A 72089-nucleotide genomic window follows, 5' to 3' on the forward strand; every position below is an offset into this window, starting at 1 on the left:
AAATTGTTTTAGATAGGAGTAAGGCAGATGGGCAGATTGGAGTGGGCTGGGTTGGGAGGACTGGAGTGTGGTGGACTGTAGTGGATTTGGGTGAGTGGTTTGGTTTGTAGTGGGGTGGATTGTAGCGAGGTGGATTGGTCTGGGGTCAACTGGATCGAGTAGGGTGTATTTCTTGGGATTGAAGTGGGGCGGATATGATTAGAGCTGGGTGGAACATTGTGTACTGCACAATTATGCTTCAAAGCATAATTCCGGAAAGTACACGTAAGAAACAATGTTACTTTGCAATATTTAGAACAAGATAATCATCTTTTGAGAACCGCACCCACGAGCAAAAACAAAACATGAGTGCAAAGTGAGAAAAGAAGACTTGGCAAATAAAAGAAAAAAGTTAACTATAGAAAATAAAACTTTGCAATTTTGTTGTTCCTGCTGGGCCCGTTTTTGCCAGCTGTTAGAAATGGGGTTTTTGGTTGGCAGTCAGGTTGCCCTCTGTCCAAGCAAGAACCCTCACTCTAGTCAGGGTAAGTCACACACAATCCAAAATCAGCCTGTGCTCACCCTCCGGTAGCTTGGCACGAGCAGTCAGGCTTAACTTAGAAGGCAATGTGTAAAGTATTTGTGCAATAAATCATACAATACCACCATATAGCACCACAAAAATACACCACACAGTGTTTAGAAAAATATATAATATTTATCAGGATAATTGTAGGTCAAAAAGAATAAAGTTGCAATGGGAAATTGTAGAGATATCACTGAAAAGTGATATAAAGTGTCTTAAGTCTTTAGAATATAAACAAAGTCTCTTTCAAGCACAAGTACCTGGTTTAGCGTGGAAAAATCTCCTCAGAGGGCCACAAAAGAAGAGGTGCGTGGAAAAAGGGTGTGTGCGTCGATTTCTCCTCAGCACACACGGACTTGCATCGTTATTTTCCACGCAGGGAAGTCGTGCGTCGTTTTCCGGCGCGCAGACAGTCTCTTTTCGTGGATCGCGGGGATTACCAGATGTCCCGGGTCTGTGCGTGGATTTTCCTGCTTGTTTTCCGGCTGCGCGTCGTTCTGCAGGGCTGCGCGTCGAAATTACGATCTCACGGCAGGCGTCGCGTCGATTTCTCCTCTAGAGGTCGGGCGGCGTTGTCCTTGCGAAGCCGTGCGTCGGATTTTCGGTCGTCCCAAGAGCGTCGCATCGATCAGCGTCGGTGTGCAGAGTTTTTCTCGCCGCGGAACAAGCTGTGCGTCAAAATTTTCGGCGCACGGAGCGTCCAAGCGAAAGAGGGAAGTCTTTTTGGTCCTGAGACTTCAGGGAACAGGAGGCAAGCTCTATCCAAGCCCTTGGAGAGCACTTTCACAGCCAGACAAGAGTTCAGCAAGGCAGCAGGCCAACAGCAAGGCAGCAGTCCTTTGTAGAAAGCAGACAGGTGAGTCCTTTGAGCAGCCAGGCAGTTCTTGGCAGGATGTAGTTTCTGGTTCAGGTTTCTTTTCCAGCAAGTGTCTGATGAGGTAGGGCAGAGGCCCTGTTTTATACCCAAATGTGCCTTTGAAGTGGGGAAGACTTCAAAGAGTGGCTAAGAAGTGCAGCAGGTCCCCTTTCAGTTCAATCCTGTCTGCCAGTGTCCCAGTAGGGGGTGTGGCAGTCCTTTGTGTGAGAGCAGGCCCTCCACCCTCCCAGCCCAGGAAGACCCATTCAAAATGCAGATGTATGCAAGTGAGGCTGAGTACCCTGTGTTTGGGGTGTGTCTGAGTGAATGCACAAGGAGCTGTCAACCAAGCCCAGCCAGACGTGGATTGTAAGGCACAGAAAGATTTAAGTGCAAAGAAATGCTCACTTTCTAAAAGTGGCATTTCTAGAATAGTAATATTAAATCCGACTTCACCAGTCAGCAGGATTTTGTATTACCATTCTGGCCATACTAAATATGACTTTCCTGCTCATTTCAGATCAGCAGCTGCCACTTCAACAATGTATAAGGGCAGCCCCAATGTTAGCCTATGAAGGGAGCAGGCCTCAAAGTAGTGTAAAAACGAATTTAGGAGTTTTACACTACCAGGACATATAATTACACAGGTACATGTCCTGCCTTTTACCTACACAGCACCCTGTTCTAGGGGTTACCTAGGGCATACATTAAGGGTGACTTATATGTAGAAAAAGGGGAGTTCTAGGCTTGGCAAGTACTTTTAAATGCCAAGTCGAGGTGGCAGTGAAACTGCACACACAGGCCTTGCAATGGCAAGCCTGAGACAAGGTTAAGGGGGCTACTTAAGTGGGTGGCACAACCAGTGCTGCAGGTCCACTAGTAGCATTTAATCTGCCAGCCCTATGCACACAGGGTGCACCTTACTAGGGACTTATAAGTAAATTAATAGTCCAATCAGGTATGATTCAAGGTTACCATGTTTTAAGGGAGAGAGCATATGTACTTTAGCACTGGTTAGCAGTGGTAAAGTGTGCAGAGTCTAAAAACCAGCAAAACTGAGGTCAGAAAAAGAAAAGGAGGAAGGCAAAAAGTTTGGGGATGACCCTGTCAAAAAGCCAGGTCCAACACCAGCCACATGCCTTCTGTTTACAAAGCCCTAGAAGTTAAAAAAGATAACTATATCACCCCAGGAGCAGAGGACGGGCACTGACTAAATTGAATCAATCAATGCATAGTCCCTGCTCCACAGACACAAATGGAAATGATGCTTGGCCTGCAGTAGTGAATTATGAAGCTTTAAAGAAGAGTGCCACGCAAGCCAACAAATGGGAAAGACTGGGTGGGCTCTGAGCCTTTTTCAGATAACAACAGAGTCTCGTTAGCGAGATGCATGCTCTCTCTGGTTCAACCCTAAAAATTGCACTAGGTATTTGCTGTGCTCTACTAAAACATACATTTTGAAATGTAACCCCTTAAACAGTGAATATTTTTGCACCTATTACATTTTTGCGGCCTATCTCATACTCTATGTCATATAAATGGTGGCATACTAATACTGTATTTTTATTAAATTGACGTACATTTTTACAATACTTTCTGTCTCATGCTGGAACTTCATAGGACAACAAAACATTTCAATGTTCCACAGTGCGCCAACAAGGATTCAAATCAGTGACTATCCGATTACCTCTACAGACATCTGAGGTGACTGCATTACCCAACCAAGCTTTCTTATCAGAAAAGAATGCATTTGACACAAGTAAATTTAACTTTCAGCATTTATACTTCTTTTAAGTTGTGTGCATTATATTTTTTTTACAGTCACCTGTAGGTGAAAGCCTACAAATTATACAGTGCTTGAAATGAAACCACAGACATGCAAGTGCTCCCTGTACCAGAGTATGGCTCTCATTACGAGTTCGATGGTGACAGGACGGCGACACCGGCAGTGACGATCCGACTGCCAACAGGCTGGCAGTGCAGACTGACGCAATATGACCACGGCGGTAAACAGGCCATAACACACCCAGTACAACGCCTGTACCACCAGTGCGGGCTGACCGCTGCACATGGCATTTGCCATCTTGAGGCCGGCGGATAGGACCTTACCACCCACCGTATTACGGCTCAGCACACCACCACGATTTCCCAGGTGGGCCAACCTCACCCCAAAGCCTGGTGGAAAGGAACAATATATAAAGAAATACTCACTGTAGGGACAGAGGAGGCCGCCGACGACATGGAGCATAGATTGTGAGATCTTCACAATGCTAGTACTTGCAATCCACCTACAGGACTTGCAGTGCCAACAAAGATGACAACAGTGAGTACCCCGCCTACCACGCAGGGGAGGGAAGGGCACAACTACACACCCACAAGTCACATACACACCCGACACCGACTGCAACGCCCACACACAAACACATGCACAGCAACACCCCTACCCATATACACAAACACATATATACACACACACACATGCACTCACACTACACTCATTCACAACCAGAACACACACCATGCCCAACACACGTCACTCACACACCAAACAATACCATACATAAACATGCCACAACACTCATACCCAGCCACACACAACCTGATCACAAAACCCCGTTCAACACAGACATCAGGTAGAAGACAGGCATACAAGACACACATACGGCACACAACCACAAGTGCATTCCACACATACACTGGTACCATACCATGAAGCCATTGTTCATACCACTCACTCTACCCACACCATGCACAACAACCGAACACACATCACAAACAATCACACACACCATCCACACCAATTACCAAACCCACCACCCCACATACACCATGTCACACACAAATACAGACGGGCACAGCTAGGAACAGAAGTGATGTTGCCACACAATTACAGTACACATGCACAAATGAGGAAAATGAGCCACATACCTGTGTACACGAAGCAGCCATAGTCAAACGCAGGACAACTTAATCAAATTGCACCAGCTGGGCAAGTTGGGTAGATAAATTAATTTCAACAATAAAAGGGGAAACAGCAACTATGTACAAAGGTGGCCATTTGCCAGTTCATTGGTCCATGTCTATGTGGCAGAACAGTGCCAACAAGGCCCCAACTTGACTCCTTACACGACCATGGTCTCCACAGGGCAGGGGCACCAATGGGGCAGGCATCTCAGGGTGCAGGGGGAGGGGTTGGTGGTGGGGACTCAGGTTGGGGGGGGGGCTTGGGCTTTGTCTTGAGAGGGAGGGCTTGGCCTTAGCTTTGGATGGAGGGGGCGTGGGTTTAGACCGGTGGGTGGGAGCGGGATCAGGCCTCTTCACAGGTGTCCTCTTGGAGGGGGAAGGGACATGGGAACCGGAAGGAAGGTCTAAGGAGGATTGTAAAGTGAAGGGACTGGGTTTGGGGAGGCCACAGGAACGCGCAGGGACAAGACGGGTGGGCCAGGAGGTTCAAACACGTGGAGGGGCTGTGGAAACAGGCATGGGAGTGTAGGTAGAGTGAGTGGTCGTAGGACGTGTAGGTTTGCTGGATGTGGATGCAGCTGGGTGCTGAGTCTGCTTGTGTGTGGTGGATGAATGTTGCGTGCCTGAGTGGGGGCATTTACCTGTTTTGGGAGGGGGCAGAAAGGGTGGGAGAGGACAAACAGGTTGTGTGAATATATGTTGTGGTGATGTCTAATGTGTGTGCTACAGGTGTCTGTTGTGGTTGTAGTGGTGAGTGTGGGTGTGGTGTCTGGGGTGCATATCTGGGTGACTACTGTTGTGGTGACTGTCAATGGGGCAGGATCTGGGAGTGAGGATGCATTGCTTCCGGGTGTGTGTGGTGAGGTCACTGTAAGGGAAGACGTGGTGGGGGAGACAGTGGAGGACATGGCTGGTGTCGTGTTTGCATCTGTCTGTCGAGTGTTTGCATGGCTGTGGTGTGACTTGTGGTGTCTGTGTGTGTCCTTGTTTGGCTTGTGTGCTTGGGGTAGGTGAGGGGAAAGGGGTGCTGGATGGGGCACAGGTGGTTGGAGGGAGACAGAGGTACTAGGGACACTGGCTGCCGTCAAAGAGGAGGCCAGAGCCTTAAACGATCTCTGGAGGCCAGACAAGGCACTGTGAATGCTTTCCAGATAGGAATTGGTTTGCTGCATCTGGTATACAAACCCAATGAATGACATTCACAATGGCTGTCTGTCCCACAGAGATGGTTCTCAGGAGGTCAATAGCCTCCTCATTGAGGGCAGCAGGGCTGACTGGGGCAGGGGCTGAGGTGCCTGCAGCGAAGGAGACACCCACCGTCCTGGGTAAGCGGGCACGGACAACTCGGTGGGGAGCTACTGGAACGGCGGTGCTGGTGGGGTGGGGGTGGCTGATGAAGATGTTGTTGGGGTGGTCCCAAAGGGGTCTGCCCCCACCAGGGAGCTGCCATTGGAGGAGGAATCAGTCTGATGTTGCAGTGCTAGTAGGCTCCCCTGTGGTGCTCCCCTCATCCTCCAACCCATTGGTTCCCTGGGCATCAGTGAGGATTGTGTCTCCTGGGTCCCGTGGGCTGCAGGATCCCCGCCCACCGGAGCCTCTGCTCCTTCGCCTGATGATGCTGACGCACACAAGGACACAAGAAAACAGAGAGGGGTGGGAGACACAGAAAGGTATGCAGGCTGTGAGTAACTCAACTATGATGCAGGAAGGCACACATGCAGTATACCTCAGTCTAAGCCCTCACCTTCCCACTGCCTTTTGCACTACATGAATGTGCCATTTATAGGGATTTCACCTGACACTTTGGAGTACACTACACTGACAGGGGTTGTAGGAGGCTGGCCTGGCTTGTAGTGGGTACCAAGAGGTACTTACACCTTGCACCAGGTCCAGGTATCCCTTATTAGTGTAGAGGGGTGTCTAGCAGCTTAGGCTGATAGAAAAGGTAGCTTAGCAGAGCAGCTTAGGCTGAACTAGGAGACGAGTGAAGCTCCTACAGTACCACTAGTGTCATATGCACAATATCATAAGAAAACACAATACACAGATATACTACAAATAAAGGTACTTTATTTTTATGACAATATGCCAAAGTATCTCAGTGAGTACCCTCAGTATGAGGATAGCAAATATACACAAGATATATGTACACAATACCAAAATATGCAGTAATAGCAATTGAAAACAGTGCAAACAATGTATAGTCACAATAGAATGCAATGGGGGCACATAGGGATAGGGGCAACACAAACCATATACTCTAGAAGTGGAATGCGAACCACGAATGGACCCCAAACCTATGTGACCTTGTAGAGGGTCGCTGGGACTGTAAGAAAACAGTGAGGGTTAGAAAAATAGCCCACCCCAAGACCCTGAAAAGTGGGTGCAAAGTGCACCTAAGTTCCCCAAAGAGCACAGAAGTCGTGATAGGGGAATTCTGCAAGGAAGACCAACACCAGCAATGCAACAACAATGGATTTCCTGACGAGAGTACCTGTGGAACAAGAGGACCAAGTCCAAAAGTCACGATCAAGTCGGGAGTGGGCAGATGCCCAGGAAATGCCAGCTGTGGGTGCAAAGAAGCTGCCACCGGATGGTAGAAGCTGTGGATTCTGCAAGAACGACAAGGGCTAGAAACTTCCCCTTTGGAGGATGGATGTCCCACGTCGTGAAGAGTCGTGCAGAGGTGTTTCCGTGCAGAAAGACCGCAAACAAGCCTTGCTAGCTGCAGGGGTCGCGGTTACGGTTTTTGGATGCTGCTGTGGCCCGGGAGGGACCAGGATGTCGCCAATTGCGTGAGGGGACAGAGGGGGCGTCCAGCAAGACAAAGAGCCCACTCAGAAGCAAGCAGCACCCACAGAAGTGCTGGAACAGGCACTACGAAGTGGAGTGAACCGGAGCTCACCCGAAGTCACAAAGGAGGGTCCCACGACGCCGGAGGACAACTCAGGAGGTCGTGCACTGCAGGTTAGAGTGCCGGGGACCCAGGCTTGGCTGTGCACAAAGGAAATCCTGGAAGAGTGCACCGGAGCCGGAGTAGCTGCAAAACACGCGGTTCCCAGTAATGCAGTCTAGCGTGGGAAGGCAAGGACTTACCTCCACCAAACTTGGACTGAAGAGTCACTGGACTGTGGGAGTCACTCGGACAGAGTTGCTGAGTTCAAGGGACCTCGCTCGTCGGGCTGAGAGGAGACCCAGAGGACCGGTGATGCAGTTCTTTGGTGCCTGCGGTTGCAGGGGAAGATTCCGTCGACCCACGGGAGATTTCTTCGGAGCTTCTAGTGCAGAGAGGAGGCAGACTACCCCCACAGCATGCACCACCAGGAAAACAGTTGAGAAGGCGGCAGGATCAGCGTTACAAGGTCGCAGTAGTCGTCTTTGCTACTTTGTTGCAGTTTTGCAGGCTTCCAGCGCGGTCAGCAGTCGATTCCTTGGCAGAAGGTGAAGAGAGAGATGCAGAGGAACTCTGATGAGATCTCGCATTCGTTATCTAAAGAATTCCCCAAAGCAGAGACCCTAAATAGCCAGAAAAGGAGGTTTGGCTACCTAGGAGAGGGGATAGGCTAGCAACACCTGGAGGAGCCTATCAGAAGGAGTATCTGACGTCACCTGCTGGCACTGGACACTCAGAGCAGTCCAGTGTGCCAGCAGCACCTCTGTTTCCAAGATTGCAGAGGACTGGAGCACACTGGAGGAGCTCTGGGCACCTCCCAGGGGAGGTGCAGGTCAGGGGAGTGGTCACTCCCCTTTCCTTTGTCCAGTTTCGCGCCAGAGCAGGGCTGGTGGATCCCTGAACCGGTGCAGACTGGCTTATGCAGACATGGGCTCCATTTGTGCCCATCAAAGCATTTCCAGAGGCTGGGTGAGGCTACTCCTCCCCAGCCCTGACACCTTTTTCCAAAGGGAGAGGGTGTAACACCCTCTCTCTGAGGAAGTCCTTTGTTCTGCCTTCCTGGGCCAAGCCTGGCTGGACCCCAGGAGGGCAGAAACCTGTCTGAGGGGTTGGCAGCAGCTGCAGTGAAACCCCGGGAAAGGTAGTTTGGCAGAACCCGGGCCTGAGCTAGAGACTCTGGGGATCATGGAATTGTCTCGGACATGTTACATGGCCATGTTCGGAGTTACCATTGTGACGCTATACATATGTCGTGACATATGTATAGTGCACGCCTGTAATGGTGTCCCCGCACTCACAAAGTCCGGGGAATTTGCCCTGAACAATGTGGGAGCACCTTGGCTAGTGCCAGGGTGCCCACACACTAAGTAACTTAGCACCCAACCTTTACCAGGTAAAGGTTAGACATATAGGTGACTTATAAGTTACTTAAGTGCAGTGGTAAATGGCTGTGAAATAACGTGGATGTTATTTCAATCAGGCTGCACTGGCAGGCCTGTGTAAGAATTGTCAGATCTCCCTATGGGTGGCACAAGAAATGCTGCCGCCCATAGGGATCTCCTGGAACCCCAATACCCTGGGTACCTTAGTACCATATACTAGGGAATTATAAGGGTGTTCCAGTATGCCAATGTAAATTGGTGAAATTGGTCACTAGCCTGTTAGTGACAATTTGGAAAGAAATGAGAGAGCATAACCACTGAGGTTCTGGATAGCAGAGCCTCAGTGAGACAGTTAGTCATAACACAGGTAACACATACAGGGCACACTTATGAGCACTGGGGCCCTGGCTGGCAGGGTCCCAGTGACACATACAACTAAAACAACATATATACAGTGAAATATGGGGGTAACATGCCAGGCAAGATGGTACTTTCCTACAGTGGTGCCCTACAGATTCACTGTATATGTACTGCAAATCCAACTGAGGAACCCATTCAATGCTCAGATGTTTGGAGTACCAATTAATCACTTTGCTAGACAACAGGAACACTACCTGACTGACTGGTCTACCCAATTCCCACCTTACCTGGGAACACATGCCACCTACACAGCAAAGTAATGGAAGCTGAACACCTGCGTACCCTGACATCTATGAGTCACTGTTACAGCATCCTTTCATGCCAAATACAGTTGGCATGAAGGAGAATGTGGGAACTCACCCCCTTGTGGCTGCTGTGGTTCTTTCAAATGCCCATCCAATGCTGGGTAGGCCACCACCAGTATGCGGGCCACTAGGGTGGTCAGGGTCCGACGTGCACCTCTCCCTCATTGGGAGGACGTCCCCAGCTGGGCCTCCGCGGTCTTCCGGGCCCAGCGTCTCAGGTCCTCCCACCATTTCCTGCAGTGGGTGCTCCGCCGACTACAGACCCCCAGGGTCCGCACCTCCTTGGCGATGGCTCGCCATAAACCTTTGTTCTGAGGGGTGCTGACCTGCATGGGAGGCACATAGGAAAACACATTTATGTAGAATTAACACATGCATGCTGACATAGGATACAACCTCACTGACATTAGTCCACCATTCATTCCATCATCTTTGTACAGGTTAACATTGATGGCCTATTCCACTACTCCTATACGCTTCGTAGTCCTACATACACACACACATGCACCCACAACAATCGCACTCACTGCTAGGACATTGTTGATCCACTCACCTGCTCCTCTGGTCGCCCATACAACTTGGCATACAGGGGTAGCACCCTGTCCACAAGCCAGGTCAGCTCCTCCTGGGTGAAGGCTGTGGCCCTCTCCCCTGTTGCACGTTCCATCTTTGCAACCAGATGCAGGACACAGCAGGACACGCAGTGGAGTTGAGGTTGTGTTGAGTGCAGGAGTCAAGTGGCAAAGGAAAATCAATATGGCGGTAGTGACCGCTGCGGTCTGCACCGTCACTGCCGGCGGCGATCATAATTGGCCTCTGTTTCCCATAGACACCAATGTTAACCGATGAGGAATTGCACGGCGGTACAGATCGCCTAACGGAATGACGACTTACGCCAGCGGAGTCATGTCACTTCCACCTTTCCTCTGCTTGTAGGACAGGAGACTATCATTTGAAGTGCAAAATTTGTTAAGAGTTCACACGCCGTCCATGCTGTCATATTACATTGTAAATGTTAATTACATCAGTTATTCACAGCTATACATGCCATATGTGAGGTGTGGCACAAAGTAGATACATATGTAGGTTGAATACCACTGTGAACATTTGTCGATTGTCACAATGTAAGCTGTATATAATCCTTCCATGGTTGAAAGGCTACGTTAGTGCAGTTGTGTATGCATAGACAACATTTGTAATGTGTTGTTATTGTGACATATGTGTGTTAGCCCTCCTTAGGTACTGACCCATGTGGAGACTGAGGAATGCACCGTTGTACCGGCTCCTAGTTGACCTGGCAACCATGGAGGAACAGTACATATTACTGAACTGTGTGTCCAATTGGAGTCAGATCTACTGCTAGCTCTACGTAATACCTATGCTATTCCCCCTACTGTGCAGGTACTATCTGTGCTACATTTTTTGGCCACTGGGTCATTTCAAGCGACAGTGGGCTTGGCAGCAGGTGTGTCACAGCCAATGTTCAGTAACATCTTAAGGGATGTCCTGACTGCCGTGCTGAAACACCGCCACAGCTATATCAAATTTCCCGAAACTGCTGACTTGCCCACTGTGAAATCTGCTTTCTATGCCATTGCACACATTCCTCATGTGATTGGGGCCATAGATTATACCCATATTCCCTTCATTCCTCCCAGGGTAAATGAACAAGTGTACAGGAATAGGAAAAATGATCACTCCATTAATGTACAGGCAGTGTGTCTTGCAGACCAGTACATCTCCCAAGTGATTGAGGACTCCCTAAGGAAGTTCACAGACAGAAGTAATGGTTTCCTGAATGTGTTTCCTGCCTTCACATGTATGAACTGTTTGAACATGCTGTGTGGATAGAGGATGTGTGCCAGTTTTGCTGTCAATATTTGTCACTCACCATCTCCTCAGTACTTGCACACCAACCTAAAGTCCCTCACGATGTAGGTGGAGGTAACCTCAGCTGATGTAGATGGCCCTCCAGTTGTACAAATGTGCAAAGCTGCATTTTGGAGTTACTTACTGGTGTGTAGTACAGCTGACATATAGTAATACTGGTCAGTCAAGATGTGACAGTACTCTGGCAATGATGTACAACTTTGTGTACAAAGCAGGTTCATGTGTCATGTAACAGACTGTACCTAAATGTGTGCTACATATCTGTTCCTCATAGGTCTTTCTATGGTGGGATTCCTTTTGCCATGTCTTGTACATGGAAGATTTAGACATTCCTGGTGCAAGTGTTAGGAACTAATTTCACAGATTTGGAATGAAACATACCTGCAAACTATCAGGCTAGTCAATTTCAGGGACTGTTTCAACATATTACATTGATGAAGTTGTTTATCACATGCATGCATAGTGAATAAAGCACAAATACATTGGGTGCGATTGTACAGAGTTTATAAAGTGAATCAAAACAAGGGATGGGGAAATGAAAGGGAGTGGACAGATGGTGGATGAAATAGTCAGTGTGGTGTACACAGCTGTTGGTAGCACAGGTTCAGAATCCATGGGGCTATTGGAAAATGGAGCAATGACAGTAGAAAGTCAATAAGGTATGTCAGTGACTCACAAGGGAGATAGTTCAGGAGAGGATCACTTCCTGGCAATTGGTTTGGTCTTGGCTACAGTCTCTGAGGGATGTCTGGCTCCCCGGCCACGTTTGCGAAGGGATTTGTGGGCTACAGAGGAAGGGGTGCTGGTGTCCTGTGAGGCCCCTAGCAGGGCCACCAGTCCACTACCAGCAGCAGATGTGGAAGGCTGGGGTGTCTCGTGGCTTGTGGAAGAGGCCTGCATGGGGGTGGAGATCTGATGCAGGACTGCTGTCATGTCCTGCAGCATCCCTTTGATGGAGGCCATGGGGGCATTGTGGGCCTGCTATTGCTCCATGGCCTCCTGATGGTGTTCACTCTGCAGCCTCTAAATCTCCTGCAACGTGGGCAGGATCTGGCCCATCCTGTCCTGGCATAGGTGGTATGCTGCTAGGACTTGGGAAATGGCCTCCTGGCCAGTCGTTTCCCTGGTTTGACCCCCCTTGGCCCACAGATACCCTCTGACTAGGTGGGGCCCCCTGTACTTGTGACCCGGTCAGTGTGCCCACTCCTACTTGCACCAGGACCTTCACCGTCTTGCCTGATGACGGGTGCTGACTCCGGTCCCTGTACAGGTGGGCACACAGTAGCAGACCCGGGGACACTGGTTTGGGGGCGTTGGGCCACAGATGTAGGTGGTGGCTGAATGGTGGGGGTCTGTTTGGTGGGCTGGGTGGGACTTCTGGAGGGTGACTGACTAGAGGCTCCCGATGGGCCAGGGTGGTCATCCAGATCCAGACATCAGGCTGTCATCACTGGGGCGTTCTTCTGTTGCAGGACTGGTACACCCTGGCACCTCCTGGCGGCTGCCATTAGCAGTAGTACCTGTGAAGTAGAAATACATTTTATTGTGTGTCCTACAGGGTATTTGACTGTGTGTCAGTAGGGTGGCAGTAGTGTTCAAATGCTTCAGAGGATATGGCATTGACAGTCAGTTAGTTGTTGATGGTGGACATTGCATATGTGTTATGCTTTCACACTAGGAGTGGCATTTGTTTCCTTCTGTTCATGCCCTCTGTCCTGTCATTCCCATGTCCCTGTCAGCATCTTCCCACCTGTTTCTTGTGCTTACATCCCCATTCATCTGCATGCTGGACTTCCTTTGGAATGGATGCAGTGCATAGTTATTAGTTGGGATGGGTGATGCATTGTGGGACTTGTAGTGTTTCAAACGTTACATGCAGGGACTGGTGGTTGGTGCACATTGTCTTGGTAGGTGTTAGTGGGGTGCAGGAGCATGCAGGGGATGGGAGTGGGTGGTTGATAGGGTGGGATGGATATGGGATACAATGTTTTGGGGTAGTTATAAGGGAATGGGGAAAAATGCTTTCCTGGTGCAGGTGAAGGTGGTGGGAGAGGTGTGTCAGTGACTTACCAGAGTCCAGTTCTCCAGTGACTCCAGTGAGGCCCTCCAGGTGCAGGAAAAACAAGACCTTCTCCTCCCACTCGGTCAACTCGGGGGGGAGGTGGTGGGGGACCACCGCCAGTCCTCTGGATGGCAAGCTGGTGTTGTGATGTCATGGAACGTACCTTCCCCCGTAGGTCGTTCCATCTCTTCCTGAGGTCGTCCCTTCTGCATGGATGGCTTCCCACTGCATTTACCTTGTTGACGATCCTCTGCCATAGCTCCATTTTCCTAGCTATGAATGTCTGCTGGACGTGTGCACCGGAGAGCTGTAGCTCCACCCTGATTATTTCGTCCACCATGGTCTGAAACTCCCTGTCAGTGAAATGGGGGTTCTTAGTGGGTGCCATGGTGCGGTATGTGGGGAGATGTGTGCTGTGGTGAGGTGGTGTTATTTTTGGTAGTGGAGTGTGTGAGTGAGTTGGTGACAGGTGTGGAAATATTTGAAGGTGCTGTTGTGGAATGCATGTTTGTGTGTTAGTGAGTTGTATGAGGCGTGTGGGGTGTGCAAATGTGTGTCTTGAGTTTGTGGTGTCTCTTTCCTGTTGGCCGGGAGTTGTGTGGCAGCAGGTATTCGTAGCTAGGGACTGTGGGTATTGTGGTGTGTGTTTTTTAATGGTATGTGTGGGTGTGTGAAGTGTATGTATGTGTATCAGGTTTGCAGGTTTCAAATTGTCCAATGTGGCGTGTTGTTGTTGGTGAGTCCATTTGATGGGTGCATCGGTCCATACCCCCAATGGCATACAGCCGTTGAACAACCGCTGTGCTGATTTGTGAGTCATAATTGGGAGGCCGGTTTATTCTTGCCGTGGCGGTGGAGGTCGCAGAGGCGCCTGTTTCCCACCGTAGTTCGGCCTGGCATATTTTCTGGCAGTATGTTTCCCACGTCCACAGTGGTTTTTGCTGCCCAACTGCACGGCGGTCGGTGGTAATTACCGCCGAACTCATAATGAGGGCCTACTGTATATGTTTCAAATGAAGAAGGGTCGGTACATCCACATTCAAAGTATTAAACCTCTACTGGGAAGTGCAGGCAGTTTGGCTCACAGAAAGAGAAAAAGTTTCAGGAACTCACTGAAAGTTTTTACCCATTTGAAGCCCTTGTTAGAGAATACTTTGCTTTGTTTAGCCGTATCTCTGACCCAGCCCAAATACACACAGACCCCACCCGAATTGCACTCAGGATCACTTTCTCCACACTTTATGGAATTCACTTTTATCGCTGCTCTGCGCACACAAATGGGTCCTGTGTAGCAATGACACAAAGGTGGCCACCCTAAAGTAGACCCTTACATCAACCGTGCCAATTATTTTTTTTATTTTTCACAGGTGGGCTCTTCAACTATGAATACCCGCTTGTGGACGATCCCAATAGGTATTTCTTCAACCTTACAATTCGCAAAGTCCCCCCACCTCCTTCAACTACCTTTTGCCCAGGACCCCAACGACTTCCGCCCCCTAACCTGTTGATAATGAGGATGCTCAGGGGTAGCAGGGCCATAGCCCCGGTCTCGCCCTGGATTGCTTCATGCAAATGGCACAGGTCTTAACACCTGGCTGGGAGACACTTAAGGGGCGAGGTTATATAATGAGCGCGGATGTACTGGCTGGGGAAAGGGCGCCATTAGCATTGCTTGAGTCTCTGTTTAGTGAGGAGTAGGGACCAGGGCTAAGTTGTCTTTTATTCAGTGAAATGAAACACATCTTTAGGGTTATGTCTTCAGACCCCAGCAAAGTGGTAATGGAGGCACGGGGTATACTATGCACAGCATTTGTTGACAGAGGCGTTGCTTCACAGGGGGGTATTTGGGGTGTTACACCCCCCTAAAAACTTTATTTTCTGATTAATAGTTGGCTACATGTGCTTTCAGTCGGGTATGGTCAGTTACCTGTAGAATTTCACAAGGGATTTTTGCATGCACAGAGTGACAAAAATACATGCACTCTCTCTCATCTATGTTTTGAAAGTTCTGAAAGATTTTGGTTATTTTACAAAATATTGTGTTTCTCTCACTTAGTACTCCTACCAATCCACGCTCTTCTCCCTTTCTACTGCCCCTTAAGCCCCTCCCATGTACCCTGCTTGTAGTATAATGTATTTCATCATTATGTGGCAGCATGATTGCTGGGAAATCTGAAGCTCACCCCCCAAATCTTACTGACCAATCCACACCCCTGTTTCTTGAGGCTAGGGTTGTTGGGTCAAGTCTGAGTGGGCATGGAGAGAACCAAAAGGGAAGCAGCAAGTGGGGTTGCGGCAGTGGTTCTTGCCTGTTCCCTGCCATAAGGTAGGGGGCGTTCCAGGGGAATAAGGTGCTCTAGTCTAGCAGGATTGAAATTACATGCATGCCTCAAGACATTCCGATTAAAAAACAAAAGGTGGCGTGGGACCAGGCAGGTCATTGGGGAGGTCTGGCGGACAGGGCACGGTCCACAGGGAGCGGTTAAGTGTTGAAGAAAATGCAGTGGGGCGCAACCACTGCTCCAGAAGCGGGTGGAGAGGTAGGGAAAGCTATGGGTGGGCGGGAAGACGAAAGGGGTAGCGGTGAGGTCTGTTTAGGCTGCAGTGGAAGTGCTGTGGCACCGTTGGACCGTAATTTTTAGTAATGCATTTAGTGACCCAGACTTCAGCAATAGGTGACATTTTCATTCATGTTTAAAAGCCTAATGTAGAAAACTGCACTGCCAGGTATTTTAAAAGTGCTCGTGTTTTGGCCAACCAACATGGCCGATCGGTCGTGAAGCCTGGAGGCTCCGCGTCCACACACCCCGCAGACACATTAATCCAGTGTCTGGGGGGGGGCCACTCGCTGGTTCGGCCCCCGGGATGATGCTGGGAGTCCTGGGAGTTCAGTGAGGTGAGATGGAGGAGATTGGCGACTGTTTGCGCCGACGCGGGCGGCAACCAATACCAGAGCGCGGGTCGGGAGCCTTGAGCCCCGTGCTTCGGGGTGGCCCCGAGAAAGGTGAGGGGGTGCCCATGTACCGCGCGATGAGGTGGTGCCCATGTACCGCGCGATAGGGGTGGAGCGCGGCTGCACCTGGAGAGAGGCGAGTGCAAGGTGGCCCTGGCGAGGAGAGTGAGCCGGGGACCACGGAGTACAGGAAATTGGCTGGCAAAAACCCCCGCATAGAGGTCTGGTGGGGCGGCGGCGAGCCCCTAGATGCCCGGTTCTGGGGCATGCCTGACTTGGTTGCCTGACTTTAAAATGGCACCCGGTGTCAGACCACGTGGAGCTTCCCCGGGGAGGCCCATAATGGAGGAATAGCAAGAAGGACACTTTTTCTTCCCCTGCACAGGTTTTTTTCTCTGGCGTTTTCAGCGCGGGGAGTCATGCCCCGGTGGGGAGCAGCTGGGGGCCGGCAGAAGAAGTTGTACTTATCGGGCAAGAGGAGCACCAGTGAGAGTGGGGTCTGAGGGCCGCCTATGCCTCGATGGAAGCTACAATCTAATAGGGTCTCTAGTTATTTTATGCCTGCCGGATATGGGGTGCTTGCGTCACCGCGGCCAGGTGAAATAACACTCACTAAGGAGGACCTTCTGTCGCCCCTCCGCACCTTTAAGGCAGAATTGTGAGAGGAACTCACGGCTGACTTCAAGACCTCACTGGAGGCGCTTCAATCAGACGTTACTAGTCGCATGACCTCTCTTCAGGCAGACGTGGATTTAGTGGGGACTCGCACGTTAGATATCGAAACACCGGCCCAAGAGATAAAACAACAAGTAAGTCCCTTGGAGAAAGAGGTCTCACAGCTCAAGTCACAACTCCAACTTTCGATACTCAAATGCGAGCACTTGGAAAACCGCTCCAGAAGAGACAACATCAGAGTGCGGCGGCTGGAGGAGGGCAGTGAGGGACTGGATCTGGAGGCGTTTGTGGTGGGTCTCTTCTCCACCCTCTTGGTCGACGATCACTCAGAAGTACAGATTGAAGGGGTGCATAGGGTGGGGAGTCACTCCGCCACTGAGAATAAGAGACCCCGCGACATCCTGGTGAAATTGAGCTCATTCAAGGTCAAAGAGCGCATACTTCAGAGGGCGAGGCAACAGGACGTGGTGTCCTTTCAAGGAGCTCAGTGCATGCTTTTGCAGGACATTGCTCCAGCCACATCACTCCGGCGGAATAGATTCCGTCCGATCATAGATAAGTTGAAAGCACAAAATGTCAGGTAGAGATGGACGTTCCCATTTGGCATTGCTTTGGCGGTGCTTGCCCTGTTCAGCGGTGCTTGCCCTTTTCAGCGGTGCTTGCCATAGCGGTCTTTGCCCCGTTCAGCGGTGCTTGCCCTGTTCAGCGGTGCTTGCCATGGCGGTCTTTGCCCTGTTCAGCGGTGCTTGCCATGGCGGTCTTTGCCCTGTTCAGCGGTGTTTGACTTTGCAGTTTCTGACCTGTTCAGCGGTGCTTGCCATGGCGGTCTTTGCCCTGTTCAGCAGTGCTTGCCCTGTTCAGCAGTGCTTGCCATGGCGGTCTTTGCCCTGTTCAGTGGTGCTTGCCCTGTTCAGCGGTGCTTGCCCTGTTCAGCGGTGCTTGACTTTGCTGTCTCTGATCTGTACAGCGGTGTTTGCCATGGCGGTCCCTCATTGCCCAGCGGGGCTGTGGCTGCCGGGGCCCTCCTGGGCACTGACTCTGGCGGTGGTCTCCTGACCAGTGACGATGAGACTGCCCTCCTGGGCACTGACTCTGGCGGTGGTCTCCTGACCAGTGACGATTGGACTGCCGTCCTGGGCACTGACTCTGGCGGTAGTCTCCTGACCAATGACGATTGGACTGCCCTTCTGGGCACTGACTCTGGCGGTGGTTTCCTGACCATTGACGAGCGGGCTGGCAGTGGCATCCTGGGCAGCGGGGATGATGGCGGCCTTCTCCGCCGTGCTGCTCTTCCCAGACTTTGGCGCTTTCTTCTGCCCCTTCCCCACCTTGGGAGGAGTCACAGCTGACTCGACACTCCCCCCGGGACCCTTGTGAGTGGCTTTGCCGGCAGGAGTCTTCCCCCTCTCCTGTCGGGCACTGTCCAACTTCTGGTGCTTCATGGGGGGGACTGGCTGTGCTTTGGCTCCGTGTCACACTGGCTGCCTTGGTGCCCGGTGCACTCCACATACCTCTAACAGGCACCACTGGTACCGGAGATTTTTTGGCTGAGGTGCTAGTAGGCGACCTATGAATTGGAGGGGGTGTTGGTGGGAAAGAGGTCAACGTTGCTCAGGAAAAGTTTCTGACGAACACTGGGACGGGTAGCTGGAGGGGGTCTGGGAGTGGAGGAAGAGGAGGTGGTTGTAGGAGGTGTAACTTTTGATGATTTGGGTGCAGGTGCATGTTCTGGAGGCTGTCGTGAGGTGGATGGATGTTGGGTGTGTGTGTGCCCGCGTTTGTGTACTTTGGGAGGGGCCGTCACAGACACACTGGGAGAGGACACAGGGGACGTGTAAATGGGAGTGGGGGTGGTGAGTGCAGGTGAGCGGGGTGTGGTGGTGGGTGTGCTGGTGCGAGTCCTAGTGGCTGTAGTGGTAGTGCATGCAGGTGAGAGTGTAGACGACACTGGGAGGGAGGAGGGAGACGACGAGGAGGGGGACACAGTGGAGGCAGTGGATGTTGCTGTGTCTGTATGTGGGTGATGCTTGTGTGAGTGCCTGTGGGATGTGTGGTGCCTATGTTTGCCTGAGCTGCCCTTGTGTGTTGAGATGTGTGCAGGCTGGTCTGATGGTGTGCTTGGGATAGGCAGAGGTACAGGGTATTGGGTCTGGGTGGAGGAAGTTAGAGGGGGGAGGCTAGACACAGGGACAATGGCTGCCATCAGTGCTGAGGCCAGAGATTGCAGGGTTCGATGATGGGCAGCCTGACCAGAATGAATGCCCTCCAGGAATGCATTAGTGTGTTGCAACTCCCTTTCTACACCCTGGATGGCATTCACAATGGTAGACTGCCCAACAGTGAGTGACCTGAGGAGGTCAATGGCCTCCTCACTGAGGGCAGCAGAGGTGACAGGGGCAGGGGCTGAGGTGCCTGGGGCGAAGGTGATGCCCACCCTCCTGGGTGAGCGGGCACGGGGCGAAGGCTGAGGGGCTGCTGGGAGGGCGGTGCTGGTAGGGGGGGTGGCAGCTGTACCTGTAGAAGTGAGGGGCACAGATGTTGCCCCCACAAGGGAGCTCCCATCGGAGGACGAGTCTGTGTCGCTGGTTGCTGATCCGGTGACCGCCGTGAAGCTCCCCTCGCCCTCCGTCCCACTGGTGTATTCTGAGTCCATGGTGTGGCCCTCCATGGCCATGTGGGATGCAGCCCCCTCGTGCTCCGGTGCCACTGTACCTCTGCCTGATGATGCTGATGCACAAAAGAACAGGGCGAGCACAAAAAGGGGGGACGACGACAGAAGAAAGACAGGTTGAGCGCATGGTTTACCGCTACCGTTGGCGGACAATACAGACACAGCAGCCTCCTGCACTACGCCGCACTGTTGGGCTCTACAGATGCAGTTCCTGGGATATGGCCTACATGGCTATGGTGGACATCTGCACACATAGGTGTCACAGGGGCATGTATACCTGTACTTACACTCTACAGAGGTGGGGTGGAGTGCCACATGGCCTGCATTATGGAGGGGCCTAGCCTACGGAACTCGCCCTGGTCTAGGGAAACCCACAGCCCTCCTCCCCCACCCAGACCCCTCCACTGCGCACAAATTCAGCAGAATGAGAGTGTACTCACCCCCTTGTGTCTGCTGTGATGCCCTCAAGCGCCCATCCAACTCAGGGTAGGCCACCGCCAGGATCCAGAACATCAGGGGGGTCATGGTGCGACGGGCACCCCTCCCACATTGGGAGGCCATCCCCAGCTGAGCCTCCGTCGTCTTCTTGCTCCAGCGGCGAATGTCCTCCCATCTTTTACGGCAGTGGGTGCTCCGTCTCTGGTGGAACCCCAGGGTCCGGACGTCCTTGGCGATGGCACGCCAAATATCCTTCTTCTGGTGGGCGCTGACCTACATGACTTGTACAGGGGCACATGCATTCACAGTCCTTCATGCTCGCAGAACTCTGCCCCCTTCCTTCTTACATCCAGCCCTCTCCACCCAGGCATAGCCCATACAACTTGCACCCTATGTACTCACCTGTTGGTCTGGAGGACCGTAGAGTAGCGTGTACTGGGGGAGGAACCCATCCACGAGCTTCTCCAACTCCTGTGCAGTGAAGGCAGGGGCCCTTTCCCCAGACGCACGTGCCATTGTCTCTTCCAGACCGAGGTCACAGCAGCACTTGCAGTATAGGTCCTCTCCTGTCGAAGATCAGGTGTCGAGTGATTCAACAGATAGAAAATGGCTGTCACGTCCGCGGCGGTCACGTCCGCGGCGGTGCGTATCATCACCGCCGGCGCACTTCGTCATTGACCTCCTGGGACCCATAGGGTCCAATGTTAACCAATGCAGCATTGCGCAGCGGTCTTCGACCGCCTACCGCGACGGTGTACAATGCCAGCGCAGTTACCTCACATCCCATTGTCCCACTTTAGAGGTCAGGCAGCTGCCATTTCAGGGGCCCACATGGCTTCATTTTCAACTGCGTCACACATACCTAGGCCTGGACTCAACACACATACAGACAACTTTTTGGATTTTGTTTCGTGTTCTGTGTAGCTGTGGGTACATACCTCTGAGTTGCTTGACTCTGTGGTCGCTGTTGTCCTCCCTAGGAACCGTCAGCTGGGACATGTGAGGAGATGGCGGAATCCTCCGGTGTACCGACCTCTGGTGGACCTGTTGACAATGGAGGAGCGACATTTAATCATCACCTACAGGTTTGACCGTGCCACAATCCAGGAACTGTGTACCCAGTTGGAGCCAGACATTATGTCACCAATCCGCCATCCCACAGGAATCCCCCCTCAAGTGCAGGTGCTATCAGTGCTCCATTTCTTAGCAAGTGCGTCATTTCAAACAACAGTGGCCATGGCATCAGGGATGTCCCAGCCTATGTTTTCCAACGTGTTGTCCGGAGTGTTGTCTGTCCTGCTGAAACACATGAGGAGCTACATCGTTTTCCCTCAGGTGGAGGATTTGGCTACTGTTAAAGGTGACTTCTATGCCCTTGGACATATCCCTAACATCATAGGTGCCATTGATGGGACCCATGTAGCTCTGGTCCCCCCCACAGGAGTGAACAGGTGTACAGGAACCGGAAGAGTTATCATTCCATGAATGTACAGATGGTATGTTTGGCAGACCAGTACATCTCGCAGGTAAATGCTATGTTCCCTGGCTCAGTGCATGACGCCTACATCCTGCGGAATGGCAGCATCCCTTATGTGATGGGTCAACTCCAGAGGCACCGGGTGTGGCTATTAGGGGACTCTGGTTACCCCAACCTGTCATGGCTATTGACTCCAGTGAGGAATCCCAGGACCAGGGCAGAGGAACGCTACAATGAGGCCCATGGGCGGACTAGGAGGGTGATTGAACGCACCTTCTGCCTCCTGAAGGCCAGGTTCAGGTGCCTCCATATGACAGGTGGTTCCCTATTCTACTCACCAAGGAAGGTGTGCCAGATAATCATCGCCTGCTGTATGCTTCACAATCTTGCTTTGCGATGCCAGGTGCCTTTTCTGCAGGAGGATGGTCCAGATGACGGTGTTGTGGCAGCTGTGGAGCCTGTGGACAGTGATGAGGAGGAAGCAGAGGAAGAAGACATTGACAACAGGGACTCAGTCATACAGCAATATTTCCAGTGACACACAGGTGAGAACACTTTCTTGACTACTACATTTACTTTCACACTTCTACCTTTATCCTGACTGTCAATTTCAAGCAGTATTTGGTAACTGAGTTGTACATTTCCATTACGGTTTCACAGGTGTGGTTACCAACGTGTGTCATCTGCTTGCATCCTTCATGGACTTGTGATGTGTGACATAGGTATGTTGACATTACATTTTCGAATGGATTTTGTCATTGTCATAGCTAATACACTTTTTCAAAATCACAGACTGACTCCAGATATTTTTGTGCTTCAAGGGTGTTTATTGAGGTGCTAATTATTGGAGGGGGTGGTCAAATGGTGATGGGTGATGGTGGAGGAATGTCCATGGCAGAGTCCAGTCTATTAGTCTCACAGGTGCATTGCCCATATGGGCATAGGAAGTGGAGCTGGGGCAGTTCCAATATGGACAGGGTTACAAAGTGGGACAGTGGGATGACAATCAGGGTGGTCTAATTTCTTGGCGGGGGTCTTGCCATCGTGCTCTGTCCTGTTCCTGGATCTCAGGGACCGCTTGCGGGGTGGTTCTCCGTCTGCAGGGGGTGGGGTGCTGGTGTGGTGGTCCTGTGGCGGGGCGTCCTGTCCACTAGCGCCGGCGGAGGTGGTGGGCAGTTCATCGTCCAGGCTAGTGTCAGGGGCCCCTTGGAGTGCCACGGTGTCCCTCATGGTGTTCAGTATGTCCTTCAGCACCCCTACGATGGTGCCCAGGGCGGAGCTGATGGTTCTGAGTTCCTCCCTGAAGCCCAAATACTGTTCCTCCTGCAGCCGCTGGGTCTCCTGAAACTTGGCCAGGACCGTAGCCATCATCTCCTGGGAGTGGTGGTATGCTCCCATGATGGAGGAGAGGGCCTCGTGGAGAGTGGGTTCCCTTGGCCTGTCCGCCCCTTGTCGCACAGCAGCCCTCCCAGTTCCCCTGTGTTCCTGGGCCTCCGTCCCCTGTACCGTGTGCCCACTACCACTGCCCCCAGGTCCCTGTTGTTGTTGGGGTGGTGGGATAACCTGGGTTCCCTGTAGTGGTGGACACACAGCTGATTGACGTGTCCTGGGGACGGACGTATGGGCCTGCTGGGTGGGTGCTGTACTGGTGTTTCCAGAGGATGGAAGGTCAGTGTTGGGCTGTGACTGGGTGTGGGGAACCGACTGTCCCGAGGCCCACGATGGTCCGGGCTGGTCATCTGGATCCAGTTGACCAGAGCTGCTGTCATCACTGTGGGCCTCTTCTGTGGGTGGGGTAGAGATGTCTGGACCCTCCTTTCTGGTGACGTTAGGTAGTGGTCCTGCAGGGGTGTAAAAGCATGATTATTGCATCTGTGTGTGTCATGGTGTGCAATGGGTGGGTGAGTGTGTACCTCAGTGCTAGCATTCCTGTGTGGGGGCTTGTGTGATGATGGTTGTGGGGGTCTTATGGGTATGTGCAGTGGGCATGCTTTAGTGAGGGTTGTCCATGCTTTGTTGTGTCATGCAGGGCTTGGTGTTGGGATGGGTGGTTTGTGTTATTAGTACATTAGTGAGGAGTTGGAGTGATAGGGGAGGGGGTGAGGGTGGGGGTGTATGATAGCATGCAGGTAGGGTGGGGGATATGATACTTAAGATTTGACTTACCAGTGTCCATTCCTCCACCGACTCCTCCGAGGCCCTCTGGATGCATAATGGTCAAGACCTGCTCCTCCCATGTTGTTAGTTGTGGGGGAGGTGGTGGGGGTCCGCCGCCAGTCCGCTGAACCGCGATGTTGTGCCTGAAGACCACGGAACGCACCTTCCCCTGTAGGTCATTCCACCTCTTCCTGATGTCCTCCCGATTTCTTGGGTGCTGTCCCACTGCGTTGACCCTGTCGACTATTCTTCTCCATAGCTCCATCTTCCTTGCAATGGAGGTGTGCTGCACCTGTGATCGAAATAGCTGTGGCTCTACCCGTACGATTTCCTCCACCATGACCCTGAGCTCCTCCTCCGAAAACCTGGGGTGTCTTTGCCGTGCCATGGGGTGGTGTAGGTGATGTGTGGGGTGGTGTATGTGGTGATGAGTGTGGTGATGTATAGTGGTGTGGGGTGTTTTGTGCGTGGATGTTGTGTGGGTGATGGTGTTGTGTGCCTCTGTGTGGTGGGGTTGTCTATGCTGTGCTCTCTCTCTCGCCTTTGTCTATAATTTTTGGTTGTAGGGGTTTGTGGGTCATGTGGGTGTGTGTTTTATATTGTGTTGCGTGTGTGGGAGTGGGAGTGGTGTTTGTATGTGTATCAGGTGTGTGTATTTGGAATTGTCCAATGTGGCGGTGTTTTGGAGATGTGTGTGTATTTTGAGCGCGGCGGTGTGTACCGCCAATGGAATACCGCGGTTGAAAGACCGCCACGTGGATTCGTGGGTCGTGATAGCATGGGCGTGTTTCTGTTGGCGTGACGGTGGAGGATTTGTTTTCGCCAGTTTATCACTGACCTTTGGTGTGGCGGACTTGTGTGGGTGTCTGAATTTCAGCGGATTCCGAGATGTTGTTCATAATAGCTGTGGTGGAATTCCGCAGCCGCGGCGGTCTTCTGCACGGCGGTAAGCGGCTTTTACCGCCAATGTTGTAATGACCCCCTATATATTTTTCTCCCATTCTCATAGATCCTATTCCAGGATTGATTATATATTTCTAAGCAAGCCCCTTCGACAGTTTCTCTGAAAGGCAACTATCCACCCGATAATCATATCAGATCATGCACCGGTTGAGTTGGGTTTGGAGTGGTCCCTCCTGGACTCGAGACGAGTAGCGGCGAGCATCAGGGACTTTTTTCAGAGTAATAAATCAGGGGAAACTCCTCTACCCACAACCTGGGATGTGTTTAAAGCTGTCCTCAGGAGCACATGCATCTCTTTAGCGACCTCACTTTATCAGCTGAAAGCTGACGAAAGATGAGGTTTAGAGAGTGCATTGAAGGAGGCTGAACATGCCCATAAACTCTCTCCTATCTGGCAGACTCAGAGGAAAGTAACTTCTATTAAAGGCAAACTGAAATCTATTTATACGAAGAGAGCAGAAGTGGCATTGTTAAGGCTCCAGAGATCTCACTATGCCAGTGGAAACAAAATAGGCACTCTCCTGGCCAGGCAACTGCGTGTTAAACAATCTAAGGGCTATACTGCGCAAGTGCGGGACGAATCAGGGGAGCATTATTTGGAAGCGGAGAAAGCGCGAGCTTTCAGGAACGTTTATACTCGATTGTATAAATCAGATACTCCGAGTGCTACCGCCCAGGAGAGTTATTTGCACCACACTCAGCTTCTGCAGGTTTCTCGTGACACTAACGAGTTTCTAGAGGCCCCATTCACCAAAGACGAAGTGCGGGATGCCATCGACTCCCTTCGACTACACAAAGCGCGGGTCCCGATGGATTCACTGCGCATTTTTACAAAACATTTCGGGCTGAGCTAATTCCCCACCTAGCTGCTCTGTTCAATTTCAAAAGAACCGAGCACACACTTTCCCCCACTATGGGGGAAGCCCTGATCACACTTATTCCTAAGGAGGGGAAGGACCCCCAGCTCTGTGCCTCCTATAGGCCCAGCGCCCTGCTTAATCTAAATGCAAAACTTTACACCAAAATACTAGCCCGGAGACTTGAAGGGGTATTGCCAGATCTGGTTCATCCAGACCAATCAGGCTTCATCAAGGGTTGGCAAACACATGATAACCTTAGAAGGGTCATCCACCTGATGGAAAAGGTGACGAAGAAGCAGGTCCCGGCTATGCTGTTGGCACTGGATGCTGAAAAAGCTTTCGACCGGGTGGAATGGTCCTTTTTGGTAGCGACCTTGCGGCGCTTTGGGTTTGGGGATCAGTTCATAGCAATGGTAATGAGCAACTACTCGGGCCCTAGGTTACGAATATGTGTCAATGGGGTGACTTCGGATTTCTTTGACCTCTCTAGAGGAACCAGACAGGGGTGTCCCCTTTCCCCGCTGCTTTTTGCACTTAGCGTGGAACCTCTGGCAGCCAGGATAAGGGCCGATCCGAATTTTCACAGCATTCAATTTGGCTCTGATCAACATAAGATCTCACTGTTTGCCGACGACATCTTGCTTTTTGTTACTCAACCACGTACGACCCTTCGGCAATTCAGGAGGAGTTGGGTCTCTATGAGCAGGTAGCAGGCTTCAAAGTAAATGGGGGAAATCCTATATCCTGAACTTAACAGTTCCTTCTGCTGAGATGAGTGTGTTAGCCGCCACTTCCCCATTTGTATGGGCCAAGAAAGAAATTCTATATCTGGGAGTTCGGCTCACCCCAGGGTGGCTGACCTATTTAAGGCAAATTTCCCACCCCTCCTTTGGACACTACGAGCAGATTTTAAGAGATGGTCAACACTCTGGCACTCCTAGTTAGGTCGTATCAACACCATTAAGATGACGGTTCTCCCATGGTTTTTATATCTGTTCCCAAGCCTGCTCATTGACATTCCTCCGGATTTTTTTTTTACCGAGCTTCGTAGGTTGTTCACTTAGTTTATTTGGCAAAACGCAAGAGCCCGGCTCTCCAACAAACTGCTTACGAGCCCCAGAGACAGGGGCGGGTGGCCCTCCCGGACCCTCTCACATATTACAGAGCGACACAGCTCCGCGTTATCGCTGGGTGGTCCCTCCAAGAATCGGACAAGTTGTGGCTGCACATGGATAGGGCAGTGACGGGGCAGACATTGTGGTATGTGCTGTGGAAACCCAAAGGTGACCGCCCATAGAATGCTTATCTCAGCACCCCCACAGCTCAGTCACAAGCGTCTAAAGGCTCACGGCCTTTCCCTCACCCCATACCCCAATCCACTACAACACGGCCTTCCCCCCGGGAGCTACTCCAGAACCTTTTGATAAGTGGAGGGAGGGGGGTTGTTTGACGATTGTTGATCTTTTCCATGGGTAACAAGTACGTACATTTGAAAATTGTTGTAGAGACTTCCATTTAACCATTTCTGAGCACTTTTATTATGGTCAACTACTCCTCTGGGTTACTCAACCCCAAATGAGGGTGGCAGCCATCAGGGATCTTCTTCCCATCAAGAGATTTGTTCAGCAGGGGGGGTAGCGCAGGGTAGTATTTCCACACTATACTCCCTGCCATATGGCCTTTTGGGAGCAGATTCTAGAGTCCCCAGTGGAGGAGGGTCTTTGGCCCCACCTGTTTCAGGACATAGTCAAATACAACTGCTCCATGGGCACTAGTGAAGCACATTATAAACTCCTCTACAATTGGTATCTCTGCCCGGAGAAACTTAAAAAACTCTATCCCCAGGTGTCTGATAAGTGTTGGTGGGGATGTGGGATGTTGGAAGATTTTAGGCATATCTGGTGGGACTGTCCCGGCATCACTGGCACATATTTTATTGGGCTTGCATGCCCCGGAACTGCAACACCAGACACAGGGTGACTGCTCTATTCTTTGGCTGGCACTGGGTGCAGCGAAGCCGGTACTAGCGCCATATTGGAAGAAAACAGAACCACCCCCAATAGCACTGTGGTACACTAGACTGTGGCGCGGGCTCGCTATGGACTGCTTATCTGATAAACTGGACAATTCTAGGAGGACCTTTGACTACATTTGGGACCCCCTGGTGAGGTTCCTTTCTAGGGGCATGCCACTCACAGCCTGAAGCCTGCATCTTAGGGCTTTACACCTTTTCCATGTATAAGACACAGTTCACGGGGAGAGACGCTGGGGAGGGATTGGGGTGTCGCGCCTCGGGGCAGAGGAGCCCCTTGCCTTCAAATGTTCTAGCCTCAGACTTTATACAATGAGCTGTAGGAGATGGGACACATAGTTTGGTTGTTTATATTGTGGGTTTTTGTTTCTCTCTTCCTTCTTTCTTCTTTTTTTTCTGTATGTGATATCACAGTCTGCGCTTTGGCACTTACTACTGGTGGAAATGTTTGAGTTCTGTTTGGGCTGAAGCCCCATCCTCTGTTAAACATTGACATGATTACCATTAGGGCGAGGGGGGGCTGAAGCACCTGGTATATTGCTTGAGCATATTTGTGATTCGAATTGCTTCTTTCACTGTTTTCTTAACCCCTTTGCTGCCAGGCCTTTTCTTGGCTATTTGGGGCAGTTTGCGCTTAGGCCCTCATAACTTTTTGTGCACATAAGGTAGCCAAGCCAAATTTGCGTCCTTTTTTTCCAACATCCTAGGGATTCTAGAGGTACCCAGACTTTGTGGGTTCCCCTGAAAGAGGCCAAGACATTAGCCAAAATACAGTGAAATTATTATTTTTTTTCAATAAATTGGGAAAAAGTGGCTGCAGAAGAAGGCTAGTGGTTTTTTCCCTGAAAATGGCATCAACAAAGGGTTTGTGGTGCTAAAATCACCAGCTTCCCAGCTTCCCAGCTTTCAGGAACAGGCAGACTTGAATCAGAAAACCCAATTTTTCAACACAAATTTGGCATTTTACTGGGACATACCCCATTTTTGGGATTTTTTGTGCTTTCAGCCTCCTTCCAGTCAGTGACAGAAATGGGCGTGAAACCAATGCTGGATTCCAGAAACCTAAACATTTCTGAAGAGTAGACAAAATTCGGAATTCAGCAAGGGGTCATTTGTGTAGATCCTACAAGGGTTTCGTACAGAAAATAACAATTGAAAAAGAAAAATATTGAAATTGAGGTGAAAAAAACAGCACTTTTTCTCTACATTTCACTCTGTAAATTTTTCCTGCAATGTCAGATTTTTTAAAGCAATATACCGTTACGTCTGCTGGACTCTTCTGGTTGCGGAGATATATAGGGCTTGTAGGTTCATCAAGAACCCTAGGTACCCAGAGCCAATAAATGAGCTGCACCCTGCAGTGCGTTTTCATTCTATACCGGGTATACAGCAATTCATTTGCTGAAATATAAAGAGTGAAAATTAGCTATCAAGAAAACCTTTGTATTTCCAAAACGGGCAAAAGATAAGGTGTTAAGAAGCAGTGGTTATTTGCACATCTCTGAATTCCGGGGTGACCATACTAGCATGTGAATTACAGGGCATTTCTCAAATGACGACTTTTTTACACACGCTCTTATATTTGGAAGGAAAAAATGTAGAGAAAGACAAGAGGCAATAACACTTGTTTTGCTATTCTATGTTCCCCCAAGTCTCCCGATAAAAATGGTACCTCACTTGTGTGGGTAGGCCTAGCGCCCGCGACAGAAAATACCCCAAAACACAACGTGGATACATCAATTTTTTTTACAGAAAACAGAGGTGTTTTTTGCAAAGTGCTAACCTGTAGATTTTGGCCTCTAGCTCAGCCGGCACCTAGGGAAACCTACCAAACCTGTGCATTTTTTTAAACTAGAGACCTAGGGGAATCCAAGATGGGGTGACTTGTGGGGCTCTGACCAGGTTCTGTTAGCCAGAATCCTTTGCAAAAATCAAAATTTAGCAAAGAAAACAAGTTTTCCTCACATTTCGGTGACAGAAAGTTCTGGAATCTGAGAGGAGCCACAAATTTCCTTCCAGCCAGCGTTCCCCCAAGTCTCCCGATAAAAATGATACCTCACTTGTGTGGGTAGGCCTAGCGCCCATGATAGGAAATGCCCCAAAACACAACGTGGACACATCACATTTATTTTAAAGAAAACAGAGGTGTTTTTTGCAGAGTGCCTACCTGTAGATTTTGGCCTCTAGCTCAGCCGTCACCTAGGGAAACCCACCAAACCTGTACATTTTTGAAAACTAGAGACCTAGGGGAATCTAAGATGGGGTGACTTATGGGGCTCTGACCAGGTTCTGTTACCCAGAATCCTTTGCAAACCTCAAAATTTGGCTACAAAAACACATTTTCCTCACCTTTCGATGACAGAAAGTTCTGGAATCTGAGAGGAGCCACAAATTTCCTTCCACCCAGAGTTCCCCCAAGTCTCCCGATAAAAATGATACCTCACTTGTGTGGGTAGGCCTAGCGCCCATGATAGGAAATGCCCCAAAACACAACGTGGACACATCACATTTATTTTAAAGAAAACAGAGGTGTTTTTTGCAAAGTGCCTACCTGTAGATTTTGGCCTCTAGCTCAGCCGGCACCTAGGGAAACCTACCAAACCGGTGCATTTTTAAAAACTAGAGACCTAGGGGAATCCAAGATGGGGTGACTTGTGGGGCTCTGACCAGGTTCTGTTACCCAGAATCCTTTGCAAACCTCAAAATGTGGCTAAAAAAACACATTTTCCTCACATTTCGGTGACAGAAAGTTTTGGAATCTGAGAGGAGCCACAAATTTCCTTCCACCCAGCGTTCCCCCAAGTCTCCCGATAAAAATGATACCTCACTTGTGTGGGTAGGCCTAGCGCCCGCGACAGGAAATGCCCCAAAACACAACGTGGACACATCACAATTTTTGACAGAAAACAGAGGTGTTTTTTGCAAAGTGCTAACCTGTAGATTTTGGCCTCTAGCTCAGCCGGCACCTAGGGAAACCTACCAAACCTGTGCATTTTTTTAAACTAGAGACCTAGGGGAATCCAAGATGGGGTGACTTGTGGGGCTCTGACCAGGTTCTGTTAGCCAGAATCCTTTGCAAAAATCAAAATTTAGCAAAGAAAACAAGTTTTCCTCACATTTCGGTGACAGAAAGTTCTGGAATCTGAGAGGAGCCACAAATTTCCTTCCAGCCAGCGTTCCCCCAAGTCTCCCGATAAAAATGATACCTCACTTGTGTGGGTAGGCCTAGCGCCCATGATAGGAAATGCCCCAAAACACAACGTGGACACATCACATTTATTTTAAAGAAAACAGAGGTGTTTTTTGCAGAGTGCCTACCTGTAGATTTTGGCCTCTAGCTCAGCCGTCACCTAGGGAAACCCACCAAACCTGTACATTTTTTAAAACTAGAGACCTAGGGGAATCTAAGATGGGGTGACTTATGGGGCTCTGACCAGGTTCTGTTACCCAGAATCCTTTGCAAACCTCAAAATTTGGCTACAAAAACACATTTTCCTCACCTTTCGATGACAGAAAGTTCTGGAATCTGAGAGGAGCCACAAATTTCCTTCCACCCAGAGTTCCCCCAAGTCTCCCGATAAAAATGATACCTCACTTGTGTGGGTAGGCCTAGCGCCCATGATAGGAAATGCCCCAAAACACAACGTGGACACATCACATTTATTTTAAAGAAAACAGAGGTGTTTTTTGCAAAGTGCCTACCTGTAGATTTTGGCCTCTAGCTCAGCCGGCACCTAGGGAAACCTACCAAACCGGTGCATTTTTAAAAACTAGAGACCTAGGGGAATCCAAGATGGGGTGACTTGTGGGGCTCTGACCAGGTTCTGTTACCCAGAATCCTTTGCAAACCTCAAAATGTGGCTAAAAAAACACATTTTCCTCACATTTCGGTGACAGAAAGTTTTGGAATCTGAGAGGAGCCACAAATTTCCTTCCACCCAGCGTTCCCCCAAGTCTCCCGATAAAAATGATACCTCACTTGTGTGGGTAGGCCTAGCGCCCGCGACAGGAAATGCCCCAAAACACAACGTGGACACATCACAATTTTTGACAGAAAACAGAGGTGTTTTTTGCAAAGTGCCTACCTGTAGATTTTGGCCTCTAGCTCAGCCGGCACCTAGGGAAACCTACCAAACCTGTGCATTTTTAAAAACTAGAGACCTAGGGGAATCCAAGATGGGGTGACTTGTGGGGCTCTGACCAGGTTCTGTTACCCAGAATCCTTTGCAAACCGCAAAATTTGGCTAAAAAAAAACATTTTCCTCACATTTCGGTGACAGAAAGTTCTGGAATCTGAGAGGAGCCACAAATTTCCTTCCACCCAGCGTTCCCCCAAGTCTCCCGATACAAATGATACCTCACTTGTGTGGGTAGGTCTAGCGCCCGCAACAGGAAATGCCCCAAAACACAACGTGGACACATCACAATTTGTGACAGAAAACAGAGGTGTTTTTTGCAAAGTGCCTACCTGTAGATTTTGGCCTCTAGCTCAGCCGGTACCTAGGGAAACCTACCAAACCTGTGCATGTTTGAAAACTAGAGACCTAGGGGAATCCAAGATGGGGTGACTTGTGGGGCTCTGACCAGGTTCTGTTACCCAGAATCCTTTGCAAACCTCAAAATTTCACTAAAAAAACACGTTTTCAACTCATTTTGGTGACAGAAAGTTCTGGAATCTGAGAGGAGCCACAAATTTCCTTCGACCCAGCATTCCCCCAAGTCTCCCGATAAAAATGGTAACTCACTTGTGTGGGTAGGCCTAGCGACCACGAAAGGAAATGGCCCAAAACACAATGTGGACACATCACATTTTTTCACAGAAAACAGTGCCTACCTGTGGATTTTGGCCTCTAGCTCAGCCGGCACCTGGGGAAACCTAGCAAACCAGCCCATTTTTTAAAACTAGAAACCTAGTGGAATCCAAGATGGGGTGACTTGTGGGGCTCTGACCAGGTTCTGTTACCCAGAATCCTTTGCAAACCTCAAAATTTGGCCAAAAAAACACTTTTTCCTCTCATTTCAGTGACAGAAAGTTCTGGAATCCGAGAGGAGCCACAAATTTCCTTTGACCCAGTGTTCCCCCAAGTCTCCCAAAAAAAATGATACCTCACTTGTGTGGGTAGGCCTAGCGCCCACGAAAGGAAATGGCCCAAAACACAACATGGACACATCACATTTTTTCACAGAAAACAGAGGTGTTTTTTGCAAAGTGCTTACCTGTGGATTTTGGTCTCTAGCTCAGCCGGCCCCAGGCGGTCAGAAATGGCCTAAAATAAATTTGCACCCTCCCCCACCCCCCCAACCCCTCACCAGGAGCGACCCTTGCCTACAGGGTCGCTCCCCTTGCGTGACATCGGCGCAAAAAAATAAATCCCCGGTGCCTAGTGGTTTCTGCCCCCTTGGGGGCAGATTGACCTAAAATCGCCCGATCTGCCCCCAAGGGGAGCAGAAATGGTCTAAATACAATTTGCCCCCCAGGGGAGCGACCCTTGCCTAATGGGTCGCTCCCCATCTCTAAAAAAACAAACAAACAAAAAAAACACAGAAATTTTTTTTTGCCCTGGCACCTAGAGGTTTCTGCCCCCGTGGGCAGATTGGCCTAATAATATGCCGATCTGCCCCCAGGGGGGGGCAGAATTAGCCTAAAATAAATTTGCCCTCCCCACCCCCCCAACACCCTCCCCAGGAGCGACCCTTGCCTACGGTGTCGCTCCCCTTGCGTGACATTGGCGCAAAACAAGAAATCCCCGGTGCCTAGTGGTTTCTGCCCCCTTGGGGGCAGAATGACCTAAAATCGGCTGATCTGCCCCCAAGGGGGGCAGAAATGGTCTAAATACAATTTGCCCCCCAGGGGAGCGACCCTTGCCTAATGGGTCGCTCCCCATCTCTAAAAAAACCAAAAAAAACAATTAAAAAAAACAATTGCCCTGGCGCCTAGAGGTTTCTGCCCCCCATGGGGGCAGATCGGCCTAATAACAATAGGCCGATCTGCCCCCAGGGGGGGGGCAGAAAAAAAGGGGATCAAATAAATTTGCCCCCCCACCCCCCGGGAGCGATCCTTGCCTACGGGGTCGCTCCCCCTGCGTGACATTGGCGCAAAAAAGAAAATCCGCAGTGACTAGTGTTTTCTGCCCCCTTGGGGGCAGATTGACCTAAAATTGGCCGATCTGCCTCGAAGAGGGGCAGAAATGGTCTAAATACAATTTGCCCCTCAGGGGAGCGACCCTTGCCTAATGTGTCACTCCCCATCTCTAAAAAAAACACAGAAAAAAAAAACACCAAAAAAAATTGCCCTGGTGCCTAGAGGTTTCTGCCCCCCCGGGGGCAGATCGTTCTAATAACAGTAGGCTGATCTGCCCCCGGGGGGGCAGAAATGGCCTAAAATAAATTTGCCCCCCCCAACCCTCACCCGGGAGCGCCGTTGCCTACGGGGTCGCTCCCGTTGCGTGACTTTGGCGCAAAAAAAAATCTCCGGTGCCTAGTGGTTTCGGCCCCCTTGGGGGCAGATTGACCTAAAATCGGCCGATCTGCCCCCAAGGGGGGCAGAAATGGTCTAAATACAATTTGCCCCCCAGGGGAGCGGCCCTTGCCTAATGGGTCGCCCCCCATCTCTAAAAAACAAACAAAAAAAAAAACACCCAAAAAACATTTGCCCTGGCGCTTTGAGGTTTCTGCTCCCCCCGGGGGCAGATCGGCCTAATAATAGGCCGATATGCCCCCAGGAGGGGCAGAAATGGCCTAAAATAAATGTGCCCCCCAAACCCCCTTTCCCGGGAGCGACCCTTGCCTACGGGGTCGCTCCCCATGCGTGACATTGGCGGGAAAAAAAAATCCCCGGTGCCTAGTGGTTTCTGCCCCCTTGGGGGCAGACTGACCTAAAATCAGCCGAGCAGCCCCCAATGGGGGCAGAAATGGTCTAAATACAATTTGTCCCCCAGGGGAGTGGCCCTTGCCTAATGGGTCGCTCCCCATCTCTAAAAAACCACACAAAAAAACACCCAAAAAAAATTTGCCCTGGTGCCTAGAGGTTTCTGCCCCCGGGGGCATATCGGCCTAATAATAGGCCGATCTGCCCCCAGGAGGGGCAGAAATGGCCTAAAATCAGCTGAGTAGCCCCCAAGGGGGGCAGAAATGGTCTAAATACAATTTGCCCCCTAGGGGAGTGACCCTTCCCTAATGGGTCACTCCCCAGCTCTAAAAAAACAAACAAACAAAAAAAAAAACCACAATAAATAAATTTGCCCTGGCGCCTAGAGGTTTCTGCCCCCCCCCCCCCCGGTGGCAGATCGGCCTAATAATAGGCCGATCTGCCCCCAGGGGGGCAGAATTGCCCTCAAATAAATTTGCCCCCCCCATACCCCGGGAGCGACCCTTGCCCCAGGGGGGGCAGAAATGCCCTAAAATAAATTTCCCCCACCCTCCCAACGCCCCCCCCGGAGCGACCCTTGCCTACGGGGTCGCTCCCCCTGCGTGACATTGGCGCAAAAAAATAAATCCCCGGTGCCTAGTGGTTTCTGCCCCCCTTGGGGGCAGATCGGCCTAATCGAAATAGGCTGATCTGCCCCCCAGGGGGGCAGAAATGGCCTAAAATAAATGTTCCCCCAGGGGAGCGACCCTTGCCTAAGGGGTCGCTCCCCTTGCGTGAAATTCACATAAAAAAAAAAAAAACTCCCTGGTGTCTAGTGGTTTCTGTCCCCCTTGAGGGCAGATTGGCCTCATAAAAATAGGCCAATCTGCCCCCCAGGGGGGCAGAAATGGCCTAAATATAATTTGCCCCCTAGGGGAGCGACCCTTGCGTAAGGGGTCGCTCCCCATCTCCAAAAAACCAGAACAAAACAAAAAGAAAAAAAGAAAAAAAATGAGCCCTGGTGCCTAGAGGGGGGGCAGAAAAGGCTTTCCAAAAAATGCCCCCCCTGGGAGCGACCCTTGCCCAAGGGGTCGCTCCATTATGCCAATTTCAAAACAAAAAAAGAAAATCCCTGGTGCCTAGTGGGCGTTTCAAAAGCCGGATTGCTTTGCAATCCGGCTTTTGAAACGCTCAGAGAGACTTCAAAGGGAAGGAAATTCCTTTCCTTCCCTTTGAAGCCTCTCTGGGCCTCCCCCACTTGATCAAAAGAGAAATGCTTTGCATTTCTCTTTTGATCGCAGTGGAAGCTGAGCTTGCAGCGCAATGGGAGGAGGCCCTCTGTGATTGTCAGTGCACGATGCGCGCTGACCTCACAGGGGGGGTGGAGGGGGACTCAGGGGTGGAAGGTGAAGGGCTTCCCCTTCCATCCCTGCCTTGTGGGGGTGGGTGGGGAGCACATGGGGGGAGCGCTAGCGCTCCCCCCAGTCCCGGGTGCAGGACGAGGTGATCTTGTCGGGTGCCATGGACGAGATCACCTCGTCCAAGGCACCCTAGGGGTTAAACGATAAATGTTAACAAAAACAGTTGAACAAAAGTGCTCATGTTTTTATTTGTGGTGGTCACCATTGTGCTTACCGGATTTAACGATGTGCTAACAAGATTTAAATGATGTCAAAGTATATTTTAGACTCTAGGTTAAGTGCTAGTAGAGTAATTAATTTTATTCTTTGATTTATGAGTTTAAAGGTAAGTGCACATAAACTTAAATGCACTTCTCTGTCATAGTTAACGCGACACTTTAACAAGTTTTACTTATTCTGATGTATTATTAATGCTGAATTCATACGTTTGCATATTATGTGTGTTTTATTAACAAATATATTATTGCATTATATTTCTTGTGTTAGCATTACTAGGCCTGCTAATTTATTTTTCTAGTTAGTTTCTCTTAGCTTAAAGATAGATTGTTTTCCAAATTATTTTTGTCTCTTTTTGTCTTCTGTCCACATGCGTTAGTCCGTTCCCACACATGCATGTTCTAATTTGGTTAGTTGTAGGGATAACTCATGTTCAACTATGATTCTTGATCTCTGTTGAAGTTGATTTGACAAATGTCAACAAAGTCTTATTTGAGATATGTTTCCATTTCTCAGATTATCTCTTTAATTCTATGTATTCTTCTTCTTGAATGCTTAATGATGTTGATGCTAAGTAGATTAAACTTGTTTTGCCATTATGGGCAACCAATGGTGTTGATTTATCTTTACAATTTGATTTTGCGCACAGTTTAAGTGACTTTAGCGCTGTGATGTAAAATAAAGTCTTGAAACTTTTATTGTTTGGAGTTTTCCTTCTGTGGCCACATTGTTCATGGTGTTTACTTTTGTTGGAGTGGGTTTGAAATTATTTTGTATGGTTAACCACACTCTTTACTGGGTCAAATGATCCCTTGACCTTGTTGAAGAGTTTCAAGTTCTGTCAAGGATGAGAAAATACATTAACAATTCTGGTAGCAGAGTGACGGTTACGTCCCATGAGAGAGGTAACCGTCTTTTTGTTTAGTATTAGGCACATGTTATTGTTCAGTCCAAAAACTGCCCACCCTTTATGTTGTTCTATGGTTAGTCTAAGAGTTTGAGGAAATTCCACCATTGTGTCTACAAGTGTAGTGCGGTGTAAGTATAAGAAAGGATTTATACTTGCGATGCTCTTTGCTACAGATTGCGGTGAAGTGTGATATTGTGAGGTGCTTGCGGAGTTGTCATACTCAAAGTGATTGTGGCGCTTTGGGCTCAAAAATTGTCAGCGGTTGTTGTTATTGACATGGGTGAGAATTGCGGGTCAAGTTTCACTTGTGCATAGTTGCGAAAGCCACAGTCAGGTGTGTAAGCCGTACAGATTTCAAAGTGTTTGAGCCCTACCCTCTATTGTGCAGGCAGGTTTTTGAATGTAGTTTATGTGTGAGTAATTGTGTGAGAGACAATTGCTATGTGACTGCAGCTGCTGAGTGAAGTGAGTGTGACGTCATTTGTACCACGCTGGGATTGGTCAGTTGATGAGAAAGCTGTACTCGTATTCCTGGTTTCATTGAAATTCATATAATTAATTAAATCTGTGCAATAATTACGTTTTTCAAGGCTTTGAGAAGTGTGCTGAAAGGAGATGTGTTTATTCCAGTTAGAGAGGACGAACAGGTAGCACCTGAAGGTACACCAGCATATGAGGTGTTAGAGCATGCATTTAGGTTAAACAGTGGTGTAAGATCACTGAGAAGGAAGGTTCATTAGCTTTTCCTTGTTATGGAACTTTTAATTTGCGAATTTATGAAAATATGAGAATATTGAGCAAATTAAAGCCTTCTCCAATACTCGTACAATTTGAAGCCATTACTATTTGGGAACTTGTTGCTAGACAAAAAGAAACAGCAAAATTTGAGAATAGAATAAAGAAAGCAGCTAAAACACTAGCGGAAGCTAGATGGTATACAGAAAAGAAAATGTGAAGAGCAGAGATACTAGATGGGGTGGTAATGTTTACACCTATCACAGAAGAAGGTGAAGGAAGTACAAAACCTAAAATGAGAAAAAAGCAGAAAGTGGATTACGGTAAAAAGACAGCTACACACGAAAGTGCCTCAGAAGATGAGTTTATAAATCAGCTTTTAATGACTTGCCTCCCGGCATATCATTCAGTTGAGGAAGCACTGCTGAAGGTAACCCCAAATGTGCCAACACCTGCAAGTTTCACAAAGCCTGGTTCAGGTATCTCCAAGTACACCTGTGATTTCAGTGACCCAGATGCAGGCAATTTATCCTCCACTTCCAGTTGTTAGTACAGCACAACACATTACGAGTCCAGTCATGAATCAGGAAATGCCACACCCTCATGTGCATCAAAAGGTGTCTACACCTAATGTGACAGCACCGCGCAAGATTTTAGTCAGCACAGACTATGCCCATGTATACCCCAGTGCAGACAACACTAAGGCCCTCATTACAACATTGGCAGTAAATATCGCTTACTGCCATGCTGACGCCCGCCAACATACTGTGACCACGGCGGTATACCGCTACGGGTACTATGACCCACACAGAGAAATCCGCCACTATACAGACACCCACATAAGTCCGCCAGACCAAAGGTCAGTGATAAACTGGCGGTAGCAAAAACCACACCGTTACGCCAACAGAAATACGCCCACAGCATCATGACCCATGAATCACCACAGCGGACATTCAACCGCGGTAAACCATTGGCGGTACAGACCGCCACGCTCAGAATACACACACACTAACAAAACTACACCACACTGGACAATTCAAACTACACACACCTGACACACATACACACACCACAACCACACACCCAATCCAATACAAAACACACATCCACAATACCCACAATACCCACAACCCCTTACAGTGAAAACAATATTGCCAACTGAGAGAGACAAGCCAGCAACAGCCACTGAATCTGCGCCACATAACACCATTGTCCATACACCATCCACGCACCTCACAGCACACTCCCCAACACATTACCCCACACACCCTCACACAAACCACTCACACTACACCCATGGCACCACAAAGACACCCCAGGTTCTCAGAGGATGAGCTAAGGGTCATGGTGGAGGAAATCATTGGGTAGAGCCACAGCTGTTCTGATCACAGGTGCAGCAGACGTCCATTGCTAGGAAGATGGAGCTATGGCGGAGAGTCGTGGACAGGATCAACACCGTGGGACAGCACCCAAGAACAAGGGAAGACATCAGGAAGAGGTGGAATGGCCTACGGGGAAAGGTGCGTTCCGTGGTAGCAAGACACCAGGTAGCTGTACAGAGGACTGGCGGTGTACTCCCACCTCCTCCCCCACAACTAACAACATGGGAGGAGCAAGTCTTGGTGATCATGCATCCTGAGAGCCTCGCAGGAGTAGCAGGAGGACTGAACTCTGGTAAGTCAAATCTTTACTACTTTATACCCACCCTACCTGCATGCCATCACAAACAACAACCCTTACCCTCACCTCCATCACCCCACCACCTCACATATACTCCACCCTCACAACCCACCCATCCCAATACCAGGCCCTGCATGCAACACCAATGCATGGACCCCCATCACAGACCTGCATGGACACCCATCACCACAGCAAGCACACTAGTGACAATCACTTTGCCAAACCAAGCACAACTCACACAAGACAAAGCTGCCTTGCAAATAATAACCATAGAGGGAAACATATCCATGCACAAGATGGCACACGCAGATACAATAACACTGCATTTACATCCCCACAGGACCCCCACTCCGAGATGAGGTGCCAGCCACATCCAGTTCCCCCATTAAAGAGGCCCACAGTGATAACAGCAGCTCTGCACACCTGAATCACGATGACCAACCTGGCCCATCAGGGACCTCTGGACAGTCGGTGACCCAGCCACAGTCCCAAACCACCACAGAGCCTCCCCACTCAGGAAATACCACCACAGCACCCACCCAGTGGGCCCATCTCTCTGTCCCCAGGAGACGTCAATCAGCAGTGTGTCCACCACTACAGGGACCCCAGGCAATCCCACAAACACAGGATGCTAAGGGACCTGGGGTCAGTGGCAGTGGGCACACGGTTCAGGGGACAGAGGCACAGGACAACAGGGAAGCTGGGAGGACTGCTGTGCGACAGGGGGAGGACAGGCCCAGGGAACCGACTCTCCATGAGCCACTCACCAACATCTTGGGAGCACACCACCATCCCCAGGAGACCATGGGCCAGATACGGTACAAGTTACAGGAGACCCAGCGGCTGCAGGAGGGACAGTACCTGGGGATCAGGGAGGACCTGAAAGACATCCACACCACCCTGGTCACCATTGCAGGGGTGCTGGCAGACATGGCCAACACCATGAGGGAGGCAGTGGCACACCAACGGGCCCCTGACACTATCCAAACCGAAAAACAGCCCTCCGCCTCCACTGGCGCTAGTGGACAGGAGGCCCCGCCACAGACCACCAGCACCCCACCCCCTGCAGAAGGAGAACCACCCCGCAAACGGTCCCTGCGATCCAGGCAGAAGCCAGAGAACATTGCCAAGACCCCGCTAGGAAATAGGACTCTCCTGATTGTCACCCTTCTGTCCCACACTGTCACCCTGTCCACCTTGAACTGCCATTGCTCCACTTCCTATGCCCCCTTGGACAATGCACCTGTGATACCAATAGACTGTACCCTATCATGGACTCTCCTCCACCATCACCCAAGCCCATTGCACATACCCATTTACTTCTCAGCACTGAAATAAACATCCTTGGAATAAACACGTATGGAGTATGTCAAATGATTTAAGGATGTAGTTGATTAACAATCTGTAGACATTGCAAATAGACAGTACAGTGATGTAAACATAGTTATGACCTGTAATGTGCTGCAGTCAATATACCAAGAGCCACTGGTGGGAACAAATATCTGCAATTAAACATGTTAAAGGGTACAATAAGTGGGCTGTGTAGTGGGAACAGCAGCCAGGCAGAAATAAATCACTTCACAAAACAGCAATGGAAGGTGAGATTACAGTGTCTTACCTGTGTGTCACTGGAAGTACTGTTGTATTATAGTTGATCTGTTGTCCACATCCTCTTCCACTGCCTCCTCTTCGTCACTGTCCACAGGCTCCACCACTGCCACATGACCATCTCCAGCCTCATCCTCCTGCAGGAAAGGCACATGGCGTATCAAGGCCAGGTTGTGCAACATGCAACATGCATCGATGATCTGGCAGACCTTCTTGGGTGAGTAGCACATGGATCCACCTGTCAGATGGAGGCATCTGAACCTGGCCTTCAGGAGGCCAAAGGTTCGCTCAATGATCCTCCTTGTTCGCCAATGTGCCTCATTGTAATGTTCCTCTGCCCTTGTCCTGGCATTCCTCACTGGGGCCAGTAGCCATGAGAGGTTGGAGTAACCAGAGTCACCTGCAAATAGTGAGGGATACCATTTAGCCAGACACTCACCCTTAGTGCCAACCCCACACCCATATACCAACATCCACTAGGTGGGGACCATGGGTTCACCAATTAGCCACACCCAGTGCCTCTGGAGTTGAGCCGTCACACATGGGATGCTGCTATTCCTCAGGATATAGGCATCATGCACAGACCCAGGATACTTAGCATTGACATGGGAGATGTACTGGTCCGCCAGGCATGCTATCTGCACATTCATAGAGTGAAAGCTTTTTCGATTTCTGAACACCTGTTAATTTTTTGGGGGGGGGGGGAGGCAAAGGCTAAATGTGTACCATCAATAGCACCAATGATGTTGGGGATATGTCCTAGTGCATAGAAATCAGCCTTTACTGTGGCCAAATCCTCCACCTGGGGGAAAACGATGTAGCTGCACATGTGTTTCATCAGGGCAGACAACACTCTGGTCAGCACGTTTGAGAACACAGGCTGTGACATCCCTGCTGCCATGGCCACTGTCGCTTGGAAGGAGCCACTTGCCAAGAAATGGAGCACTGATAGCACTTGCACAAGAGGAGGTATCACAGTGGGGTGACGGATAGCTTAGATCAGGTCTGGCTTCAATTGGGCACACAGCTCTTGGATTGTGGCCCTATCAAGTCTGTAGGTGAGGATGATGTGCCTGTCCTCCATTGTTGCCAGGTCTACCCGGGGTCTGTACACGGGGGATGTCTCCATCTCCTAGTCATCTGCAGCAGTTGAACTCTAGGATGAAAAATGGTGAGCAAATGGTCATATTCATACATATCCTCTGAGTAAAATGCCTTGCATGTTGTGACAGAAACAGTACGTGAATGTGTAGTTCCGTTACTGTGCCTATGTCTGCTGTGACGCAGTTAGGTGCCATGGCCTGTTCTCCCCTGAAATGGCGGCCGCCTGACCTGTGTGGAGGGACAAGTAGAAATGAGGTAATTCCGCTGGCATTGTGTGCCGTTGCGGGAGGCGGTCGATGACCGGCGGGTGAAAACCTCATTGGTTATCATTGGGCCCTATGGGTTCCAGTAGCCAATGGTGATGCACACCGGTGGTGATGGTACGCACTGCCGCGAACGTGACCACCATTTTCTATCTGTTCACTCACTTGCTACCTGACCTTCAACAGGGGAGGACCTACACTGCAAGTGCTGCTGTGACCTGTGTCTGGAAGTGACCATGGCTCAAGTGTCTCAGGAAAGGGCCCTTGCTTTCACTTCGGAGGAGTTGGAGAGACTGGTGGATGGAATCCTCCCCCATTACCGTTTACTTTATGGTCCTCCAGACCAGCAGGTGAGTATACTGTGAGCACAATGCATGGGGCATGAATGCATGGAGTGCTGTGTGTGGCAGCCTCATGTAAGGGGGGGGTGGCTGAGGGGTCCCTGGCAGAGTGCTGCATGTATGGTGGGCAATGTCTGTGCGTAAGGGGATGGGAGGGATATGGTGGACCATGAGTGTAACAGGCCGGATGGTATGACTAATACCTTTTTCTATATATCTTTTTCTGCAGGTCAGCACCCATCAGAAAAAAGGTATTTGGCGTGCCATCGCCAAGGAAGTGCGGACCCTGGGGGTCTTTGATAGGCAGAGCACCCCCTTTCACAAACAGTGGGAAGATCTGCGCCGTTGGGCAAGGAAGATGTGGAGGCTCAGCTGGGGATGCCCTCCCAACAAGGAAGGGGTGCCCGTCGTACCCTGAACCCCCTGATGTTCCGCATCCTGGTGGTGGCCTACTCGGAGTTGGATGGGCACTTGAAGGCATCACAGCAGCCACAAGGGGGTGAGTACAGTTTCAGATTCAGCAAATTGCACGTGTTGAGGTGTTATCTCATTGGGGGATGTGGGTCTGTGGGTGCCCCTATGCCAGGACAAACATGGCAGGGTAGGTTCCATGATGGGCAGGGTCTGATGCACCCCAACCCCAAATATGCTAGTGCGCATCTCCTACTTGGCAGGGTCCAGTGGGTTTCAGGTGTGCTGCTATTGGCGTTAGGCGTTGTAATCCATGACCTGGGGATGAGCATTGTAACTGGTAGTGCATGGCCTGGTGCATAGGGCTGTTACCTGTGTGTTGTGTACGCCAACGGTGGTGTTGTTGCTGGCATTGACCAAGTATATCCTCTGTCTCTCCCCCCCGCCTTTTTGTTTTGACACCCTGTCCTTGTGTGCATTAGCATCATCTGGCGGAGGAGCAGAGGCACAGGCAACAGAGGAAGCTGTATCCCACATGGCCCATGAGGTTGAATCCACCAACGGTGAGGGCACTAGTGGGACGGAGGGTGAGGGGAGCACCACGGCGGAGACTGGAGGGGACAGTTCTGACAGTGAAACTTCCTCCGATGGAAGCTTCCTGGCAGTTGCAGACACCTCTGTGGCCATCCAAACTACAGGTACAGCCGCCACCCCCATACCAACACTGCCCTCCCAGCAGCCCCTCAGCGTGTTTCCCGTGTCCGCTCATCCAGGAGGGTGGGCATCTCCTTTGCACCAGGCACCTCAGGCCCTGCCCCAGTCAGCCCAGCTGCCCTCAGTGAGGAGGCTATTGACCTCCTGCGATCCATCTCTGTTAGGCAGTCAACCATACTGAATGCCATCCAGGGTCTGGCAGGACATTTGCAACAAACAAATGCATTCCTGGAGGGCATTCACTCTGGCGTGGCTGCCCAACAGAGACCATCCCAGGCTCTGGCCAACTCCCTGATGGCAGCCACTGTCCCTGTCTCTAGCCTCCCCCCTCCAACTTCCTCTACCCAATCCAATTCCTCTCCACCCTTGACTTCTTCCCTGCCCCTCCCCCACGTCCTTCACTTTGGGCCAGGGTGGTCAGGACCCAGGCTAGCACCTCAGCCACCCAGTCCACGGCCACTGTTGTTTCTGCAGCCACTGCAGTTGTGAGAGGCTCAGAGAAGACACCCGTCCACACAGCCAGTGTGCCAGCACCAGCTGCCAAGGTCAAAAAGGGAGCACGGCAAAGGCAAGGAGGCACCACCAGCTGGCAAAGGCAAGGAGGCACCACCAGCTAGCGAAGGCACTTTCCAGGCACGCGTCCCCGGGTAGGTGTAACGGCTGGACGAAAAGAAGACATCAATGCATTCTCCTTTTGTCTGAGGGCTACGCGTCCCTAAGATGCCTGATTTCCACCTGGGATGGGCGACCTATTGGGTGTTTGACCTTGACGACTAGCCTACGTACAGTAAGTGACTTTTCAGCACACACTGCACCCTCTTCTGTAGGAGAAGTGACGAATCTTGGTCCTGATGAAGCGCATGAGCGCGAAACATGTCGACCCTTTAGTGTAAGGATAGAGTATTTCTCTCCCTTCCCTTTATGTAGGAGTTACGGTGGTCATTATTTCCTCCGAATACTCCTCTTATGATTTTAATCTTGGCCTGACAGCCTCTTTTGAGTTATTAAATTTAGTTTTTGGATGTACAGAGCCAATTTTATCCCACATTTCACTCTCCTTCTTCCTTTTTGTCAGCACGTACTGCAGATACCAATGGATTTGCACTACCATTTTTCGGTATAGAGCCACCACCATATGAGTGGTGACCCGTCAGATATTGCAGTGCCGGTCTGACGTGGAGTTAGCCCAATGATGATGCTTAGCGTCTTCTTTGACGCATGAGGGCACTCCTATTATTTTATCGATATCCGGCGTCCTATCTGGATTTATCTTTTTGGAACAGTGTACTCTTTGTATTTAGAAGGCAAAGAGGCACCACCAGCTGGCAGAAGCAAGGAGGCACCACTAGCAGGCAAGGGCAGGAAGGGAACACCAGCTGCCAAGGAAAATGAGAAAGGAACAGACGCCGCTGCCAGGATGGATAATGAGCCTGGTGCTGGAGCAGCATCTGGGCACACAACACCAGCCACGGCACTTCAGCCGTCCGAGACTGCAGGGGAAGGGCTGGAGCCTCCCTGCACCACTGCCAGCACCGTCACCAGCACCACTGCCACCACCACTGGCAGCAGCAACAGCCCCAGTGGGCAGCAGTCAGAGGCTGCGGGGGAAGGGCTGGAGCCTACCCCCAACACAGGCAGCACCGCTGCCAGCCCCGCCACCAGCACCGTCACCAGCACCGCCACCAGCACCACTGCCACCACCACTGCCAGCAGCAGCCCCAGTGGGCAGCTGTCCAAAGCTGTGGGGGAAGGGCTGGAGCCTACTCCCACCACAGGCAGCACCACCGCCACTGCTACCACTGAGCAGCCGTGACCGCCGGCGGGCAGTGTGTAGTCGTGCCTCCATGGGCTGTAGTGCATCCTGGCCCTTGCAAAAACTGTAGGTGTGACACTCAGGTGAGAGACTGTGACCTTGCACCCTCCATGATCTCCATCACAGGGCACAAAGTCCCCTCCAGAACCAGTGGAAGAAGGCATACACTCACTCCCTCCTTGCTAGAATGAAGCACAATGGGCACAAAGCACCCTCCAGAACCAGTGGAAGAAGGCATCCACTCACCCCCTCCTTGCCAGGATGAAGCACACTGGGTACAAAGCCCCCTCCAGAACCAGTGGAAGAAGGCATCCACTCACCCACTCCTTGCCAGAATGAAGCACACTGGGCACAAAGCCCCCTGCAGAACCAGTGGAAGAAGGCATCCACTTGAGAGACAGCGCCTTTGCACTCCCCAGGAAAGCAGTGGGCAAACCACCCACTTGAGAGACTGTGGCTTTGCACTCTCCAGGACCAAGCGGTGGGCAAACCACCACCTTGAGAGACTGTGGCTTTGCACTCCCCAGGACAGAGTGCTGGGCATGTGACCCCCTCCAGGAGCAGTGGCGTTATACCATCTTTCGGCTGAGGTGCCCACCTTTCCCATTTCCCCTGAGGTGCCTGTGTATTTTTGACCTGATGCCCCAGCAGTGTTCTCTCCATATAGAGGCAGGAGTCAAGTGGGGCCTTGGCCTATGTGATATGGCCCTGTGGGCCACGGACAATTCGGACTGGGCAGTGTCCCTCCATTTGTATATACTGTTTTGTGCTTTGAGGACGTATTTCTCTAAATGTATGTTATTACACTTCCTTTTGTCCTTGCGTTATTCCTGAGGGTTACGGGGTGGATATGTAATGTTGTTGCATCTGTTTTTGTGTATGGTGTTGGGGGTGGGGGTGTTGCGCGTGTGTGTCACTCTCTTCCCCCCCCCTCTCTTGTGTGCTAGGTGCGGTACTCACCGTAGTCGTCTTCGCCACCGTTCATGTTCCTGGTGTAGGAGGAGGTATACCAGCATGGGAAACACATGTAGTTCAGGCTCCATGGTGTCGTGGTTCTTCCTTTAGTGTCCGGAGGTGAATCGTTTCCCTTCTATGTACTGTTTCCGCCGTGCTTTTGATGGCGCTGGTACCGCCCTGGAAAAGCTGGCGGATTGGCTTGTTGTAGTAGGGTGGGCGGTACATTGTCTTCCGCCTGGCTGTTGGTGGTTACCACTGTGGTGCTTGTTGCTACCACTGTGGCAATCGGTGTGTTAAAGTGGCTGACTGTGTTTGCGGTTTCCGCCGTGGTCATAATTCCATTTTTTTTACTGCTGGCCTATTGGCGGTATTACCAATGCTTTATCACCGACCGCCAGGGTTGTAATGAGGGCTTATATCACTTCTCTCTAAAACGCTCTTCGCTACTGTAGGCCTCTTCATTCTGTGACACTGTACTCCACTCTCTGCTAATCTATGCCATTCACTCTATGACAACCTACTCCACTCTACGCCAATCCACTCTATGACAGTCTACCCCATTCTATGCCACTCCATTTTATTACAATGTAGTCTATTCAAAGACACTCCATCCTATGACACTCTACTCCACTCTGCCACTCCAATCTACTCCACACTGTGCCACTTCTCTTTATGCTACTCCACTCTATACCACTTCACACTACTCTCCTCTGCACCACTCTACTCTACGCCACTCCACTCTAAGCCACTCTGCTCCACTGTTCATCACTGTTCACCACTCCACACTACTCCACTCTGTGACACTTTATTTCACTCTATTCCCCTCTACTCTTTGCCACTTGCCATTCAACTCTACACCACGTTAGTCCACTCTAAGCCATTCCACGCTACACCACTCCACTGTATGGCACTCTATGACGCTCCACTGTATGACACGCTACTCTATGCCACTCCACTAAGTGACACTCTACTTCACACCACTCTGTGCCTCTCTCCTCCACTCCATACCACTTTGCTCCAGCCTGTGCCACTCCACAACATTTTACTGCACAACTTCACTCAGACACTTTACTCCACAGCACTCTACACCATGCTACGATACTCCACTCTGTGCCACTCCACTCTGACACTCTGTGCCCCTCCACACTACGATACTTCACTCCACTCCACTCCACTCAATGCCATTTCACTCTATGTCACTCCACAATGCTCTGTAGCATTCCAATCTATGCCACTTCACTTTGTCACACTCCACGCTATTCCTCCATACGCTTTTCCACTCTATGCTATTCCACTCTAAGACACTATTCTCCATTCTTTTCCACTCCATACCACTTTACTTTACTCTGCCCCACTCCACTCTGTGCCACTCCAATGTACACCACTCTACTTTACTCCACTCTAAGACACTCCCTCTGAGATGTCACTCTACACTTCTCTATGCTACTCCACTCCACTACTCTGTTCTGACACTCTGACACTCTACTCTACAATACTCCACTCTACAAAACTCTATTCCTCTTCAATTGATGCCACGCCTCTCTATTACAATGTACTCCACAACACTTCACTCTATGTCACTTCTCTCTAAAACACTCTTTGCTACTGTAGGCCTCTCCATTCTATGGCACTCTACTCCACTCTCTGCTAACCTACGCCATTCCACTCTATAACAATCTACTCTTCTCTGTGCCAATCCACTCTATGACACTCTGCCCCATTCTATGCCACTCCACTTTATTACACTGTAGTCCGTTCAAGACACTCCACTCTACGGCATTCCATCCTATGACACTCTACTCCACTCTGCCACTCCAATCTGTGCCACTGCACTCTACTCCACACCTGCCACTCCACTTTACGACAGTCTACTCTATGTCATTCCACACTACTCAACTCTACACCACTCTACTGGACACCACTTTACTCTAAGCCACTCTACTCCACTGTTCACCTCTCCACTCTAAGCCATTCCACTCTATGACACTTTATTTCTCTCAATGTACCTCCACTTTTTGCCACTTGACACTCCATTCTACACCACGTTAGTTCACTCTAACCATTGCATGCTACACCACTTCACTGTATGGCACTCTACGCCACTCCACTCTGAACCACTCCACTCTGTGCCCCTCTACTCCACTCTACACAACTTTACTCCAGTCTCTGCCACTCCACTCTACACCACTTTACTTCACAACTCTACTCAGACACTCTGCTCCACAACACTCTACACCACACTATGTTACTCCACTCTGTGACACTCTAGGTTACTCCACTCTACACTACTCCACTCTACACTACTCCACTCTGATATCCCACTCTATGACCTTTACTCTATGCCACTCCATGCCTTTCCAATCTTTGCCACTCCACTCTACAACATTCCATTCTCTGAAAATGTACTCTACTCTATGCCACTCCAGTCTATGACACACTACTCCACTGTACACTGTACAACACTACACCACTCCACTCCTAAAAAGGCTATGTCATTCCACTCTATAACACTCCACTCTATGACACACCACTCCACTTAAGGACACTTCACTCTACTCCACTCTGACACTCCACTCTATAACTCTCCACTATATGACACTCTATGCCACTCCACACTACTCACGACACTGCATATCACCAAATACCCCTCCACTGTACAAACCTCTATGCCACTCCATTCTGTACCACTCCACTCTCTGACACTCTATACCACTCAACTCTACTCCACTTTAGACCACTCTATGATACTGTGCAACACTTCACTTTACAACACTCTTTGCCACTTCATTCATCTCCACTGTATGCCACCCCACTCTACGACAATCTACTTCATTCCAGTCTACGACACTCTATGCCACTCCAAACTTCGCCATTCTACTTCATTCCAGTCTATGACCCTCTAGACCACTCCAATCTATACCACTCTATGCCATTCCACTCTACGCCACTGAGTGACACTCTACTTCATTGTACGCCACTCCTGTCTTCAATACTCTGCTCCACTCCAGTGTATGTCACGCTATGCCAATCCACTCTACACCAGTCTCCCTCTCTCTATGCCACTTTACACCACTCCACTCTATGCCACTGTATGACATTTTATGCCACTCCACTCAATGCCACTCTGTACCACTCCACTCTATGCTGCCTCCTTCTCCTACCCCACCCCACCCCAATCTACTCTATAAAACTACTACATTCTAGGCCACTCCACTCTACACCACTCAACTTTATGCCACTCCAAACCACTTTACTCCACTCTATGACACTCCTCTGACACTCTACACCACTCTATGTCCCTCTACTGCACACCACTCGGTGCTCCTCTGCTCCATGCTACTTTACTCTATTCTACGCCACTCCACTTTACAAAACTGTACTCCACTCACTCCGCTCCGCAACACTCTATGCAACTCCACTCTGTTACTCCCCTCCATAATACTGTAATCCCCTACACGAAATTCCACTCTACTCCACTCTATGGCACTCCACTCTACACCCTTTACTCTATGACACTCCAATCTATGACACTCCACTCTATAACACTCTACGACATTCTACTCCACTCAATGCCACTCTTACACTGTATTCCACTCTACACCATTCTAGTCTATGACACACTATTATACTCCACTCTATGACATTCCTCTCTTTGACTCTGTCACCCTAATTCATTCTATGACACTGCACAGCACTTTACCCCACTGTACACCATTAAACTATGACACTTTATGCCACTCCACTCTATGTCACTCCGCTCTATGCCACTCCACTCTATACCCTTCCGCTCTACAACCCTCCACTCTATGCCACTCTACCCTACGCAACTCCTCGATATGATACTCCACTCTATGCCACCTCACTCTACGCCATGTTATGAAATAAAACACTGGCTGTATTTCATCTGTGTCAAAAAACACCCATAGAAGCTGGCCAGGTTTCCCTATGTTTGTTCTGAGAGAGATTCATACATTCCTCTGGTAAAAACAGTTCCAGCCTTGTGAATTCTTATTAAGTCAGTATCCCATATAATATGTTCCAGCACTCTCCGACTAAAATGCTGTTGATGGTCAAATCTAAATAGCATCACATCCACTCTATGACACTCCACTCTATGACACGCTACGATACACCACTTCAATCTATGGTTTTCCACTCTATGCCTTTCCACTCACTGCCCCTCCACTCTGTGAGACTGTACTCTACTCTATGCCGCGCCAGTCTTCGGCACACAATTCCACTCCACTCTACAACAATCGACTGCACTCTACAACACTCCTCCCTTTGACACTCCACTCTATCACACTGCACACCACTTTACTCCATTCTACACCACTCCACAGAACTACTACATTCTATGCCATTCAACTCTAGGTCACTCTACACCATTCCACTCTGCACCACCCAGGCTACGTCACTCCACTCTATGATACTCTACGACACTCCACTTTGTGCCACTCCATTCTGAAACTCTACTCCACTCCATGCCACTTCACTCATCTCTACTCTATGCCCCTCCACTCTGTCATAGGACTCCCGTTGTAGTGCCAAGACTGCTGGATTTTGGGCGGCAGCAGCACAGAGCATGGGGGACTGAGACCGATCCCACACTGTGCGATAGCTGTCGACCTAATCCTTCTGGCTAGCTAGCAGCACCTCACTAGTATCAGAGGTAAAGTGATTTGTGGCAGCCTATCAAATGACACTCTAAGAATCCTCAGGGAAGTTGTAGTAGAACAGATCGTGCCCCTTTCTCTCATTTATACAAGTCTCATACATGCAAAGACAAACAGAAGCGAATTTGGTTCAATAGGTTTTTTTAAGCAACTGCATTCTAGGTAAAAAAGCATGATTTGCGATTATGAGGATAATGAAACACAACACTATTATAGCAGTGACCAGGAAAGTGAAACACAGGAAGAGTTCCACCATATTGTCACTATAGTATATCTAATATCCCTACCTACACTACTAGTGTTTCTACATGAGAGCAATTAGCAGTGGTAGCCATAATCCATTCATCTAGTCCAGGGAAGGAAGCACAATCCCCACACCTGTGTTCAGATGAAAAAAAGAGGTATATTAGTCTGTTGGGAGTCCTCCCACAGAGACGAACAGAAAGCATGACATTTCAGCAGAAACTGCAAACACGTGCAGCACGAGATGGCAGGCTGGCTGGAATGTCCCCTCTAAATTGGTGGGGGCCAGAGGTTGTTTTATAATAACACATCTTGTTGTTCTGAGAACTGCCCTGACATGACAACATATATTTTCGGTGTAGGGTAGACATTGTACTCTCTGGACCATCAATACCTGGTAAACTATTGTGTACAGCCTTTGAGCATGCAAAGAAATGAATACCAAATTCTTCATGGAAGATAACTGATCAAAATAATCAAACATTGTTACTAAAATGAAGTCTTGCTAAAATAATAAGAAGAATAACATGACAAGTGACTAGGTCAAAGGGGGCAGGTCTCAGACCCAAGCTAAAATAAATGTGCTACATAAAAGCTAAAATAACTTCACAACACCCTCCCCATTGTCGGTTCAAGCGTGCCAAAGTCTATAAAAAATATAACTTACTGCTAAAATCACTATGCCTACAACAATTCGTATTAAAAGCAAGCCAAACATGTACATGAAAAGAGATAAAAATGTCCATGTTCACAATCCGGGCAGAGCAAAATCAAGCCAAATTTAAAAGGTAAATTCAGAGGTTTGACAAAAACCATTCCATCAAATATAGGCCAAATGTCAATGCTAATCATGATCTTTTAAAATGAATTCATAAATTGTAATTGAATTCAAGAAAGATTTCCCTTCAACAGGTGACAGGGTAATCAGTTCATTGACAATGAAGGCGAGGGAGCACACATGTTCCTTTGCCTCAGTCATAACTCGAGCTGAGGCAGCAGCATCCTGTGCAGTGCCAGGTATTGCAGCACCAGAAGCCACTTGATCCACAAAGGGAGGCTCGTAGGAAGCTTCTCGCAGCAACTACAATCTCAGTGTGCATGTCTGGTAATAAACCCTAATGGAGAACATCAACAGATCTTCGTCCAAAGAAGGTCACAGAAAGCTTCTTGTAGCAACCACCATCTCATTGTGCATGTCTTGTAATGAACCCTCATCGAGAATATCAACTGATCTGTGTCCAAAGAAGGTACGTGCTGCATAGCAAGACACACTTCAGGTGCATGTTCGAATCGGCACCACAAACATCGAAAGACAGGCTGTCATTCAGATCGCTTCTGAATTTTTTGCAAAGACCAGTTGGACTCCAGTTCTTCCAGGAATGCATCATGTGTTCACAACACAGCTGGGCTGGTTGAAGTGCCATCTGTCCTCCTTGTTGAGATGAGGCAGCCATTGTGAATGAAAAACAGCAACAGCAAAATGCTGCCAATTAATGCCAAAGTAACTGGGAATCTCCCCCAAAACACTCGAAAATATTGAGTGTATGGCTGAAGGTTTTATGCAAATATAGAGGAGAAGGTAGCGACAAAACAGGAATCAACAGCCTTAAAGAAATGTACAATCCTAGCAGTGCTCGACGCATTAAAAATGTGATTTGTACATTCACTGAAATGTTTTGAAAAGTTTATATTTAAAAGGGATTGTATCTCTGCAGTTGACCTAACCACTTGAAGAGCATAGGTCTTGCGGGCAGTCTACTCAGCTTGTCAAAATTGACATTTGAAGTAGCAATATGAGGCCACATTTCTGCTACTTTTATTTCTTGCGTGGGGAGAAAAACACATTTCCGCAACAAGTCACAATTTGGGAGCCCGAAACTACAAAGGCAATTCTGGGTTGCATTTCACAACAGCTTTCACCGTCCAGCATCACATATCTTCCATTCGAGAGCACGTAGAAAGCAGGATGAATCAAAGGGACAGGAACAACCTTCAGATAACAAGAAACATTTGTACGTTAAGGGTAGCTCCCACATCTCATGGATAGAACTATCTTCTAGCTGTTCAAATCTGCCTACAGGAATGTGTTTAAAATACGAGGTGAACTGAAGTGTGGAATAACCCAGGGTATTAACCAAACTGAAGATGGTATTTCCCCCACAGTGAAAGGAAACTTTTCAAATTTTTTCGATGTATAACAAAATATAAGCTGCTACTTTCTTAGCCATTATCTCTTGCTTTCACATCAAGTTAAATGCAGAAAACTGGTCAATTGAGCTGACATGTTGCCAGGGTAAGCAACCACTTTTCAGAACTTGTAAAATCCAACCTAACTCCATAATGGACCTAAGGTGACTCTGTCCATGATTTAAAGATGACATATCATTTTGTAGGATGTCAATTGCAGATGAAACAATATTGCTTAGGGTGTAAATGTGGCTAGGCAAAGTGTTCATACCATTATGCACAATGGCTAGAGCTTTCTGGAAGTTTTCCTGATCAATTTGCTCAACCAGGCAGAGGCTTCTTTTTGTGTAAGTTTCCAAATCTCGTTATATATTGCATATACAAAATGTTTTGTGTGTGGCTTTCTAGCACCTGACAAGTAATCTTGTAATTCTGTGTTTTCTGAACCCGGCTGCTACTGTGAAAGATTTCAACCATTGTTGACATGGTTTGCCCATGCTTTATGTGGTAATGATACAGGAGTGTTATTGTGAGATGTAACGAGGGTCAGGTCTATTCGCTCTAAAAACCCCTGTGGAGTTTACAAAGCGCACATGACAACCATTTATGTCCACTGGCCACAAGAAGTTGTTTGGACTTGAAAGTGTTGAATTAAATGTTTCATTTAAAATCTTTTGCCATTTGTCAAATTTAGCTGGTGACGGAATACTGGGCTCATTGAATTCTATAATCTTTGATAAGCTTAAACAATTTGTTTGTTGTACAGTTTCATTTAAAAATATAATTTGCAACGGAATGAGACATGCTCTAAACAAAGCTTCCCATCCCTGTATTTCCCAATATCTAGTTCCTCACACACTCTTTAAGTCAATCAACTTCAATCAATATTCACAGCCTTCAATAGCCAACTGGGAAACAAAAGAAGCAGGATAGATTCATTTTATGTCTGCTTTTTATTGTAAACAAAGCTCAGCATACATTGGAACTCATATCAATAACATAGGCATGGTAACTCAGACAAGGTACACAATAGCATCCGGCCATCGACCAACACTACCCAACCACTGATCTTAAATCTACTCTTGTGTCTCGTCCAGTCTCTCCTGCCTCCCCCCCTCCTGAGAGCCCAGAGGATAATCTTCCTTCCTAACTATTCAAATGTGTTTCTATATGCCTCTCATTTGGACCATTTTTTTTGTATTTCTTCATACATCCCCTGCTTTTGTTGTGCTCTTTGGCACCAGTCTAAGTCCCTCTCTCAGTCTGTAATCCGCAGAGGGTCCCTCGCCCCCCCACCCCATGCAATATTTCACTTAGCCACTCTGGCCGCCAACTGTAGCCAAATCTTCGCGTATCTGGGCCACCCCTCATAACATCTTTACTTTCAAACACAGTATAGTTTTCAAGCTCAGGAAGTATAGAATCAACTGTTTTCACATTCCAATCATCAGAAACCACCCAATGTGTTCTTATATAATTCATAGAGACTTTGAATACATTTGGAATTTAAATCATTTCTGTTGGCCTGAAGATATTGAATGATACTTTATCCCAAACAATTCCATCAGGAATCGGTATAACTGAAATGTTCACTGGGGAAAAGTCTCTGTGGACCTTATGTGAGGGCAGATGAGGCCTTAAAAACCTCATCCACCTGTTTAAAGGCAGAGCAGTTGTGGGAGCGTAGCTCTTATAATGAGAATTAACATGAAATGATTATGAACTAATGCGTAATGATGATGCATAGAAAATGTATTAATGTGTTTTACTAAACGTGTGTTCGAGATGTGCCCACGGGGAGTGGCCACCAATGTATACGACGATTAATGAAATTGACTAATAATTAAGAATTCATGTATTAATGTATGATTTTATACTAGTATTATGAGTTATATGTGTTAAGGTTTTGCTAATTAATCACTAGGCCTTAGTTAGCATGAGTCGAGGCCTAGCCGCCCGGTTTTATATTAGATGTGTTTTTCTAACGTGCAGTGTGCTGACTTGCTGAAGGACATTTACTCATACTTTTCCAAAAGCTAGAGGATGTATGTAACCGTAGTGGATCCGTTCTCAAAAAACTCAACTTGCTCAAGGAAACATTTTTGCCGAATGAAACTGTGTAAACTTGCAACAGGTACAAGGTTGCCTAAACCGGTATAGACAATGGGACTACTGACTGGGGATGTGAGAGGACCACAAGAACATGAAATCATACCGGACATTCTGCCCTTTGGAGACGTCAATCAAAGGAACCAATAAACTACGTGAGAACTGTTATGAGGTCATGATTTTGATGGTACGACTGGTAAACCATTGGATGGAGATTCTTATCCTACTTTGCCTAGCCCGTTTTATACTTTTCGTCCTTATGAGGGAGGTGTCCTCTATTGCCCCGTCTTGCTGAACTTTGCTGAGTTTCCTGGCTGATGGCGAATCAACTGAGGTCCTGAGGACGAAGACTGACTCTATATGCTGACCCATTACGGAGGGTAACTATATATAACATTGCAAATGTAATTGTCTGTTTGCCTTTCCTTTCTAGGTACCAACTGCTTCTTTTGACAGAGACCATAGTTAGATGTTTTCCAAATTGATGTTGCTAAATTGTTTTGCATGAAGCCCAACATGCCAATGCTAATTCGAGGTTAGTTAAGGAATTCACTGAATGACGCAAATAGACAAGTGACTGAATCTGTGCTTTGTTGAATAATGCGCTAATGATACTTTGCTAAAGTTAATCCATGTTGACGTCGTGCTATGTTCTAATGTTTATAATCTTTGCTTTGATGAAGTCTTATTCGAGTTGCCAAATTACGACAATGTTGATGTGTTTTCTGGTTTTGAGACTAATAAACTTTCTAGTAGAATTGTAATCAATAGGGAATAAATATCATAAACCTTACTAAGTTCTGTGTGGTTATTCATGACTGAAAGGTCATGGTGGTTTCCGAGCCTTATTGATGTCATTGATTAATGTGATTGACTTGCTATTGTGATTTTTGACGAGGTTATTGATCTATTGTTCGACATGTTGAGTAGTAATCTCGTTCTAAGGAGACTTCAATCAGGGTCAAAAGATTCATCGGCCTAAATCGAGTCCCAGAGTGAGTAAATTATCAAGATTGGGACGTGTTAGCAGTCAGGCAGCAGAGAGAAAACAATGACAAACCCAATCCAAAGTAGGAAAGCAAGCACAGTGTGAATGTGCCAATTTAAATTTGAAGATGTTAAATAGATTGTGTAGTGTTTCTTTATATGTCCTTGCATGTTGTTGCCATGCTGAAATGTGTTCCTTCAGAGAGTTCTCAATGGAATGTTTAGAATTGAATGAGGGAGAGGCAATGACAAGCAGTTACTTGGAGCTGTGCTGTGACTCTGGCTGAAGTTTATTTCTCTAATAAAACGTATTCCATCATTTCACATTGCTTAGAGTGATATTTGAAGATTGATACTTCACATTGGCGATGACTGCTGCTTCAGCCCAAGCGCTTAGGAAGAAACTTCAACACGTCAACTGGGAGCAGTTAGATTTTGTCAAAATTTGATCGGAATAAGCCATCTCTGTGTATATTCTTCACAATTTACTCTTCATTGGAATCGCTCTACTTTTGCAGTGAACTTTCTAATTATTTCTCTTCTGGTGAACATCTATTGTGCCTGGGGCATTTTACTGGAATTTATGTGTCAGCCCCATTTTACGAGTTACAGCATTTTTCAGCTCTTTTTCCGGTTTTCTCTGTGGCTATAAAACATGTATATGCAGTTTGTTCTAGCTCGGAATGCTTAAAGAGATTTGTTCCAACAAATATTACCGCATGGTCCTTCTGTATTCTCTCAGGTACACGAACAGAACCTGGAAATACACATTTAAGGATCGCTTTATTCCTGTATCTGAATAAATGGATGGCAGAGCACTCCTACTAAAAGATCAAAATATATTCTCATGTGTTTTGTTAAACCTGCTCCTACTAACGGTCTCCATCTTGCTTAGACAGGAGAATATACACAGAAAGAGGACTGCATTTTTAGAGGATTATAATAAAAGGACAACTGCGTGTAATATGTTATGCATTTCTATTGTATTTTTTAATAGACTTGTTATGTTTGATGTATTTACAAATTTACCGTTCTCTATCACGCGTATTGTTTCCTTTTAACTTTGTGTTCTCGATCCAGGCAGCTTGGCCCGACAATCCATGTTCGAGGTTCTGAAGGCTTTCAGTTGGTGTCAAACCCTTGGATCGGATGGTCGTGCTCCTGCTGTCGTGGGTCCCTCTTTTCCTACGAATAAATCTATTTTTGCTTAAAGAACACTTCCTTGTATCCTGGTGTGTTCTTTCCCACTCCACTTTTTTGGTACCAGGAGTGGGGTACGAAAACGTCGTGCCTGGGACACACCGACTCATAAACACTCGAAGATTTTGTTGACCGGAGCGTGAAGGAGGCCGGCTCTCCCGGAGATTTTCTGGAGCGTATCTCCCAGACCGGATCTCCCCATATTTTGCCAAGCGGAGCATGACGCAGCACGTACCTCAGAAGTTCTCCGTGGGCAGACTACAGAACTTCTCAGTGGGCAGACTACCACCGGATCCATTTATGTGTTTCCACCCCGTGAGCCGCCATGGGGGTAGCGTGGACACCTACCGATTGGAGCTTCTGTTGCAGTACACAGGGAATTGGCCTCTTCAGGTTTCTACGTGCATACGTCATCCTGCCCGCAACCTTCTGTATTCAAAACCAAACTGTACGTGTCTCAGCACCGGTACATCCAGGAAGAACGTGCCATCGCGCGTCATTGTTTGCCAACGACTAGACTGCAGCAGAAGAGAGCGTGTTTAGCAAAGGCTCACAATCTCTACGTGTCTTTACGATCGACCAAGAAGACAACGCTCTCATAGCAACTATATTTAAACTCAGCTGTTATTTTGTGAAAGGGTACTTGCATTGCCTGCCGTTTGTGTTTATTCTAAAAAAAAAAAAGGGGGAACTTAATTCTCTTTTTACCTACTTCCGGCACGTTGTAAGTTTTTTTTATTTTTTTTATTTGGTTGTCAATTGTATCCTGAATTCTAATGTTTAGACAGCAATAGTTCTCGTTCTCTCTGTGTTTGTAATTGTTCACACAGTCTACTTTGGTGCCATTTATACATTTCTTAGTTTGTTGCCTTTTTGTCCACTGGTGCAACTGTTGTCTTATGTGGATATTGTACGCCAGTGTTTTAGGCTTAGCAAATCTTCCCTGCCATGGCTTCCTATCAAAATGTCATCCAACCTCCATCCTTCTTACAAAAAAATGGGAAGCCAGAGTTAAAGTGGTCCGAGTGGTTAAGGATATTTGAGAACTACCTTGTAGCCATTGATGCCCATGCATTTTCCCCTGCAAGGAAAATGGCCCTGTTGTTTAATCATTTGGGAGTAGCAGGGCAACGTGTATTTGACAATTTGCCACACGTTCCTCCTCCCCTTTCCGATGGTATGTTATGAAATGAGTATGAAGAGGGAAAAGCTAGAATTATGAAACAGTATGCGGATGAGTCCAGGGTTTTATTGGAGAGATTCAACTTTGCCATGTGCAAACAGGCTGCTGATGAGTTGGTAGAGGAGTATGTGGCTACATTGCGTGTCCTTGCAGCCAAATGTGATTTTGGTGCCAATGTTGATCTACATAGAGATCAATTTGTTTTCTACTGTTTTAAAAAAAAAATACAGGAACGCCTTCTAGTGTGCCGCAACCCGACCTTAGTAGAGACTATAGACATTGCAAAAAGCATTGAAAGGTCCATTGTATCTTCCAAAGCTCTATCCAGTTTTAATCATCACATGGGAGTTAGTTCAGTGGTAGAGGAAGATTCTGTCTGCACTGTTCTTGACAAATCCCAGAGAAGTAAGAGAAATTACAGTCAGAATATTAGCATGCCTGTCTGTTTTAGATGTTGGGCTTATAATCATTTGGGCAACTGCTCATCCTGTCCTGCTCTGAACAAAAAATGTTTGAAATGTAAAACAATTGGCCATTTTCAAAAAGTATGCAGAATGGGTAAATTTAAGTCGAGTTCTAGTACCAATACATCCAAAATGTGTGTCAGTAATGTATACACTACAGAACCAGAGAAGGATATTTCCGAATGCATGAACAGACTTTCTAATGTTGTATTGACTGTTGGTACACACAAGGATCAGAGTTTTGATGAAGGGAAGATCAAAGGACCCCTTTGTGAGGCCTGTATAGGCGACAAGCAATTAATGATCATAGCAGACTCTGGGGCACCTGTGACAATCATTGCTGACAGGACTTATTATGCGCTATGGCCAGATCCTCCTAAGTTGCAGTGTCCTGACATTAATCCAAAGGCTTTTGGAGATCAGGATATAGACTTATTGGGGTATTTTTGGTCGAATTTATCTATTTTAGGAAGATTAGTACATACCAAAATCTATGTAGCTGTCAAGGGTAGAGATATTGTTGGTTGGAGGGATTTAGCTAAGCTTGGTATCATACTACGCCCGGGTCATTGCACACCCATTATGGTAGCTAACTTGCCGACGAGCTCCACTTCTGTTTTGTCGGTGGTATCTTCAGAGTCAGTTTTTTGTGATCTTAAACTCAAATTTCCTAAGGTATTTCAGGACAAGGAGGGAAACGTAAAAGGATTTGAACACAATATTAAGTTGAAGAAAGATGCTTTACCTGTAGTTCATAAAGTCAGGCCAGTACCCTTAAGCATTAGAGAAAAATTGAAAGAGCTTTTAGACAAATTAATGTTTGAAGGCATAACTACTCCTACAGATTCTTCTGAGTGTGTTTCACCCATTGTTGTCACAAAGAAAAGATCAGGGGACTTGAGATTATATGTTGATTTGAGGTCACTCAACAAAAACATATTGGTGGATTGTCATTCTCTCCCTTACATACAGGAACTCATTGCTAGCATAGGGAACTCAAAGTATTTTTCCACCATTGACCTACATTCAGCATATCATCAGATACCCTTAAGCGAGTAGTCTCAGTCGCTTACTACTTTTGTCACTCCTTTTGGGGCGTATAAATACTGCAGGCTCCCTTTCGGCCTGGCGTCCGCAGCCTCCGTTTTCCAAGAAATGATGGATTCTTTGTTCAGTGGGATGAATAATGTGGTAGCTTTCCAGGATGATATTTTAGTTCACAGCGTCACCTCAGAAGAGCATATTGTCCTTTTAGGCAAAGTTTTTGACATTCTGCAATATCATGGCATGACTGTCAAAGCGGATAAGTGCAAGATTCTAGCTGAACAAGTAGAGTATCTTGGTCACACTATCTCAGTGGAAGGAATAAGACCTAAACTTTGTAATCTAGAAGCTATTAAAAATGCTCCTCCACCCTCTGATAAAGATGCTCTACGCTCTTTCCTGGGTCTCTGTGAATACTATGCCTGTTTTGTGCCCGGGTATGCTTTGATTGTACAACCATTGAGGTCTTTTATCAAGAAAGGGCAGAAATTTGTCTGGGATACTACAGTGAATACCACTTTCAAAAAAATCTAAGAATTAGTGTTATCAGCACCCTCACTTAAACCTTTCATATCTGAGGTGAGTCGTTTATAGCTGTAGATGCCAGTCTAAAAGGTTTAGGAGCTGTGTTTGGGCAGATTGTCAATGGAAGGGAGAATACTGTTGCGTTAGCTTTTCGTTCTCTTTCTGTTGCAGAGAAAAACTATAGTACCAAAGAAAGGGAAGCTCTTGCTTGTGCATGGCCTGTTGAAAAGTTTAAAACTTATATATGGGGCAGGAATTTTGACGTATTTACTGATCACAAACCGTTGGTTTATTTACTTAGTGGTAATGGCTTGGGAAAGGCTTCTGCCCGCTTAGTGCGTATCCTATCCAAACTACAGGAGTACAACTTAAATGTCAAGTACATCCAAGGAGGCTTAAATGTTTGGGCTGATTGTAGGAGGCTGGACTGGCTTGTAGTGAGTACCAAGGGGTACTTGCACCTTGCACCAGGCCCAGTTATCCCTTATTAGTGTATAGGGTGTCTAGCAGCTTAGGCTGATAGATAATGGTAGCTTAGCAGAGCAGCTTAGGCTGAACTAGGAGACGTGTGAAGCTACTACAGTACCACTTAGTGTCATATGCACAATATCATAAGAAAACACAATACACAGTTATACTAAAAATAAAGGTACTTTATTTTTATGACAATATGCCAAAGTATCTTAGAGTGTACCCTCAGTGAGAGGATAGGAAATATACACAAGATATATATACACAATAGCAAAAATATGCAGTATAGTCTTAGAAAACAGTGCAAACAATGTATAGTTACAATAGGATGCAATGGGGAAACATAGGGATAGGGGCAACACAAACCATATACTCCAAAAGTGGAATGTGAACCACGAATGGACCCCAAACCTATGTGACCTTGTAGAGGGTCGCTGGGACTATTAGACAATAGTGAGAGTTAGCAAAATAACCCTCCCAAGACCCTGAAAAGTGAGTGCAAAGTGCACTAAAGTTCCCCTAAGGACAAAAGAGTCGTGTTAGAGGAATAATGCAGGAAAGACACAAACCAGCAATGCAACCACTGTGGATTTCCAATCTGGGGTACCTGTGGAACAAGGGGACCAAGTCCAAAAGTCACAAGCAAGTCGGAGATGGGCAGATGCCCAGGAAATGCCAGCTGCGGGTGCAAAGAAGCTTCGACTGGACAGAAGAAGCTGAGGTTTCTGCAGGAACGAAAAGGGCTAGAGACTTCCCCTTTGGTGGACGGATCCCTCTCGCCTTGGAGAGTCGTGCAGAAGTGTTTTCCCGCCGGAAGGACGCCAACAAGCCTTGCTACACGCAAATCGTGCGTTTGGCGTTTTTGGACGCTGCTGGGGCCCAGGAGGGACCAGGAGGTCGCAAATTGGACCTGCAGAGAGAGGGGACGTCGAGCAAGACAAAGAGCCCTCACTGAAGCAGGTAGCACCCGGAGAAGTGCCAGAAACAGGCACTACGAGGATGCGTGAAGCGGTGCTCGCCGAAGTTGCACAAAGGAGTCCCACGTCGCCGGAGACCAACTTAGAAAGTCGTGCAATGCAGGTTAGAGTGCCGTGGACCCAGGCTTGGCTGTGCACGAAGGATTTCCGCCGGAAGTGCACAGGGGCCGGAGTAGCTGCAAAGTCGCGGTTCCCAGCAATGCAGTCCAGCGAGGTGAGGCAAGGACTTACCTCCACCAAACTTGGGCTGAAGAGTCACTGGACTGTGGGGGTCACTTGGACAGCGTCGCTGGATTCGAGGGACCTCGCTCGTCGTGCTGAGAGGAGACCCAAGGGACCGGTAATGCAGCTTTTTGGTGCCTGCGGTTGCAGGGGGAAGATTCCGTCGACCCACGGGAGATTTCTTCGGAGCTTCTGGTGCAGAGAGGAGGCAGACTACCCCCACAGCATGCACAAGCAGGAAAACAGTCGAGAAGGCGGCAGGATCAGCGTTACAGAGTTGCAGTAGTCGTCTTTGCTACTATGTTGCAGGTTTGCAGGCTTCCAGCGCGGTCAGCGGTCGATTCCTTATCAGAAGGTGAAGAGGGAGATGCAGAGGAACTCGGCTGAGCTCATGCATTCGTTATCTAAAGTTTCCCCAGAGACAGAGACCCTAAATAGCCAGAAAAGAGGGTTTGGCTACCTAGGAGAGAGGAAAGGCTACTAACACCTGAAGGAGCCTATCATCAGGAGTCTCTGACGTCACCTGGTGGCACTGGCCACTCAGAGCAGTCCAGTGTGCCAGCAGCACCTCTGTTTCCAAGATGGCAGAGGTCTGGAGCACACTGGAGGAGCTCTGGACACCTCCCAGGGGAGGTGCAGGTCAGGGGAGTGGTCACTCCCCTTTCCTTTGTCCAGTTTCGCGCCAGAGCAGGGGCTAAGGGGTCCCTGAACCGGTGTAGACTGGCTTATGCAGAATTGGGCACATCTGTGCCCAACAAAGCATTTCCAGAGGCTGGGGGAGGCTACTCCTCCCCTGCCTTCACACCATTTTCCAAAGGGAGAGGGTGTCACACCCTCTCTCAGAGGAAGTTCTTTGTTCTGCCATCCTGGGCCAGGCCTGGCTGGACCCCAGGAGGGCAGCTGCCTGTCTGAGGGGTTGGCAGCAGCAGCAGCTGCAGTGAAACCCCAGGAAGGGCAGTCTGGCAGTACCAGGGTCTGTGCTACAGACCACTGGGATCATGGAATTGTACCAACAATGCCAGGATGGCATAGAGGGGGCAATTCCATGATCATAGACATGTTACATGGCCATATTCGGAGTTACCATGGTGAAGCTACATATAGGTAGTGACCTATATGTAGTGCACGCGTGTAATGGTGTCCCCGCACTCACAAAGTTCAGTGAATTGGCTCTGAACAATGTGGGGGCACCTTGGCTAGTGCCAGGGTGCCCTCACACTAAGTAACTTTGCACCTAACCTTTACCAGGTAAAGGTTAGACATATAGGTGACTTATAAGTTACTTAAGTGCAGTGTAAAATGGCTGTGAAATAACGTGGACGTTATTTCACTCAGGCTGCAGTGGCAGGCCTGTGTAAGAATTGTCAGAGCTCCCTATGGGTGGCAAAAGAAATGCTGCAGCCCATAGGGATCTCCTGGAACCCCAATACCCTGGGTACCTCAGTACCATATACTAGGGAATTATAAGGGTGTTCCAGTAAGCCAATGTAAATTGGTAAAAATGGTCACTAGCCTGTCAGTGACAATTTGGAAAGAAATGAGAGAGCATAACCACTGAGGTTCTGATTAGCAGAGCCTCAGTGAGACAGTTAGTCACTACACAGGTAACACATTCAGGCACACTTATGAGCACTGGGGCCCTGGGTTACCAGGGTCCCAGTGACACATACAACTAAAACAACATATATACAGTGAAAAATGGGGGTAACATGCCAGGCAAGATGGTACTTTCCTACACAACCCCCCCCCAAATGAAGGACAATAAGACTAGCCATGACCTGATGAGTCTTCATTGTCTAAGTGGAAATATCTGGAGAGTCCATCTGCATTGGAGTGGCTACTCCCAGGTCTATGTTCCACTGTATAGTCCATTCCCTGTAGGGATATGGACCACCTCAACAATTTAGGATTTTCACCTTTCATTTGTTTTAGCCAAAGTAGAGGTTTGTGGTCTGTCTGAACCATGAAGTGAGTGCCAAACAGGTATGGCCTCAACTTCTTCAGAGCCCAGACCACAGCAAAGGCCTCCCTCTCAATGGCAGACCAACGCTTTTCTCTAGGGGTCAACCTCCTACTAATAAAAGCAACAGGTTGATCCTGGCCCTCAGAATTAAGTTGTGATAGGACTGCCCCTACTCCTAATTCAGATGCATCAGTTTGGACATAGAATTTTTTAGAGTAACAAGGGCTTTTCAGGACAGGTGCAGAGCACATGGCCTGCTTCAGCTCCTCAAAAGCTTTCTGACAGCTTGCTGTCCATAATACCTTTTTAGGCATTTTCTTGGATGTGAGGTCATTAAGAGGGGCTGCAATGGAGCCATAGTTCTTAATGAACCTCCTGTAATACCCAGTGAGGCCTAGGAAGGCTCTCACCTGAGTTTGTGTGGTAGGGGGAACCCAATCAATAATAGTTTGGATTTTCCCCTGAAGTGGTGCAATCTGTTCCCCACCAACAAGGTGTCCCAGATAAACCACCTTACCCTGCCCTATCTGGCACTTTGAAGCCTTGATAGTGAGGCCTGCCTTTTGCAGAGCCTCCAAAACTTTCCATAGGTGGACCAGGTGATCATCCCAGCTGGAGCTAAAGACAGCTATATCGTCCAAATATGCTGCACTGAAAGCTTCCAGCCCTTGCAGGACTGTGTTCACCAACCTCTGAAAAGTGGCAGGTGCATTTTTCAAACCAAAAGGCATTACAGTAAACTGGTAATGTCCTCCAATGGTAGAAAATGCAGTCTTAGGTTTAGCATCTTCTGACAATTTGATCTGCCAATACCCTGCACTCAAATCAAAAGTGCTTAGATACTTGGCAGATGCCAGTGTATCTATAAGCTCATCTGCCCTGGGTATAGGGTGAGCATCAGTTTTGGTTACCAAGTTGAGACCTCTATAGTCTACACAAAACCTCATTTCCTTCTTTCCATCTTTAGAATTGGGTTTTGGTACCAGTACCACAGGAGAAGCCCATGGACTGTCAGAGTGCTCAACCACTCTTAGTTCCAACATTTTCTGAACTTCTTGCTTTATGCAGTCCCTGACATGGTCAGGCTGCCTATAGATCTTACTTTTGACAGGTAAACTGTCTCCAGTATCTATAGTGTGCTCACACCAAGAAGTGGTGCCTGGCACAGTAGAGAAGAGTTCTGAAAATTGTCCTAGGAGATTTATGCAATTGTCTTTCTGCTCAGCAGTAAGACAATCAGCCAAAACTACACCTTCCACAAGAGCATCTTGATCTGTGGAAGAGAAGAGATCAGGTAGAGGATCACTGTCTTCTTCCTGTCCCTCATCTGTTGCCATGAGCAGGGTGAGATCAGCCCTGTCATAGTAGGGTTTCAGGCGGTTGACATGGAGCACCCTAAGGGGACTCCTGGCAGTGCCTAAGTCAACCAAGTAGGTGACTTCACCCTTCTTTTCAACAATTGTGTGGGGTCCACTCCATTTATCTTGGAGTGCTCTTGGGGCCACAGGCTCCAAGACCCACACTTTCTGCCCTGGTTGGTACTGAACCAAAACAGCCTTCTGATCATGCCATTGCTTCTGGAGCTCTTGGCTGGCCTGAAGGTTTTTACTGGCCTTTTTCATGTACTCAGCCATCCTTGATCTGAGGCCAAGTACATAATCCACAATATCCTGTTTAGGAGCTTTTAAAGGTTGTTCCCAACCCTCCTTTACAAGTGTGAGTGGACCCCTAACAGGGTGTCCAAAAAGAAGTTCAAAGGGGCTGAAGCCCACTCCTTTCTGGGGTACCTCCCTGTAGTCAAAAAGGAGGCATGGTAGAAGGATATCCCATCTCCTGCGGAGTTTTTCAGGGAGTCCCATAATCATGCCTTTGAGAGTTTTATTAAATCTCTCCACCAGTCCATTTGTTTGTGGATGATAGGGTGTTGTGAACTTGTAAGTTACACCACACTCCTTCCACATGGCCTTTAAGTATGCAGACATGAAATTGCTTCCTCTGTCTGATACTACTTCCTTTGGGAAGCCCACCCTGGAAAATATTCCCAGGAGGGCCTTTGCCACTGCAGGAGCTGTAGTGGTCCTTAAAGGAATAGCTTCAGGATATCTTGTGGCATGGTCCACTACCACTAAGATAAACCTATTGCCTGAAGCAGTAGGAGGGTCAAGGGGGCCAACTATGTCAACCCCTACCCTTTCAAAGGGAACCCCAACCACAGGCAGTGGGATAAGGGGTGCCTTTGGAGTGCCACCTGTCTTGCCACTGGCTTGACAGGTTTCACAGGACTTACAAAATTATTTTGTGTCCTCAGACATCCTAGGCCAATGAAACAATGGAACCAATCTGTCCCAAGTTTTCATTTGACCCAGGTGCCCAGCTAGGGGAATGTCATGTGCCAGTGTTAGGAGGAACTTTCTGTACTCCTGAGGGATCACTAATCTCCTGGCAGCTCCAGGTTTAGGATCCCTATGCTCAGTGTACAAGAGGTTGTCCTCCCAGTAAACTCTGTGAGAGTCACTGACATCCCCTTTAGCTTGTTTGACAGCTTGCTGTCTGAGACCCTCTAATGTGGGACAGGTTTGCTGTGCCACACTCAGCTCCTCCCTGGCAGGCCCCCCTTCACCCAAAAGCTCAGCAGTGTCTGCTTCCAGCTCCTCTGGTGTAGGTTCTGCACAGGGAGGGAATTCTTCTTCCTCAGAATTAGAATCCACTGTAGAGGGAGGGATAGTAGGAAGTGGTTTGCTTCTACTAGCCCTAGCTTTAGGGAGCACTTGGTCCATTGTTCCAGGATCCAAGCTTCCCTGTCCTTTTTGCTTTTTGGCCTGAGCCCTTGTCAAAGCAAAAATATGCCCTGGGATGCCCAGCATTGCTGCATGGGCCTCCAACTCCACATCTGACCAAGCTGATGTCTCCAAATCATTCCCTAATAGACAGTCTACAGGTAAATCTGAAGCTACCACAACTTTCTTTGGACCAGTTACCCCCCCCCAGTTGAGATTTACAACAGCCATGGGGTGGCTTTGTGTTATGTTGTGAGCATCGGTTACTTGGTACTGGTGTCCAAGTATGTGTTGTTCAGGGTGCACCAGTTTCTCAATCACCATTGTGACACTGGCACCTGTGTCCCTGTAGGCCTGGACCTCAACACCATTTATTAGGGTTAGTTGCTTGTACTTCTCCAAGTTATGGGGGCAAGCAACCAAAGTGGCTAAATCAATAGCCCCTTCAGAGACTAAAGTAGCCTCTGTGGTCTCCCTAATCAGACCAACCCCAACTAAATTACCAAAAGTGAGCCCAGCTACTCCCTTGGATTGGCTATTAGTAGGTTTGCTCCCACCACCACTGCTATTAGTAGGGACACTAGGTGTAGCAGTAGGGGTTGTAGTGGTAGGAGCTGTGGTGCCTTTCTTTGGACAACTGGGATCTGTTGTCCAATGGCCTTTTATTTTACATAAATAGCACCATGGTTTCTTTTCCTTGTTCTGATTAAAGGAGGATTTGGACCCACCACCCCCACCAGAGTGTTTTTGTGGGCCTGATGAAGACTCATTTTTAGATTTGTCCCCACCCTTGTCTGCAGACTTACCATCCTTCTTTTTGTTGCCATCTTTGTCACCCCCTGTATGAACTTTTCTGTTCACTCTTGTTCTGACCCATTTGTCTGCCTTCTTTCCCAATTCTTGGGGAGAGGTCAGATCAGAGTCCACCAAGTACTGGTGCAACAAATCAGACACACAATTATTAAGAATATGCTCTCTCAGGATTAAGTTATACAGGCTGTCATAATCAGTAACTTTACTGCCATGTAACCACCCCTCCAAGGCCTTCACTGCCTGGTCAATGAAATCAACCCAGTCTTGTGAAGACTCCTTTTTGGTCTCTCTGAACTTTATCCTGTACTGTTCAGTGGTTAAGCCATAACCATCCAGGAGCGCATTCTTAAGAACTTGGAAATTATTAGCATCATTTTCTTTTACAGTAAGGAACCTATCCCTACCTTTTCCACTAAATGATAGCCATAGGATAGCAGCCCACTGCTTTTGAGGGACATCCTGTACAGCACAGGCCCTCTCAAGTGCAGCAAACCACTTGTTAATGTCATCCCCCTCCTTATAAGGGGGAACTATCTTGTGCAGATTCCTGGAATCATGCTCTTTTGCAGGATGACTATGGGGAATACTGCTGCTGCCACCATGGGTATCTAAACCCAACTTCTGTCTTTCCTTCTCTAATTCTAAAGACTGTCTATCCAAATCCAGCTGTTGCTTCTTGAGCTTCAGTCTGGTTTGTTCCACTCTCAATCTATTGAGCTCCCTTTCTAACAATCTGTCATCAGGGTGGGTGGGAGGGACATTTCTAGATACAGAGGTATGATGGGAATGAACAGAAGGAGACCTGTCCCTTACAGAGGGCACCCTAACAGCTTGGCTACCAGTATAATGTGAGAGCACACCATCAGTATGGTGTGATTCAACCTCTGTACCAACTATGCTAGACTGTCTAGTAATGGGCAGGCTGAGAAGTTTCTTTCCTGAATCTTTTCCTGGGGGAGTCCCTGGATCAGATTGAGAACCATTAGCTACTTTTTCTACAGATTGGGCACTTATGGCCTTATCCTGTACTCTAAGCATATTAATTAACAGTTCTAAGGAAGGATTCTTCCCTACACTCAAACCTCTCTCTATGCAGAGACTCCTTGCTCCTTTCCAGCTAAGGTGATCATATGCAAGTTTGGACAGTTCAACATTTTTTCCTGTGCCAGACATTTTTTAGAGAGAGTTAAAGTGAAAGAAAAAGAGAAAAAAGTTTCCAGAACTTTTTGGAAAGACAGAAAAAACTTTTTAAACTTTTAAGAACTTTTTGAAAGTTTAGGAGTACTTTTCAGCACTTAGAAAAGAGTGACAAGAGGAAATGCAAAACTTTTTGGCTATGTGTATATACACTGACCTTGTTTTGTATATTTTTCTCTTATGAAAAGTACAATGACAAGACTGGTAAGTAGTCTCAAGCACTTATCCCACCGCTGCCACCAATGTAGGAGGCTGGACTGGCTTGTAGTGAGTACCAAGGGGTACTTGCACCTTGCACCAGGCCCAGTTATCCCTTATTAGTGTATAGGGTGTCTAGCAGCTTAGGCTGATAGATAATGGTAGCTTAGCAGAGCAGCTTAGGCTGAACTAGGAGACGTGTGAAGCTACTACAGTACCACTTAGTGTCATATGCACAATATCATAAGAAAACACAATACACAGTTATACTAAAAATAAAGGTACTTTATTTTTATGATAATATGCCAAAGTATCTTAGAGTGTACCCTCAGTGAGAGGATAGGAAATATACACAAGATATATATACACAATAGCAAAAATATGCAGTATAGTCTTAGAAAACAGTGCAAACAATGTATAGTTACAATAGGATGCAATGGGGAAACATAGGGATAGGGGCAACACAAACCATATACTCCAAAAGTGGAATGTGAACCACGAATGGACCCCAAACCTATGTGACCTTGTAGAGGGTCGCTGGCACTATTAGACAATAGTGAGAGTTAGCAAAATAACCCTCCCCAAGACCCTGAAAAGTGAGTGCAAAGTGCACTAAAGTTCCCCTAAGGACAAAAGAGTTGTGTTAGAGGAATAATGCAGGAAAGACACAAACCAGCAATGCAACCACTGTGGATTTCCAATCTGGGGTACCTGTGGAACAAGGGGACCAAGTCCAAAAGTCACAAGCAAGTCGGAGATGGGCAGATGCCCAGGAAATGCCAGCTGCGGGTGCAAAGAAGCTTCGACTGGACAGAAGAAGCTGAGGTTTCTGCAGGAACGAAAAGGGCTAGAGACTTCCCCTTTGGTGGACGGATCCCTCTCGCCTTGGAGAGTCGTGCAGAAGTGTTTTCCCGCCGGAAGGACGCCAACAAGCCTTGCTACACGCAAATCGTGCGTTTGGCGTTTTTGGACGCTGCTGGGGCCCAGGAGGGACCAGGAGGTCGCAAATTGGACCTGCAGAGAGAGGGGACGTCGAGCAAGAAAAAGAGCCCTCACTGAAGCAGGTAGCACCCGGAGAAGTGCCAGAAACAGGCACTACGAGGATGCGTGAAGCGGTGCTCGCCGAAGTTGCACAAAGGAGTCCCACGTCGCCGGAGACCAACTTAGAAAGTCGTGCAATGCAGGTTAGAGTGCCGTGGACCCAGGCTTGGCTGTGCACGAAGGATTTCCGCCGGAAGTGCACAGGGGCCGGAGTAGCTGCAAAGTCGCAGTTCCCAGCAATGCAGCCCAGCGAGGTGAGGCAAGGACTTACCTCCACCAAACTTGGGCTGAAGAGTCACTGGACTGTGGGGGTCACTTGGACAGCGTCGCTGGATTCGAGGGACCTCGCTCGTCGTGCTGAGAGGAGACCCAAGGGACCGGTAATGCAGCTTTTTGGTGCCTGCGGTTGCAGGGGGAAGATTCCGTCGACCCACGGGAGATTTCTTCGGAGCTTCTGGTGCAGAGAGGAGGCAGACTACCCCCACAGCATGCACAAGCAGGAAAACAGTCGAGAAGGCGGCAGGATCAGCGTTACAGAGTTGCAGTAGTCGTCTTTGCTACTATGTTGCAGGTTTGCAGGCTTCCAGCGCGGTCAGCGGTCGATTCCTTATCAGAAGGTGAAGAGGGAGATGCAGAGGAACTCGGCTGAGCTCATGCATTCGTTATCTAAAGTTTCCCCAGAGACAGAGACCCTAAATAGCCAGAAAAGAGGGTTTGGCTACCTAGGAGAGAGGAAAGGCTACTAACACCTGAAGGAGCCTATCATCAGGAGTCTCTGACGTCACCTGGTGGCACTGGCCACTCAGAGCAGTCCAGTGTGCCAGCAGCACCTCTGTTTCCAAGATGGCAGAGGTCTGGAGCACACTGGAGGAGCTCTGGACACCTCCCAGGGGAGGTGCAGGTCAGGGGAGTGGTCACTCCCCTTTCCTTTGTCCAGTTTAGCGCCAGAGCAGGGGCTAAGGGGTCCCTGAACCGGTGTAGACTGGCTTATGCAGAATTGGGCACATCTGTGCCCAACAAAGCATTTCCAGAGGCTGGAGGAGGCTACTCCTCCCCTGCCTTCACACCATTTTCCAAAGGGAGAGGGTGTCACACCCTCTCTCAGAGGAAGTTCTTTGTTCTGCCATCCTGGGCCAGGCCTGGCTGGACCCCAGGAGGGCAGCTGCCTGTCTGAGGGGTTGGCAGCAGCAGCAGCTGCAGTGAAACCCCAGGAAGGGCAGTCTGGCAGT

This window comes from Pleurodeles waltl, chromosome 7, assembly GCF_031143425.1.
Source record: "Pleurodeles waltl isolate 20211129_DDA chromosome 7, aPleWal1.hap1.20221129, whole genome shotgun sequence".
Taxonomy (NCBI): domain Eukaryota; kingdom Metazoa; phylum Chordata; class Amphibia; order Caudata; family Salamandridae; genus Pleurodeles; species Pleurodeles waltl.